The 72,089-nt window shown below is 43.1% G+C and overlaps 2 protein-coding genes and 2 pseudogenes across 3 annotated transcripts; 3 read left to right on the top strand and 1 right to left on the bottom strand.

The window, feature by feature from the left end:
* Positions 1 to 17,636: 17,636 nt before the first annotated feature.
* On the top strand, positions 17,637 to 21,143 carry GPR12 (G protein-coupled receptor 12). The gene is made up of 2 exons (XM_014072157.2): positions 17,637 to 18,002; positions 18,817 to 21,143. The coding sequence occupies exon 2, from the start codon at positions 18,832 to 18,834 to the stop codon at positions 19,837 to 19,839; it is 1,008 nt and encodes a 335-aa protein (XP_013927632.1). The 5' UTR covers positions 17,637 to 18,002; positions 18,817 to 18,831; the 3' UTR covers positions 19,840 to 21,143.
* Positions 21,144 to 41,290: 20,147 nt separating this feature from the next.
* Positions 41,291 to 46,189, top strand: LOC148044328 (xaa-Pro dipeptidase pseudogene; annotated as a pseudogene).
* A 1,453-nt stretch (positions 46,190 to 47,642) lies between these two features.
* On the top strand, positions 47,643 to 48,625 carry LOC148044327 (xaa-Pro dipeptidase pseudogene; annotated as a pseudogene).
* Positions 48,626 to 50,880: 2,255 nt separating this feature from the next.
* On the bottom strand, positions 50,881 to 64,192 carry WASF3 (WASP family member 3). Of its 2 annotated transcripts, none has more exons than XM_014053185.2 (8): positions 64,003 to 64,192; positions 63,150 to 63,284; positions 61,910 to 62,063; positions 61,202 to 61,319; positions 57,143 to 57,318; positions 54,240 to 54,506; positions 53,577 to 53,944; positions 50,881 to 51,249 (listed from the first exon to the last, which is right to left on the bottom strand). In XM_014053185.2, exons 1-8 carry the CDS (start codon positions 64,133 to 64,135, stop codon positions 51,092 to 51,094), a joined length of 1,509 nt encoding a protein of 502 aa, XP_013908660.2. In that variant the 5' UTR covers positions 64,136 to 64,192; the 3' UTR covers positions 50,881 to 51,091. The 2 variants fall into 2 exon arrangements, with proteins under 2 accessions (XP_013908660.2, XP_013908662.2); XM_014053187.2 differs by lacking the exon at positions 57,143 to 57,318 and adding an exon at positions 55,113 to 55,279.
* Positions 64,193 to 72,089: the final 7,897 nt, after the last annotated feature.

Genomic DNA, 72,089 nt, shown 5'->3' with positions numbered 1-72,089 from the left:
TCCCACCCCCCATCTTTTTTCCCCCCTGCCTCTCTTTTCTAACCATTTGGCCTGGGATTTGGATAAATTAAAACCTGCAGCATAGTATTATATAGTATTTGTTTTATATACCGGTAATATTTATATAGTATTATATAGTATTTGTTGACCAAATATAGAATTTGGTCAACAAAATTCTCATTCTTCCTTTAATAGGGTTGTTTTTTTTGTCATAAAGACAAAGAAGAGGGAGTAAAAGCAGGAGATTAACCAATTAGTCTAGATCAGTGGTTCCCAAACTTGGCAACTTTAAGACTTGTGGACTTCAATTCCCAGATTTCTGCTGGCTGGAGAATTCTGGGAGTTGAAGTCCACAAGTCTTAAAGTTGCCAAGTTTGGGAACCACTGGTCTAGATAGAAGAATTTCTAGAATACTCTATCAAATGCCACAAATAAGTCAAGGTGATTGTACGAGAAAAAACCCAAAGCACTTGAGCATGCAAAAATATTCCTAGCCAAAGCCCTTCCTGGGAAAATAATTCAGCCTGCAATAGATTTCAGTGGCTACGTTTATATTAAACGCAGACTGTTTATCATCCCAATAGCCCTGGGGATATTGACATTTGGTGAGTTATGTTGATGAAGCAAGGCGCTTTGGATATCCTAGCAAATTAAGTATGGCCGAGCCCTATAATTAATTGTCATACACCGGAAAGAAGACCACCATTGGCTCTTTAAATCTAAATTTAAAACCATAATAGGGAAAGAATAGTTCATAATCATAGCTGGGGGAGGGTTACGGTAAAAAAAAAAAAGCATGTATTTTGGAAGCCTACTGCTGAGATTCGGATCGATCTAAATTGCATTGTAGCTCTGAAAAAAGTGGATGTGGTTCTTATTACAACATTGCAGGAATCTCTGAAAATGTACGGCAGGCTGTTGCCTATTATTTCAACGCTGCCTCTTGAGGAATGCAGCCTCTTGATAAAGCTGCAGAAAGCAAAACTGTCAGGTGAAAAGAGTTATACTTCTGTAGCTGATATTGATTCATTTCTAGTCAGATTCTTCACTATTGTATATAAATATTACAGTCTAGTCTCTTGACCCTTTCTTGTTATTTGGAGATTTCTGTAATTAGAAAGAAATGGAGGGTTTGTAGGTTACAACTCAAAAGCATAAGCTTCTGCTATCTCACATGTTTTACTCTACAGAGTTTATAGGTCAGCATATATTCTCCTCTTACTAGAGAGGTTGCCAGAGAGGGCAGACAATTTTTATGTAGGCTTTCTCCTCCAGGACTCAAACCCGTCTACCACGCATGCAGTGGCAAAATTCTGTGTTGTTGCAATGTCCACAAGAAAAAATATTGGTTACAGAATTATAGCTGTCAACTTGTACCAATTTTTTGGAGATATCTCTAACAATTTTTGGAATATTATATTTACTCACATACTTATCGGCTTTTCACCCAGGTACACTAGGGGGTGACCCTAACAGTTTGAGAACATGTATTTTCTTAACAGAAATTGGCATTATCCACTATTAATGTCAATACTATTTTTTTTAATATATTGTAAAAAGTGATGTCTATTGCTGGTCTATGACTGTAATAAAGATATATTCTATTCTATTCTATTCTATTCTATTAACCGCTTAGAGAGGGCTGAAATCCCTATGAAGTGGTATATAAGTCTAATAAATAAATAAATAAATAAATAAATAAATAAATAAATAAATAAATAAATAAATAAATAAATAAATAAATAAATAAATAAATATTCTATTCTATTCTTCTGCTATCAACTTTATTTACAAGAGGGCTACTCTCCCCTCTCCCCCCAGTGGAATCTGTCAGGGGGAGGGAGTGGCTGTAAAAATATTGGTAGCCACATTCATACAATCAAAGTTCCCATCTCTTTTAGGTTGTCACATGTAGTCTGCATATTAAACCAGGGCAGGCTTCAATTGTGCAATCATCACTACCATCCTGGGTTTTTTTTCCCCACACTTCTCTGGGAATATCTCTGTTCCCTGATAAGTGAGAGGTAGAGCAAATAGTGTATATTTGCACTCTTGTACATTTTGGGGATTTGTGCTCTTCTCTCTAGAAGAGAAGGAAAAAGGCAAGTGGTTCGTAAAAGGGAATTTTGCACAGAGGAGCAATGAGATGGCAAAGGTTTGCTTTCTTGTACATGAGTGTTTTGGGATGGTCCAAGCTCACTGTGGCAGCTGTTTTGTGGGGAAGGGAAGGAGGAGGATTCCAAAAGCAACAACTCAGAAAGCATGCTCAAAATCCCAAATACACTCACCAATTAAATACTGTATAATTCAAAATGACTTAACTTCTACGTGACATAGAATATGGAATTAAGACAAATGGACAGTGCAATCCTGTTGCAATTCTCGACTTCCCCAACAACTTTTAATCCTGACCAGCTGCAGAATGAGAGGCCTGAGAATGTTTTTAGGCTTTCATTCCATCCTTGCCAAACATTTCTTTCTTTCTTTCTTTCTTTCTTTCTTTCTTTCTTTCTCTTTCTTTCTTTCCTTTTTCTTTCTTTCTTCCTCTTTCCCTCCTACACTACCTCCCTCCCTTCATTCCTTCTCTGATCTTCACTGATAAACCTTTTACCTATTTGAGGGCTAGACAGTAAATAATAAAAGGTTAGAACGTAGTATGACGAAAATCCGCTCCAAACTCAATTTCAGAAAATACGACTTCAGCAACAGAGCGGTCAATGCCTGGAATGCTCTACCTGACTCTGTTGTTACATCCTCAAACCCTCATAGCTTCAACCTCAAACTGCCTACCGTGGACCTCACCCTTACGGACATTCCTAAGAGGTCCGTAAAGGGAGCGTCCATAAGCGCACCAGCGTGCCTACTGTCCCTGTCCTACTGCCCCCATTTATTTGTATTCATTTCCTTTGTTCATGTCCATGCTCATACTTATACCTGCTATCTTGTGCACAAACTAATCAATAAAAATAAAATAAATAAAAATAGAGAACTTTGGTGGCTTGATATGTAGAAAATGGAGCTGTTGTTTTGTAGTTTTGCCACAGTGTTTTCAAACGGGGTAAAATTATATTGGTGGGAGAGGAATTTTATTCCTTTGTATGGGGTGGGGTAGTTAATCATGTGAACTCTATTTCATGTCTTCAATCATTTGGATCGGTTTCTTATCTGAAATGATAAAAACTTTATCAGGGCAGGCAAACCATCAAAACCCTGTAGCCAAGCCAGAGGCTTTAGAACAGTGTTTCTCAACCTTGGCAACTTGAAGATGTCCGGACTTCAATTCCCAGAATTCCCCAGCCAGCATTCGCTGGCTGGGGAATTCTGGGAGTTGAAGTCCGGACATCTTCAAGTTGCCAAGGTTGAGAAACACTGCTTTAGAAGCTGCAAAAGTTGACTTAGGACTCACTCCAGCAATTCTTAGTCCTGCTCCATTCACTTCCTGCTTCATTCCCATCAAGGTTCGGGTGCCAAGTCTTCTGTTGCCAAGCCAGGAAGAGCTGCCCTTCAAAAGTGAAGCGGAGGAGGAGACAGACCAAGAAAGTTCAGCTTTCTCCCCCTCCTCACTGTCAGCATAAATATATAAACACACTAATAAAACTGATATATTAAGCAATTAGAAATATCCTGTTTAATGTGGAGCTATAATTTAAATTTGCAAGGGCAAAAGGTAATGAATAAGAATGACAGTCAAGTGCATACTGTACTTCATAACAGTATTTGGAAATGATACACCAGGGTAAAAGGTAAAGGTTCCCCTTGCACATATGTGCTAGTTGTTCCTGACTCTAGGGGGCGATGCTCATCTCTGTTTCAAAGCCAAAGAGCCAGCGCTGTCCAAAGACGTCTCCATGGTCATGGGGCCAGCATGACACAGAGCCAAGGTGGCGCAGTGGTTAAATGCAGCACTGCAGGCTACTGCTAGATCAGCAGGTCAGCGGTTCAAATCTCACCGGCTCAGGGTTGACTCAGCCTTCCATCCTTCCGAGGTGGGTAAAATGAGGACCCAGATTGTTGGGGGCAATATGCTGACTCTCTGTAAACCGCTTAGAGAGGCCTGAAAGGCCTATGAAGCGGTATATAAGTCTACTGCTATTGCTATTGCTATTGCTATGACTAAATCCCGAAAGCACATGGAACTCTGTTACCTTCCCACCAAAGATGGTTCCTATTTTTCTACTTGAATTTTTACATGCTTTCGAACTGCTAGGCTGGCAGAAGCTGGGACAAGTAACGGGGAGCTCACTCCGTTACGCAGCCCTAGGGATTTGAACCGCCAAACTGCCGACCTTTCTAATTGACAAGCTCAGCATCTTAGCCACTGAGCTACCACGATTCCTAGGACTCCTAGGGTAGGATTTATCAAGCTGGAAGTCATGGCTTCTATGGTAGAGGGCTTCCTATGCAAATTAAAATGGGCTCACAAAAAAGTTTCAAAATGTTTTTATTTAATGCTTTCACAGGTAAAAATTTGTTCCTACTTTGCCTAGACAAGCCCACCACTTATCCAGGCATATCCTACAGGTAGTCCTCGTCTTACAACAGTTTGCTTAGTGACCATTCGAAATTACAAGAACACTGAATAAAGTGACTTATGACCATTTTTCACACTTATGACTACACACTTGCAACATCCCCATGGTCATGAGGTTTACATTCAGATGCTTGGCAACTGACTCACATTTATGACAGTTGCAGTGTCCTGGGGTCATGTGATCCCCTTTTGCAACCTTCTGACAAACAAACTCAAGGGGGAAACCAGGTTCACTTAACAACCATGTTACTAATATAACAGCTGCAATGATTCACTTAGCAAATGTGGCAAGAAAATGGGGCAAAGTTCATTTAACCATTTTCTCACTTAGCAACATAATTTGGGGCTCAATTGTAGTCATAAGTTGAGGACTACCTGTACAGGCTTACATAGGCAATGTGGAAAAGAAAGCCCAGGCAGTTTTGAGAGGAGGACAAACTCACAGTCTAGCCATCTATTAAAACTAGTCACCAATCACAGCACTGTTATCAGTGACATCTGCAGAAACTTTCAGACAAGAGGATGGTCAGGCCCTTAGGATGTGCTATAGCCCTTAGGATGTGTCTTATTCATTTTTCTCCAAAATGATTGAATAAGGATTAAACTTCAAGAAGAATGGTCTCTTCAATTTCAACCTCCTGTTGCTTTCTTTATCAATGGGCCTCTATTCACAAATTATTATTTGTCTTTATTTTCTACTAAGCCTTTCACCTCTTCCTTCTCTCGCCTTTATTCCCAATCTGAGGTGTTTCGTTACCATGAGAAAATTATTCCTTTCAAACTAATATTGCAACTTTCCCTGCATCTGGTGACTACTATGCCCTAGTCAATATAGCCAAAAGCTGGAAGTCACCATCCAAGAAGGCTTCCCACTTCTTCACCTCCCCAACTTTACTACCTCCCTAATATTCTTGTGTCAACCCTGGGCTGGCTAAATATATAGCATGAGCTGAACTGCTGCTGTTTCACAGTCATACACATTAAAAGTAATCTCAGCTGTTTCATACTACTTGTAGTAGAGCCGAAACTGGAAGAGGTACTAGTGGGCAATTGGAATCTGACATCTGGAGAAGTAACAATATATTGAGAGAAAAAAAGAAGAAACAAAGGAGGAACACATTAAGTTCTGTGTATTAGATCTGAATCTTAGGAATGAATGTTGAGCTTGAAGAACAATTGGAAAATCAACAAATAATGATTGAGACATGATGGCATGGCATGGCATGGCAAGGCATGGGTTGGGTTGAGTTGGGTTGGGAAGTGAAACGGAGTGATGGATCCTGGAAGATACATGCTAATTGATAGGAGCATTTCATATTGCAATATTTTGTTCCAAGTTTCACTTGTCCACACTGTTTCATATCTATTCAAAAGGGGAAAACAAGGTGTGGGAAGGCTATCCAAAAAAGTTCAATGAGATCTAATCATGGAACATGCTTGCCAAATGTAAGAGGATAGAAAGCCTTGCGAGCAAGTATTATTATTTTTATTTGCGCCAGAAGCGTCCTTATTAAATGTTTATGCATAACAGCGAACATAAGAGCATAAAATTTAAAATGCATGAAAACCACAAGTAATGTAATACTTAATATATTCAATTGTACAGTATATAGAATATTATATTAAGAGTAATATATTATTTGTGGGCAAGTAATTGTGTGCAAGTAATACATCTTGAAGGGATTGAAAGGGCTCCATGTCAGTATTTTTCATTATAATAAGGCTCAATGCCAATGAACAAATGACATGCCCAGTGTTCAAATTAATAATAACTTTTGTAAATTAAGAGAACTTTAATTCATGAATTATCAAGGAAAACAATCTATGTGGTTATTAAAAGTTGAGAATAACCTGATGGCACATAATCAAAATAATCCTGAGTGAATAAATGAACGCTATTTGGAATCTTTATAGACAGTAGTTTTTTTCTTCTTCCGTCTCTAGTAATTATTTCAAAACCTCTATTATCTTCTGTCCATAATGACATTTGGGAAATGATAGTCATTCCATTGGGGATCTTTATCATGATTCATGACCTGAAAACTCAGAAAGCTCACCAAAGATAGGATTTCTGCAAGCAAATGGATACATGATCTTTGTCTCAGCTGGTCTGCAGAGCTTTGCAGGGGCCTGGGGTCAGAGTAAAGCAGGTGTAAATGCTCTCTGAATCAACATGTAACATGCCATGATGAGAAGAGAAGAGTGTATTTTCCATATGTCATCTTTCACTTGACTATAATTATTTGACAGCTCACTTGACTTCTTGGTGCAAAAGGTGGACATTAATTAATGGTCTCATCCATATTCATAACTGTGGGGCAAACGCAGAAACCTGGTTGATGATGACAAAGAAGCGAATGAATTTATCTAAATATGCTCTGTGCAGTTTGAGCATGATTGATGCTAAGTGGAACATGGAGCATAATTTTATAAGATGATTAATCTGCAGGGGTGTGAGTTTGTGTGTGGTGTGTACACAAATGGACTCTTAAGGGTATTTTCCCCCAATGTTTATAATGCAGTAGGGCAGTATGCCCCAACCTTTGGGGCTTGATGACTCAGTGCAGGGAAGGGGAACCCGGCCTTGCGAACAGTAGGGCATTGTGTTGAGTGTGTGCGTGCAGCTCAATTTGGGCAAGCAGTGGTGGGCCGGATTGCATGCACATGTGCACACAGCTTGACTTGCACAAGTTGAATGTATGTATGTGTGTCAGCCCACCATTCGCACAAGTTGAGCTGCGTGCACATGCATCCTGGCCCACAACTCACTTGGCCCCAGTTCTGAACAGGTCACAGCCTGGTAGTGGGCTGAGGCTCAGGGGTGAGGACCAGTGGTGGGTTGCAAATATTTTTACTACTAGTTCGGACGTGCTCCTGTGCGCGCTTGTGCATGTGCAATGCTTCTGGGCATGTGCAGAAGCATCCAGGCAGGTGGGTGGGGGCTCCGCCAATGCTACTACTCGTTTGGCCGAACCAAACCACCACTGCTGAGGACCCCTGCAGTAGGGGAAGGATTGCATTAATAAAGAACAGTAATATAATACCACCAAATTATAAGATCTATAATATTTTGCATGTAATACTCCACAAGTGAGGAACTTGAATCTTGACTGGGAAATAAATGAATTTCACATTGGAAAGCCCCATCAGTCAATTAATTTTTGGCAAACCAGAAGGCACTGGAAGAGAGGTAAAGCTTGTCCCTTCAAATCCCCCAATTTCTTAGTGATTCCCTCCACTAGTGGTCTTTGTTTAGCAACCACAATGGGGACCAGCAATTCTGTCATTAAGCAAAGGCAGGGACGTGCAGTCAGGGGAGGCAGGGGAAGCGGGGCCTCACCAGTGTCATGAGGAAAAGAAAAGAATTTTTAAAATAATTGAAAAGGCTAAGGTAGTTGCTGCCAGAGTCACAGTGACTCTGAGTCTGCTTAGTTCTAACTATAGGGGGAGGCGAGAGAACTACGGGCCTCCTTTGCATAAGGAATTTTTTGCCTTTTAACCCTTGCTCAGAGTTAAGCAAGGGTTAAAAGGCGAAAAATTCCTTATGCAAAGGAGGCACGTGATTCTCCCGCCTCCTGATCTGGGAGCAGCCAATCATGCCTTGCCTAAGTAAGTTGCTTTTTTATTTAATTTTTTACATTTTCATCATGGCGGGCGGACAAGAGGAGAGTTGCTGCAAAGGGTCTTAGTGAAACTGTAGTTTCACTAAGTAAAACTACAACTGTCCTTATGCTCTTATTTCAGTTTTACTTTGCTTTAAGGACCTGCAAAGGTCATAAATGTGAGGACTAGTCATAAAAGATAATTTACCATCACAACTATGCATGGTCACTAAATGAGGCAATCCCTAACTGAGTATAAGACTTTGATAAGACCCCCTCCTCAAAAAAGCTGGTCCTTGTACATGCTTTTGATTTGGCTAGTCAGCTCTCTTCCGCTTTAGGAAAGGCTGCAGAGCAATGAAATTAGACCTGTCAATCGTAGCTTATTCCAGTTAAAGAAGTCACAGATCCCAGTTCTCAGCAGCCAAATCAGTCATGGAAATGGATCGAGAAAACTTTTGGGGGTTAGAATTACACCAGGGCACTCTAACCTTTTCAGACTGGGAGACGCATAAGGAATTTGGGAAACAGGTTACGACTACTTCTATAAATGGGCTCGGTGAATTGGCCCGTTTGCAAAAGGAGGAGGAGGAGGAACATACCTATTTTTTGGAGTATAAGATGCACCAAGATTTTAAAGAGGCAATTTTTTTAAAAAAGGGTCTTGCATTCTGCAGACCTCCCAAAAATGGTCCGTTTTTCGTTTTTGTAAAAAAAAAAAAAAAAAAAAGGGCATGCATAGCCTTTAGGAGGCTTATAGAGTGCTCCTGGGGGCTGTGGGGGGCAAAAACGAGCAAAAAATGGCCCATTTTTCATTCATTTTTGCCCTCCCCAGCCCCCAGGAGCACTCTGGAAGCCTCCTGAAGGCTACACGCTGTCATTTTTGCAAAGGGGGCAGGGATTCGGGAGGCTAAAAATGCTGTATTCAGTGTATAAGACGCAGCCAGATTTTCACCCTCTTTTTGGGGGGAAAAAGGTGTGTCTTATACTCCGAAAAATAAGCCCCATCTATCAAAACTTCCTATAGAATATACTTCCTTTATTACATTTTGTCTGGCTTTTTTTATAAAGGCAAGAGAAGGATTTTTGAACAAGTCTTCTTTGCAGCCCATCATGATTTTATGAAGTCCAAAGGCATTCTTATAAAGATGCTCTGGATGCTGGCATTTCACTTTGTAATATTTTAATTTCTAATTTTATCTTTTTAATGTTAAAGGTGGTGGTGCTAGGGGGGGGAGTAGAGAGCCGAGCAGCTTTCCAGACAGGTATCTCTAAACAACTGGACATCCTTTTCTATATATCTGACCCTTATTTTAAACCAAGATTAATCAGTGCTGTCCATTTATCAAGCTTCCTTCAGATGGTCAACCAGAGCAACCAGTCAATAAGATAGGATGAGAATAGAATAGAATGGAATGGGAATGGGAATAGAATAGAAATTCTTTATTAACCAGTCACCTATCTCCACCATCTCCATCTTAGACCAAATTATAAATTATGTAGTGAATTATGTAATGAAATAAATTACATGAATTAAATAAGTTATATAATTGTTTATATAATTGTTTATATTGTTTATATAATTGTTTATATATGATTATAAATAAAATAATTATATAACCATTATTTATAATAATAAATTATGTAATGAAATTCTCTCTTCTTAAATACTATCAGAAATTGAAGAAAACAATGCAGAGGGGACCCTTTGCCCCAGTAAATTGTGAACTCTTAAAAACAGCTCTCTGTAATCTCCAGAGTACCATACCGACAACCTTGTATAATCTAGAGAGAATAACTGCATTTCTCAAAGGAGATATTTACTAAGGAACAGGGGGGAAAGAGATGAATAAAGCACTTCTTATATATCTACTTTCCTTTTTTCAAGTCCAGTACCAGAAAACTTTAATCTGGAATCTCCAAAATAGAAGCTATATATACCATCATACCAATAAATTTGGCTTTCTATTTCATCTATTTCCACCAATCCCTCTCAAAATTGTTTGATGTGTAGAGCAGGGGGGGAAACATTACAAGTATTGGGTTTGTATCTAGGGTTCAGGTGCCAGCTCTGATTGGTATTTCTTTCTTGGGCAAGTTAGCTGGTTTATTAGCCCCCCTTAGCCTGTGATGGTTTTGGCTGCTGCACCCCAATACAGTGAGTATTTTGTGAATGGAAATGTTATCCTCAGAGCAACTTTTGTGAAAGAACTCTCCACACTTTTTCAAAATTCTAAATTTGCTCAAAGTCTCATTGAGTTCAGTTGAGAGCTACACTAGATATAGTATTTTAGAAATAATAACCACATATGCAATCTACTTCATCATATTCATTATCAAAATATTTCTACCTAAAGCCTGGCATATTAAATTCCTCATCATCCAAACTGGATTTCAGATTTAGATTTCTCTAAATATAAACATTGTTGCTGAATGAAAAACTTTAAAAATAGAAAGAGAGATGCATTTTTACTGTGTTATCACATCCCTTTTGGCTATTAGAAGCCTTATTATGCTGCCATAGCATTTAACTTTGGGACATTAAATTTCTTCTTCTTATTTGCAGCAAATAGTCTGGCATTCAAACTGTATGACAGATTTCATTCAAACTAATATGATGCATTAAGCCCCTTTGTTCCTTCTTCTTCCCATTTATTTTTTAATTAAAACTCATCGCTCCCGAGTTGTTCTACAGATTTGATGATGGCTTGAACATAAATATGCTATTGATATTCAACTTTACATCTCCATCCCCAGTGACCAAAGTTAGATTACTGCTGCCCTCTCGCAGTGCATGGAGACTATGGAAGCCTGGAGGGGACAACAGGCTTCAGCGGAAATCCAATAAGACCCAGTGGCTTTAGATGTATGGAGTTCCAGATCCAAGTCCTTAATGTCTTGAGTTTTGGATGGCGTTGCCTCTGCCCCAGACAGACGCAGTGTGCAACTTGGGGGTTCTCCTGGACTTGTGACTTCGGCTCAAAAAGAAGGTGGCGGTCATGGTTAGAATCTTTGCACAAGTTCATGTTGTACACCATTTGTGCTCTTTTCTGGATTGGGAGTCCCTGTGTACAGTCACACAAGCCCTGTTCATCTCACACTTCGACTGTTATAATGACCTGTATGTGGAGCTACTCTTGAAGAATATTTAGAAGCTACAGCTGGTGCAAAATGCAGGCAGTTCTTGGGCCCCCAGGGTAGCCTATGTTACACCACTGTTCCGTGAGCTGCACTAGTTAATAGTTTACTTCCAGGTCCAATTCAAGGTGTCAGTTCTTACCTTTGAAGCCCTTCATGGCATAGGTCCAGGACGTCTGAGGAACCAGCTAAACCCATGGGATTAGCTCGCTCCAACCACACTGGCAGAAGAGGCATGCTGTGGATCCCATCAGTCAAGGAATTATGGCTGACAGGGTCCAGATGAAGAGACTTTTCTGGAACATCATGCCCCCCAAGATGAGATCTGCACCCTTCTTTTTGGCCTTCCAAAAAGGCCTGATGACCTGGCTCTGCCAGCTGGCCTGGGGCTCCAATGGGTAGGACTAATTTCCCATCTCCTCCCCAGGTCCATCTTGCTCACTTTCTCCTCATCTTTGTCAATTCTAAATCAAATTAATGTTACTATTTATTGTTTCAATGCTTTACCACAGTATTGCTATTTTATTGACTCACTGTAAGTTGCCTGGAGTTGCCTTGGGCGAGATGAGTAGCATATGTTAAACAGAAAGACAGATGAATAGATATAGATAGATTAGAGCAGGGGTGTCAAACTCGATTTCACTGAGGGCCGCATAAGGGTTGTGTTTGACCTCGGGGGGGGGGCATCTTCGTGGTTGTGGCCAGAGTGTACATGGCCTTGCTCGATGTCACTTATGTTGGGGGCACCCAAGCGCTCTGCCAGCAAAAACAAGCTCCCGAGATCTGTTTTCAGCTGTGAAGGCCTCTTGCAACCCTCTGCCGAGGGTGTCAAACTCAAGGCCCGTGGGCCGGATGCAGGCCGTGGGGTCCTTAGATCTGGCCCGCAGGACCACTCTGGAAACAGCGAGGGACCAGAGCGCAGAACCTCTGCCAGCGAAAACTCCGATTTGCTGACAGAGGATGGCAGGAGGCCATCGCAGCCAGAAACAGACCTTGGGAGCTCATTTTCGCTAGCAGAGGCACCGCAGGCCAGTCCCTCACTGTTTCCAGGGTGGCCTCGTGGGCCAAATCTAAGCACCCCACATGTCGGATGCAGCCTGATGGCGTCAAGTTTGACACCCCTGGATTGAAGAGGGAGGGAGGGGGAACTGTCCCACCAATGCCAATTGAAACCAGCTAAATAGAAAGGAGTCCAGGAAGAAATTATGATACATGGTATTGACAGCCCCCAAGAGATCTAAGAGGCTCAGGACAGATACAATACCTTCATTCTGAGGGCCCCCCCCCGATCATCACACAAATGTAGCCAATGCCGACTCTGTTGATCAGGTAAAAACTACAGGAGGGCAACCTTAGATTGAGTACGTTGGTATAACCGTGACCCGTCAAAACTGCGTTCCACAAAAGCGCGGTCGACGAAATCGCGTATGTGACGTCATCACAACGCGACGAAAAAGATCGAAAAATTGAAATAAAAATTAAATTACAGCAAGCCGATTCACATAAAGGTAAGGGTTAGGTTAAGGGTTAGGGTTAGGGTTAGGTTAAGGGTTAGGGTTAGGGTTAGAGCGTTAGCGTTACGTTTAGCGTTAGGTTAAGGGTTAGCGTTAGGTTTTTCGTTACGTTAAGGGTTAGGTTTAGGGTTAGGTTTAGGGTTAGGTTAAGGGTTAGGTTTAGGGTTAGGTTTAGGGTTAGGTTTGGCGGGGTTAGGGTAAGGTTTTCGCTTTATTTTTACATTTTTCGATCTTTTTCGTTGCGCTGTGATGACGTCACATACGCGATTTTGTCGAACGCGATTTTGTCGTCCGCGGTTTTGTGGTAGAACCGGTATAACTGCCTTTCCTAACCTAGCATCAGGAAGATTTGCTGGACGACAATTTGTAGAATTCTTAGCTATGTTTTTCCTAATCCAACCAGAGGCTCAAGAAAGCTGCTAGATAGAATTGTGCTTTGTATCAAAACAATCAACATGGCAACCCTTTGAATTAGGCAAGGTTAAGAAAGAAGAGCAGCAAGCACCCCAGGAGAAGAGCAAAAGTTTGGAAGCCTCTCAATGTTTTTGTCAAATAGTTACCTTGGAGAGAAGTCAGCACTACCTGAGCAGAAGCAATAGAGGAAGCAGGAGAGGGCTCAGCAACAGACATGGCAAATTTCATGCCAATTTAGCTCTCTGCCAACTCAAGGATGAATTGAGGGAATACTGTACATAGATAAAAATGAACAATGAAGCCTTATACATAAACTTATAAACTCAGAAATAAAACCCATTGGGTTTAATAAGAGTTGCTGTATATACTAATAACAATTTAAATCCTACCAATTACCACAATAATTACTTTCACCATAGGATCGCTGTAATCCAAAATTTATTTACTAGGGTAACACACAGTCAGATTTACTACACAGTGTGCATAAGATTATATTATTGATTATACTTGGAATGCTGCCTACATAATAGACATGCTCGTCTCAAATCAAGACTCAAAAACAATGAACACCACAACGCTGTAGAAAGTAGGGCTAGGCATAAATCCTTGGCTCAAAATTCTCTGCAGAGAAATTGAGTAGGCAATTTCTGCAGGAGAAAGAAAGAAAAAATCTCCAGCAATTTCTCAAAGATCGGACTTCGTTGGAGGAAGTCCAAGGAGAAAAGTCCTCGCCTGATAACGTCCCCTGGGACACACTGAAGTGTCATGATTGCAGGCTGATGGAGGGACAATGAAATGGTGAAATACAAGACGAAACTCTTGATCACTGCGTGACTCGGTAGATGCAAGAACACAACTTTCCAGTTTTGGAAAAATCCGACTACACTTTCATCAAACTGAATGAGGACCAATAAAGGGGCAAAAAGCAAAAGTGATTCTCTACTCAGCATGATTCAATAAGCTGAGGAAAACATAAAAAGGCAGACTAAAAGGGGTTTCAAAGAGCAGATGCCCCTAGCTTCTCTGTGCGGCAAGGCACAAAATCTATATGCAGCTTGTGGGGAAGTGTGTGCGGATTTTAAATGAAAGCAAACTGGCCATTCCACCAAAGATTTCCCATGACTGCCATTTTCTATTTCTTTGTTCTGTTTATGTGTGTGTTTATATGTGGGTTTTTTTTGACTTAGTCCTTGCCATACCAATGAGTCCTTTTAGTCCTTTCCTAAATTCCCAGGTACATTTTATAGCTGTTCTGATTTCCCTAATGAGCACTTTTCTACCAGCCAAATAAGTCGATATGAGCAGCCCATGGAACATCTACCAGGAATTCCAGGCATAGATCTCACTGCTGCTGTGTGAGCTGATAAATTATTGAACTGCCTCACATTGCCTCCCCCTGCACCAGCCACCTCAAGCAATAAATAAACCATTTTAGAGATTCTGAAGGATTTCACAGAGATGTTACAGCGACAACCACATCTCAGGAAAATGTTATCATCAGAACTCTTGATTAAACAAATGCATTTATGGCTTTTAAAGAAAGGGAATTTATATTGGTTTCTCTTGATAGTAAGCACCGTAGCAGATATAGTTGAAACGGAGATAGAGGGACCAGATTTCAATTATTCCCAAATAATTAGCATCTCCAAAACAATACTCCTTGTTACCGGCTCTGCCTCACTTCCAAAACTATGCTGTGCACGTGTCATCATGCACGTTTATTTATTTATTCATTTTTTTTGTTGCATTTATAGTTCGCCTTTCTTTTAACTGCTCGAGTCAGCACGAACAGCATTTCTTCTTTAAATTGTTCCCCACTCTGTAGTAGGTAGGGCTGAGAAAGCACGACTGTCTCCAAGTTAGTCAACAAACTTCCCCAAGTGAGGGTCAATTTGAACTGTGGTCACCCTAGCTGTAGCCCAGTATCTTAACCAGTAAACCATCCCAATCATTTTTCAAAACTGCCTTCTTTTCATTCTGGAAGAGAAACACGGTGTGGGACACAATAAAGCAGGATTGTGTTATATACACAGTTTGTAGCTCCTGAAGGATCAGAGTTGAAAGGGTCCTCAAAGAACATCTAAACCAAACTTTCGTCCCTGCAGAAAAGTACAACTCCATGAAAGAGAATTTGTCGACAGCTTGGACGTCAGGATGTTCTTTGTGATTTCTGAACTAACCAGTTTCTTGTCACTGGGAGCCTTTGGCTTAGGACCAGACGTCTGCAGCCATTGATAATACATCTTCCCTACTATCAGTGTGGGAGAACCAGTTTGGTTTAGCGATTAAGGCATCAGTCTAGACCAGTGTTTCTCAACCTTGGCAACTTGAAGATGTCTGGACTTCAACTCCCAGAATTCCCCAGCCAGCGAATGCTGGCTGGGGAATTCTGGGAGTTGAAGTCCGGACATCTTCAAGTTACTAAGGTTGAGAAACACTGGTCTAGAAATTGGGAAACTGGGAATCTAGTTGCATCTTCAGCAAAAAAAGGCAGCCGGGCGACATCGGGACAGCCAATGTCACTCAGCCCTAGGAAGGAGGCAATGGCAAACCACTTCTGTAAATCCTTGCCAAGAAAGCTTCAGGGAATTGTCCGAGCAGTCTGTGAGAATCAGACATGACTGAACAAAGAAAAAAAAGTTATCAGTGTAATGAGGGTGGCTCCACCATCTATTGACTGCCACTTTTCTAATTCAAACCTGTCCAGCTTTCCCAACTTTTTCTCGCAGAATTCCACTGATCAATTGACTGCATTAATTGCCAAGCAGTGACCTGACCAAAACTGTAAGATAAAACCAAGAGCCACTGGTTGTTTTTTTTAAGGGATTCCTATCCAAATCTGAAACTGTAAGCGCCAGAGAGCTGGTACCCACTTAGACTGCCATCATCATTGAAGCAAAGAAGGCTTTGATATCTGTAGCAAAGAACAAGACGATCCTTTCTCCATGTACAAAAGCTGAACAGATTAACTGATCTTCAGCCTCTTGTGATCAGGACATTGTTCTCCTCTGGCTTGGAAGCTATAGTACAGGACCATCAGCACGAGACCTTTAGCTCTGTCTCTTCCCACCCTTTAGCTTCTATTCCTTAAGGCAGCTGCCTTCCCCTGTGTTTTGGAAGGAGCATCTCTGATCAAGACTAACCCCAAAAGATGTCCAGGAGTTACGGATTATTCGTTGCATATTGTTTACATGCAATATGCACTGGGAAAATTGAATTGAATTGAATTTATTACATTTCTATGCCGCCCTTTTCCCCTAAGGTGACTCAGAGCGGCTCACAATCCAAGTCAAGGGAGGGGGTACAAATAAGGAATAAAAAAGACGAACAGAACAATACACAATTTAAAAGCACACAACAATCATACCATTTGGGGGGGAGCAAAAACTCTTTAGCCCCAGGCCTGTCGGAACAGCCAGGTTTTAAGGGCTTTGCGGAAGGCCGGGAGGGTGGTGAGGGTTCGAATCTCCACGGGGAGTTCGTTCCAAAGGGTCGGAGCAGCCACAGAGAAGGCTCTCCTCCGGGTGGTCGCCAGTCGGCATTGGCCGGCGGATGGAATTCGGAGGAGGCCTAATCTGTGGGATCTAATCGGTCTATTGGAAGTAATTGGCAGCAGGCGGTCTCTCAAGTACCCAGGTCCAATACCATGAAGGGCTTTATAAGTGACGACTAGCGCCTTGAAGCGTATCCGAAGACCAAAATAACTCTTGACTCAAGTAAATCTCTACGCTGGGTGAATAATATGTTTTATTACATTGGCCCAGATATCCAGCAAGAGGCACAAAAAGGTAGACCATTAAGCAGCTGCAGGAGGGCTACTTACACAGTATGCGGGGAGGGCTATAGGCGAGCCCCATGAAAGACACCCTCAAGGAGCAGTAAACAAGCTACTAATTTAGCACTTTAATTGCACATCTGTGCAACTGCACATCTGTGCACTGCCGAACTTTAATCTTCACCCTTCTCATGCAGCCGATTGTGGTTCACACAATTCACCAAAAAAAATATCACTTTGGAAACCCAGACGATTCCCGGGCCGCCGTTGCCGTCCTATCCACCAAGTAAGGTAGCAGAGGAAGCGCCGACTTTCTGCTTTTGGAGGCCACGGGGAGCCCGCTCGGTCCGTCCGTCGGAGGGCTTCGACGAGGCTCCTGTTGAACTCGGCAGCCGCGGCAACGCTTGCGCATTGCGAAGCAGCAGGTGTCTCCCTCGCCCTCGCGTCTTCTCCCCCTCCACCCGCCCACCCACCCGCTTGCACTCTCCTCCAATGCCATCCGCTTTCACGGCGTCCGTGACTTCCCCTCCTTCCTCGCGCTCTTTGCGCGGCCGCCCTGCGAGCGCCGAGCGCGCTAGCCTACCTTTTTTTTTTCTTTCCCCCAGCCAGCCGGCTTACGTGCTGGCAAAGCGCAAGCGGCAGCCCGCGAGGCGGGGCGAGGCGAGGCGAGAGGCGCGCCTTCTTTCCTTTCCTTTCCTTCTCTTCCCTTCCTCAGCCTCCCTTGCGCTCCTTGCTTGCTTGAGCGCGCGCGCTGGCGACACCCTCGGATGCACGAGGCGCCGCGTGCACGGACGGGGCTGCCTTCCCACCTGCGCTCCTCTGGCGCCAGCCTGGAGCGGGGACCGCGGTGGCTGCTGCCCTGGTCCAGTGCTTGCTCTGGGCGAACAATGGGCTGGCGAGAGGCGACCGCCGCAGAAGCAGCAGCAGCAGCAGCAACCGCCGCCGCCGCCGCAGCAGCAGCTAAGCTTGCTGCATAAAAAGGAAGCGGGGACTCCTCCTCCTCCTCCTCCTCTAGAGGGGAAGCCAAGGTGACCAACGTTGCGGGGACTCCGTCCCGTTGTGCTAGGTGTCGTGGTCGTGGTCTCTTGTGTCCGTCCATTCATTTCCTCATGTTCTGAACGGTGGGGAGGGGGAGGTTATGCAGATAACCGCCCCCCCACCCCTCATCACCCTGCATGACATTTCCCTCGTGAACTTCTCTGTTTCCACCACCCCCACCCTTCCTCCATACCGACATTAAATGAGTTGCACGGAGGGTTTTCTCGTTTTCTCCACCCTCCCCACCCATCCCCATCCTCCTTAAGGAAGGGGCTGGGATGGAGTTGTGGGTGCAGACAGGGGAGCTGCTGCCACAGTATCCCCCCCCCCCTCCTCGGTTAATCAAGGGAAAAAGAAAATGCTTCCAAACCTTTATTGCCTCTGTCTGGTTTGTCATTTCATTCATCATCTTGGCTCAGAAATGGTGGATGAGGAGCCTTTTAATTTTGGGTGCTTCTATGCCTAAGGTTGTTCTTTCCAGCAGTTCCGGCTGATTTATGGCATTTTATTCTTGAGGAAAGGACCATATATTCTGTCCCTGCATTTCCCTTCATGTTTCATATGAAGGCATACGGTGTTATTTCTTTCCTTTGTTTTTTCCCCCCACCCCACCACGGGCAGCTTTAAATCTTCTGTCTGTTCTCATCCTCCTTTTTTGCAGTCGTATTGATGGAAGAAGCATCTGCTGGTTTATTTAGAAATCTAAAGTCTATTGCATGCTCCTTGATATTGCTGCTAACCAGGTGCTGAATTTCTCTCTGTGTGTGGTTTTTTTTTATTTTAAAAAATGTCTTTTCCTTGAAGAGGACGGGTTTAAATATGAACGAAGACCCGACGGTTAATTTATCGTGGCTGCCTCAGGATCCCTTAGAAACCAGCCCACCACCAGAGAACGTCTCGGCTTCAGTCACCTCTCTCATCCCTTCCAGTGACCCCGAACCGGGATTTATAGTAAACCCTTGGGATGTTGTCTTATGTACTTCAGGAACACTGATCTCCTGCGAAAATGCAGTTGTGGTCCTTATCATCTTCCATAATCCTAGTCTCCGCGCCCCAATGTTCCTCCTGATAGGCAGCTTGGCCTTGGCAGACCTTTTAGCAGGAATTGGATTGATCGCCAATTTTCTTTTTGCTTATCTTCTCCAGTCAGACTCTACCAAGCTGGTCACAGTGGGTTTGATCGTCGCCTCTTTTTCTGCTTCTATCTGCAGTCTGCTGGCCATCACTGTGGACCGCTACCTCTCCCTTTATTATGCTTTGACTTACAACTCTGAGAGGACGGTGACTTTTACCTACATTATGCTTATCCTGCTCTGGGGTGCTTCGATCTGTGTGGGAGTGCTGCCCGTCATGGGATGGAACTGCCTCAAAGACGAGTCCACCTGCAGCGTTATCAGGCCCCTCACTAAAAATAACGCGGCCATCCTCTCCGTCTCGTTCTTGCTTATGTTCGCTCTCATGTTACAGCTGTACATTCAGATCTGCAAAATTGTGATGCGCCACGCTCACCAGATTGCCTTGCAGCATCACTTCCTAGCAACTTCCCACTATGTCACCACCCGAAAAGGAGTATCGACTTTAGCCATTATCCTGGGAACCTTTGCTGCTTGCTGGATGCCTTTCACACTCTATTCCTTAATAGCTGACTACACATATCCCTCTATCTACACCTACGCCACCTTGCTTCCAGCCACCTACAATTCCATCATCAACCCCGTTATATATGCTTTCCGAAATCAAGAAATACAGAAGGCACTTTGGCTCATCTGCTGTGGCTGCATACCTTCAAACATTTCTGCAAGGGCTAGATCACCCAGTGATGTTTGATTAACAGAGAAGAGGACCGTTGTCTATTTAGCATTGTGATGTGTGAGCCCTGCTGCTCTCAACACGTTGTACATAATAGATTCACAATCAGTCTGTGGGGAGTATTTACATTTTTTTTTTAAAAAAAGAAGCCTGTTGACCAAAATAAACCATTTTGTGTAAGTCCAGGAACAATCCTGGAAGTTGCAATTTTTTTTTTCTGGCAAAGCTTAAGTGTTGCTTAGATTCTGTCCTTTAGTTTCTTCCAGGATCCAAAGAGGAGTGAACTCTGTGGATCGTAAGAAATGGATTGGTAGATTTGCTTTCTCTGAATGAATGGAAGCCCACTTGCGTAAAAGCTGTGTGTATCCGATGAAGGGTAGTAGAGGCAGAAGGCCTATTAGATCAGATTCTACATAACACAAATAGGAGTTGGCAAGAGACTTTTTCCTGCTCTTCGTTTTTCAGGTGGCATCTGGTTGGCCATTATAAGAGCCGTGTTCTGAGCTAGGTGAACAGTGGTGGGATCCAGCAACATGCATGACTACACACACACACACTTCAGTTTAAGTATCTTACTTAAAAGACTTCCATGGATGTCAACAGCACAGTCATTACATTGAGTAAATGTGTGCCTGATGCATTGTAGAGACATGTTAAGAACCATATTATAGCACACAAGTGATGTTTCAGTCTGCAGTGCTGTAGTTCCTAAAGCATCACTATTGATTTGGTTAAGAGTTTCCTCTCCAACCAATGCAGTCCAGAAATATATGTAGTCTTTCCCTTTTTAACATCATAGCTTCAAAATTAGGAAGCGAGGCAGAAGGAAGGATGAAACAAGACAGGTTTGGAATCTGTAACCTCCAAAACCTTTTCCAGACCTCCATGGTATTACAACCTGGGCAGAATCATTAAACCAACTAGCCTAAATAATATTCCATCCCAAATGCCTGCAGAGGAGACAAAAAAATGTTGAGAAAAGAAAAAAACAAGAACCACATCCTTCTTGACATTTATCCTGTTATGAGTTTGGTTGGATCCTGGGTTTCTTGGAAGTTCTGACATTTATTATGGCTTTATTAGAAAAGCAGACAAAAACTGTAATTTTGAGCAAGAGACAGCTACTGGATATTTCACTAATAACCCTGGGATCTATATTCCCATCTGAATTGCAGATGAATGGAAACAGATAGCCTCATCATCTGTATATCATAGATGGACCTATATGGAATGATATATTTTCAGTGAAAGCCTCTGGCTTGAGATGGCTATAGGAGCGAACCTGTATTTGATTTCTATCAATCCCTCCTAATCCTGCCACTCAAAGGCATGGCATAGGCCCTTTATATCTACAATAGGGAAACTGGTCCTTCAAGATAGTTCTGGGTAACAATTTCCACCATCCCCATCAGGATGCTTTATGTTGCCTGGGGTTTATGGAAATAAAGTCCAACAACAATAACATACATTATGCTAGAGAACAATTCCCATAATTTATCTAATAAGCAAAAAACCCAAAACAAAACAAAAGAACAGCCTTTTTCCAAATTGTTTACACAACTAAAAATAAATTACGTTTCATTTTTTTTGCTAAAAGAAACATTCTTTTCCCTCTTTATTTTTTTAATGCAAAAATCATAACTATTAATATAAAACTAGGCTGTAAATTCAGTGAAAATCTAATAACCCTGGAATACATTGATGCTTATGATTATAAATCCCGAAGAACTCATTTCGCAATAAATATGACTGTTATGCAGTGCTTGAGGCCCAAATATTCAGAATTCCAGAAGGATTCAATTTTTCATGTGGTGTTGCCCACATATATGGTGACAAACCATTACTTCTGAATGTTTAACTTGACAAACCTACTACTTAAACTATCTTATTCACTGTTAAATAAATAAGGGCATGCAAAGAGATTGTTGAACATTTTTTATATAGGGGCAGCTAGTTATTTTTCTAAACATTCATTTTTAAGGCTCCAAGAACAATTTAATGGCATAAGCTACTTAATTTCAGCATTTTATCTCCATCATCAATATGTAATTGCTCTGTAAAATATGCGCTGAGTTGTGTGTGTATGTGTTTCATGACATTTTCTTTGTTCTGGCTCCAACCTCAAAGCTTGACATTTTCAAGTGGGAGCACATGTGACCGCCAACCCCCCCATCCCACATAATGAAATGTGCATAAAACATGTTGTCCAGTTTAATAGCTACATATCCTTCATATCAAAGCACAATACCGAATGCATATTATTCCATTTCCTTCCAGGATATTAGCTTTTTTGTGATGGATGGAGCACATTGTCATATACAGAGGATTCAGTGATGCAAGGCAGCATGGTTGATTTCTGTAGATGAGAACCTTTTGGGGCACAGAGCAGGAAAAAAATGATTTAAAAATTGTATTCTATAAAATACAGCATTTCCAAGCCATTGTCATGCACACTCACTAAAGTAAATGTGACTTATTTTGATGGAAGATAAACACATGTATTTGCCGTCTGAGCCAGGCATGGCCGATTTCTGATGTCTGCATCAGGGAAACTTCCCAGCTATAGGCTGTTTGCTTACATATTTCACTCAGCAGAACAGAGAAATCAATCTGGAACAGTGTGTGAAAAAGATGTGAGCATCTTTCCAGTTGAATCAATTGGTTTTTTTTTCTAATTGGGATTCTCCATGGACCAAATCCAACAGTATTTCTCTTACCTGCAGCCTTTTGCACATATCCCAAGTCTGCCACAAATTTTGGGGAACAGGGAGGAGATGATCCACCAGTAATGCCTGCTATGCTACTGGAAGGATTATGCCTTTGAACTCAATCTTTGCTCCCTGCACATCAGCAAGGAGCAGCTCCCTACATCTCTATGTCTCCGTGCTATATACAAAGCGCCATCTGTTGAATTTTGGCCTGTGGGGAAGCTGCTCAAAGCATATAAGCTTTGTCAGGGAAAAGGTGGCACTCCTTTCATGCAGCAGGAGAAAAGGGCTGACTTAAGATTCAGGAATTAATTGGAGCAAAAGTCTGTGAAGTGAGGGAGGGCAGTAGAAATGTCCGTAGACCCCCCCAAATGTCAATCCAAGAATATGATGTCTGTCCAAGAATTTGATTGCTATGCATTTATATGAGTTTACACATCTTCTGAATGTTAAAGATATGCTATATTGTTGCAGTGGTATCTTTCTGTATAAATTGTTTAAATTTTAATTGTAATAGAAGAAATATTGAAAGTTATATTTAAAAAAAATACTGGTATATTATAGATGGAAGAAGATGCTATATTGCTGACACTGAATTTTATTAACTCAAGGGCTGATTCAGTCGAGTGAAATTGTGATAGGGCGTTCTTCTAGTGCAGCAGGAACTATTTTTCCATTTTTTAGGTGAAAACCCTTGTACCTAATTTGTGTCCTGCCCGGAACGCACTCTCTTGTGTATAGCACTGCTTTTCATAGGGTGAATTACCCCCTACCTTCAACGGAATGTTGAGGAAGTCCAGGAGTGCACCACCTTCTCAAAGAAACATGTTGGAATTGGTTCTTAATCTTTGTCTTTTGATGTGGTTATGCTGATGAACATGTCTTTTGTGGCACGTTTCTATGATGTTAAAACAGTTTACAAAGTCTACACAGAACCAATTCTCTTGGGTGTGAAAAGGCCTCATTTTGAGACCATAGGGCAATTTTTCCCAACATGGTGCCCACTAGATATGTTGAGATTTCCATTTTCATAAAGCCCAAGCAGTATGGCCAGTAACATATCTGGAGGGCAACAGGCTGGGGAAGTGCCCATAACGATTTGTACTGCAATAACTTCGATTTTATGCCAAATTAAACTCTAGTTTGTTTGCTTTTTTTTTCACCTTTGAACATTGTAAGGACTTATCCAAGTGAATGTACTGACCTTGTCATTTACTCCAGACTCACAGATAACTACACCAAGAACCCACATCTCAAAATTGTAATGTGTTTCTGGGTGTACATTTGTACTATATGGAAGTTCTGATTGTTTCTGGGTTTACTCTAGGAACAAAGACATTTGGCATAATGCAATCTAGAAGGAATGCTCTTGATTTTTATACAAAGTGTACCAAATTTATGATGTATGACAACTATATGTTAGCTTGTTTACTAAATTAAAAAGTCGATTGATTTGAGTTTGTATTACCCTGGTAAAGAGAAGGAAACACTCTGTTAAAATGTTGTAGAAAAACTTTTGTCTCTCTCTCTTCCTTATGTGTCCAAGAATTGGATGTACTGTATTATCTATGCCTTGCCAAGAAAATGAATAGCAAAAACTATTAGACATGAACAAGTATCGCACAATGCTAAATCAGGACAAAAAGCTATAGTAAATGAGGAAATATGTTATTCTTTACCACATTCCTTTTTTTTCAAACTGTAGTTTGGGCCAGATAAAGTAGTAATCAAGGACAGATGGGGTTGAGGGACCTATAGCCATATAGGCATTATTAGCTTTATTCTGTATTGTACTACCCATAGATAGTACAGTACAGAATATTTAGTTCCTTACAACTCTAGGACGAAACATGAACAGTTGTAGTGCTGCAAAACCTGAAAATGTTATCGTTTCCTACTTGTGGAGAAAGTCTTTTGGTTACCAAATGAATGAGCCTGATTTACACCACCATAATCAGTTTCATTCCATGACAAAAATTCAGTAGAAACTAGGAAGAAAAATAAGAGTATGCAAGCTTGATGTTCATTCATATACCACATTATGATACTAGAAGTGTGTTTGTGTGTGTGTGTGTGTGAGAGAGAGAGAGAGAGAGATTTTTTCCTGGGTATTTATTTACTTATTGGTAATGGTTTCTTGTGATTGAATTGCAAGACTGACTTAATTAACTGTAAATTCTAATATGAATGAACACACATTAAAAGAAAACTCAGTTTCTCAAGAACTCTTTGGCTAAGTTCATACATCAGCCAGTTCACACTTCCCACCAGCTCAAGATTGACTCAGCCTTCCGTCCTTCTGAGATTGGTAAAATGAGGGCCCAGATTGCTGCAGGCAATATGCTGACTCTGTAAACCTTAGAGCTAAGAAAGGCTGTAAAGCACTATGAAGCACTATAATAAGTCTTAGTGCTATCAGACTGAAACATGGTTTGCTAGCCCTGGTTTATTACATAAACCATAATTGGCTGGATTCAATTTATTAAGCTAAAACCAAAACAACATATTATGGTTTACTGCCAACCTAATGACTGGGTGGAGTGGATTTAAAATTGCATGAAATAAATACTTGCCAACAAGAAGAAAGTATATAGATACATTTCAGATGGAAATAACTTGATTTCAGCTTCTATAATGTCCAAGTAGGGAATGTATCATTTCCTTAGCCACCCAAACTGTTGGATTGGAGTCACACATTTAATTCTTAACTTGACTTAAATTACTCAATTGGAAAAGGTTGATCCACATTAGAAAGGTATTCTGTTTGCCAATGGAATTTTGGTACTCCAAATTTAGAGTTGCAAACTGGAAAAGGGGAAATTAACTCTGCTTGCCTGTGCTTTCACTCCTTCTAATAATCCACTTCTGCACATGATATGAAAGGGAACCTGTTCAGGCATTGCTGTAGCAATTTTTGACTGGGCTTGGGCAGTATACTCACCAGTGTACTATCATGACCTGTACTTCATGGGCATGTATACAATCCTGCCTCTCCATCCTACTAATGTAATTGCACAGCAATAGCATGGCTATTTAGGTGGCTCAGTGGCTAAGACGCTGAGCTTGACAATCAAAAAGGTCAGCGGGTCGAATCCCTAGCACCGCATAACAGAGTGAGCTCCCGTTACTTATACCAGCTTCTGCCAACGTAGCAGTTCGAAAGGATGTAAAAATGCAAGGAGAAAAATAGGGACCACTTTGGTGGGAAGGTAACATCATTCTGTGACCATTCACCATTTAGTCATGCCGGCCACATGATCACAGAGACGTCTTCAGACAGTGCTGGCTCTTCAGCTTTGAAACGGAGATGAGCACTGCCCCCTGGAGTCGGGAACGACTAGCACACATGTGCGGGGGAACTTTTATCTTTATCTTTAGCATGGCTAGGCCATTCCTCCTATGAGAGCAAGGCCATTCCTCCTATGAGAGCAAAACTGGCAGTTCATAAGTTATATATATAGAACAGTGATTATTTACTGATGCAAATGTTGCCATATGCCATATTCTGAATGTTTACAGAATACCTGCACAAATAATAGTTGGTCTAAGTTATTGAGTAAACTAAAAACATAATTACCATTATTGCACAAGAGATTTTGAACATCTTTATTCTTATCTGTTATATGGGGACCAGTTTTAATGGTTACATATGTCTTTTCAGAACGTCAGTTTTACACCTAAGCAAGACAATGGAATTTTAATGGGGAATATGGGTATTCTCCCCAATCACCCTAAGTGGAAGTCAAAATGGAAACTGGCAAAAAGAATAGTTGTATTTTCACTTTACATTAAATTACATTGAATATGCTACACAGGAATATTTCACACATGCCATCATCACATATGTACTCTTGCCCAACTATGTGAGCCAGTTAAATGAATATAATATAAATGAATTTTATATGTTTTATATGTCCTCATTTCTAAAACAGCCCTTGCATGCTTGGCATTGGCAACTCCCCTTTCTTACCAATTGAATCTTTCAGCCTGCTGTGAGTGACTAAGCTTTTGAGCACTATGCATTCCCAGATGTTTAAAGCCATGACTCATATCTTAATTTTAAAGTATCAAGATCTCTCTCTCTCTACACCCCCCCCCTCTCTCTCACACACACCACTGTTTGGAATAGAGAAGGAATATGGCAAGCCTAAAATGGATTGATGGAATAGATTGTGTGTCTTTAAAACGTTAAAAGCAAGGTAGCTGAGTAAATAAAATCCAATGACATTTGTCATATTTTTAAGTTTAACCAATTGAATTCTTGAAATATGTATCATATGTAGCTAACTTCTAATTGGTTTCCAAGTAAAATAGCAAGATGCCAAAATCATAATTTAAAACGTGGAATATTTTTTTAACCATCAAAAGAGTTTCCATCTATGGAAAGAGGAGAGTTTTATTTTTGCGAAATTTCTCAATTTCACTTCTTTCCAAAAGGATCTGTGGGTTCCTGTGAAAAAAAAAAGGAATAAGAAATGTGTCTGAAAGACCAGAATGGAGTAGTTGACAAAGATGCCAAATGGAGTATTCCATATGGAAGGGAGTTCAGTGCATCACTCCCAGGGATGGGCTTCAAAAGTTCCAACAACGGGTTCGCTGCCCCGTCGCTGGGTGGGCGTGGCCATGCCGGGTGTGGTCTAGTTGGCCTCCTGTACCACAGCAGGGGGCGTTTTTTGCCCTCCCCAGGCTCTGGAGGCTTTCTTTGAGCTTCCGGGAGGGCAAAAACTGCTTCCAAATGTATATTTGCTTCCAAATACAAAAACTGCTTCCAAATACCTAATGTACCATCCCCAATGTCATGTGATCAAAATGAGGGCACTTGGCAACCAGCATATATTTACAACTGTTGGAAGCATCCTATGGTCATGCGATTGCCATGACTTCCAACAAGCAAAGTGATTTTGGGGGAAGCTGGATTTGCTTAATAATCACATGATTCATATAACAAGGGCAGTGATTTGCTTAGCAACTGTGGCAAAAGTAGTAAACTTGGAATGGACTCACTTAACAGCTGCCTCGCTTAGCAACAGAAATTCTCGTTGCAATGTAGTCATAAGTCGCTCACAGTCACCTCGAACCACAAAATGGGTGACCTAAACATTTAATAAAATAAATATATAGAGGACTACCCTTAAACTCAACTTTTCTCCTATGTAAAATAATAGCACCCAGAAGTTTCAGCTACCCAAAATCATAACCAATTCCAATGGAAGAGAATATATGAAGAAAATTACTGGTCCCTGGTGCCTCTGCCAGCGAAAATGGAGCTCCAGCGAGCTCCATTTTCGCTGGCAGATGTTGCAAGAGGCTGTCACAGCCAAAAATGGAGCTCGGGAGCCTGTTTTCACTGCCAGAGGACTTGGATCACCACAGGCACGAATGATGTTGAGCTGGCCACACCCACCTTGGCCACGCCCCCAGGGGTGGGCTGCTAAGGGTTTGGGAGAACCCATAACCAATGTTATGGCCAGTTTGGAAAACCTCCAAATCCCACCCCTGACCCCTCCCACCCCATCCATCCCAGGAGTTTCTGTGTGGCCCGTTTTGGATGCAAGGTAAGTGCAGCAGTGGTGGGATTCAATGTTTTTACTACCAGTTCTGTGGGCGTGGCTTGGCTTGATGGGCATGGCAGGGAAGGTTACTGTGAAATCCACATTCCCTCCCCATCAGCTGGGACTCAGGAGGCAGAGAATATGGGGCAGGACCAGTCAGAGGTGGTATTTACTGGTTCTCCAAATTATTCAAAAGTTCCGCTACCGGTTCTCCAGAACTAGTCAGAACCTGCTGAATACTATTTCTGAAGTGCAGGGCATGCGCAAAGGCTCGGGGGGGGGGGGGGGGGGGAGGAATGGGCCTCCTGGAAGGCCTCCAGAGTGCAGGGGAGGCAGTTTTCACCCTCCCAGAGGATCGAGGAAAGCCTCCGGAGCCTGGGGAAAGTAAAAAACAGGTCTCCCGGAAGTCTGGAAATGGGCCCATTTCCAGGCTCCAGAGGGCCTCCAAGACCGGGAGGCCATCTTTGCCCTCCCATAGGGTTGAAGCCTCTGGAGCCTGGGGAGGGCAAAAATGCCCCCCCCTTGCCATGGTGCAGGAGGCAGACTAGGCCATGCTCACCATGGCCACGCCCACCCAGCAACTGGGCAGAGAACCTGTTGCTGAAATGTTTGAGGCCCACCCCTGCATGCCCCTCCTTCACCCCCCAAAGTCAAACACAACCCTGATGCGGCCCTCAATGAAATTGAGTTTGACACCCCTGACATAGATGAAGATTACCAATGCAAATCCAGTGATTTCCATGCACTAACTCTGCTTTCTTTACTTTGTTTTTTGCACCTGCATTGATGCATAATGTAGAGGGTGCCCAGTGGAAATGCCAATGAGTGATAAGGTGACAATGCAAGACATCTGGAAACATCAGGCTAGAGAAGACTTAGATATGATCAGAACAAGGCTCTTGGTGTAAGGACACAATACTAAGAACGAGAGTAACTTCACCTGGCAGTCTGAATTAAACAGTGAAAATGCTACTTCCTTGATATGTTAACATACTGATTCTGGTGTTCTGCTGTATCCCACTTTTTGTGAGTCACACTAGTTGACATTCAGTGAGCTAGGTTTCAAGGTGATGTGTCAGCAGAAGCCTCCGATGGGAAAACAGAGCATTATGTGCAATGCTGGGATTCTTCAAATATCAACATGGTTTTACATAAAATGTTTCTTTTCTCCGCATAGAGAACTTTTTTTTAAAAAAAGGAACATCGTTGACCCACATATGCCATATCCAGCTGAAAGACTTCAGTAACGATTTCACTTGGTAAAGCAGAGGTAAGCTAACAGGATTTGTCTATGCATTTCTGTAATGCATGGACAGGAAAGCAGATCATAACAAAAATATCTGTGTTCTGTTCTCCTGGCTCGGTACTCTTGAAACTGCTTTGACTTGGGAATATTAGTGTCCAAACACTGTTCCAGGACTGAGCAAAGTGCAGATTAGATAATTAGATGATCAGCAACATACTAATAAAGAATTCAGCAGCTTTCAGAACATCAAGCAATTTAGAAATCTACTTGTCCATACAACTTTACTAGATGTCATAAAGGCCCTTTGCTTATTTCTACAATCTTCATGTTTTGCTGCCAGATCACTCTCCTGTGAGCTGTGCTGGAGATATAAACATAATATACCAAAGCTCAGTTTGCTAAGCTTTCGTGTGTAATTGCCACTGCTGTTTTTGTCACTCACATTACTGTAAATGCTTCAGTGCTTCCCACTCAAGTTAAATGATCGTGATTTTCTATAGTTTCTTTCCTGTCAAGGAAACCATTAGTTTTATTTGTCTTAGCCATTAAAAACACATAGAGCAAACATTTGGAACATACAGCAATTCACACTATTATAATAAAATAGATCGGGGAAGGAATTACTTTTGGCGGCTGATGGGGGGGGGATAACAAATTGTGGAGTTAAATGCTCCAGTAAACAGAGCAGCATTGCACAATGGGAAAAGCTTGTCACAGAAATAGCCAAAGTCACGAAGTCCTTTTTTTGTGAAAGGAGCAAAAATGGGTGGTGGTGGTGGTGTTTTCTTTATTTTTAAAACCTGTTCTAATTTTAGGGCTGAAACAAAAATGTTCACGTTTTCTGCTTCGGCATGATATGTAAAACTGCACTGCCAATATTCAATAATTGGTAGTAAGCTGGAGGCGGCTATCCCAAGCAGTTCAAAGAGGATACAGGCTCAGTAACTATATGGACCTTAGCATGGAGTCCCACCAACCACGGAATTTTTCATCGCTCTCCCCCGCCCTCCCCGGCCCAGAACAGAGAGAGCCACTCTTACAGAAGACAAGCCAACTTGCTGTCCCATTGCTGGGTGGGCGTGGCCTAGTTGGCCTCCTACACCATTGCCAGCAGGCTCCTGAGGCTTTCCTTGAGCTTCTGGGAGGGCAAAAACTGCTTCCCCTGGGCTCCAGAGGCCCTCCAAAGGCCAGAAACAGCCCATTTCTGGACTTCCGGAACCTCCAGGCTGCCAGTTTTTTGCCCTTTCCAGGCTCCGTGCAGGCCCTGCATTTACCTTACATGATGAACAGGCCGTGTGGAGACTCCTGGGAGGGGTGGGGTGGGGCAGAAGGGTGGGAGGGGAGGAGCCCAGAGGTGGGTTCCTACCAGTTCAGCCGAATAGGTAGTAATTCGGCCAGACACATGACTGTACCAGTTCTATCCTGGGCGCCACCATCTTTCTTTTCTGATCTGCACATGTGCAGAACAATCTTCATTGAAAAAATGTAATTTCCCCCCTTTTTTAATGGTGTAGGCGTGCCAGTCCCAAAGAGGTCCCAGAGATGGGCTGTTCTTTGCAAAAATGGAGGCGTTTTCCCCTTCCCAGCCCCCAGAAGCACTTCAGTAGGGTTGGGGGAAGGGAAAAATGCCTTCTTACTGGGTAGTTTGCAGGCATTCCCTTGGCTCCGGAAAGGCTGGAAACACCCCCCCCCCAGTCAAAACTTTTCGCCATCGTTTCAGTGGGCATGGCTTGGTGAGGGGGTCATGTGACTGAGTGACATCAAGTTGGCCACACTCACTCAGTCACCTGCCCCCCATCTAGTCACACTCACCAAACTAGTAGTAAACATTTTTGAAAACCACTCCTGGTGGAGTCAGCCAGGGGTGGCATTGGGGGTTCGCTGAACTGGGCAGAATCCTAACCAGAAGATCACCTGAACCCGTGCAAACCCCCAGCAGCCCACCCCTGTACAGGATTATGCATTCAAATCTGACTATCTTGTTCTTGGGGAATTACAATCTGTCTCCCCCATCATCACCACCCCCTAAAGTAACCAACCCATGCGCGGCTAAACACATTAGTGCTTCCACACTGTGGAACAGAGCAGATTGAATAGCATTATTACATGGTGCTCATGACATCAACAGGAATACAAAGAAGGACCTTCCCACGTCTATTTGAATTGCAGAGTGGACAGAGGCTTGTTTTTTTAAAAAAAAAAGTTAAAGCGGTATAAACAGCAGTTTCCTCTCATAGTTTCAGTACTGCTACACACACCTATTTTTTGTAATTTCCTTATAGTCTTAAAAGTTCTTTCAGATGTACGTTCTTCCACTGGCCCTTCATCTTTAATGTTAGCAAATACAACTGTGTTCAATAATTCAAGACAGCCTCCTAAAAGAATATCTATTCTTTAGTCGTGAATCATTGTGAAGTTCAAATGAATTCTGTGGGTGGATGTTCAGTTTTAACTGTGCTTTGTGTTGTGACAGGTTTTGGAAGGCTGGGATTATATGATGGAAGTGTTTTATTTCAGCAGAAACCATCTCTATACCTCCACTCCTGATTCAAATCAAACTGCTATAGAAAGACAGCTGGAAAAGGAAGTAGAAAGAGTTCCTAGTGAAATCTCCAGCTAGAATAGATGCAATGAATCCCATTGATGATATGTAAACCTTCAGTTGCACACTTATTAATGAAACAGAAAAAATCCTCCAGAGATAACTATGATTCTAAATAAGGCCACTCCAGCAGGGATTGAGAATCCATCCACATGCAAAACTGCTACTGTATATTGAACATAATACTCCTATAGCATAGCAAACGTGTTCACGGTTGCATGTAACCTATTTTCTTGTCTTCTGGGAATAAAGCTGTTGTGTTGCAGTATCAAAGAAATTCCTTTTTCTCTAAATAACTGTCACATATACCTTTGCACCCCCACCCCCAAAATATAGACCATTATTATTATATAGACAAAAATGTGAAATCACAGTTGCCAGTTCTGAAGCTGCTGTTGGCGTAAATCAGTGGTGGGTTGCAGGTGGTAAGCCCCGGTATGGACATACTGGAGCCTGCCCGGAACAGCGGGTACCGTTCCGGTACAGTGTTCCAGAGGGCCCGCCCGCCTGTCCTCCTTACCATGTTTTAAAGCTGTTGGAACTTCCGCTCATGCACATGAAGCGCACAGCACCTGCGCGACGCTCCGCTGAACAGCTGGAGCATTGCGGAGGCTTGTGGAAGCATCATTTGATGCTACAATGCATGCATGTGCTGCGTATGTGTGCTATGCGTGTGGATGTGGGTGATGCCGGGGCTGTTCCAATCGTAGCGGTTGGAACGGAATCCGGAACCCGCCACTGGCGTAAATACATATCAGGTTCTTGTGGTATAGTATCTGGATAGTACAGGTGTGATTGAAGCAATGTGGCCTAATAGAAATAACAGATGGAAATTTTATAAATTAACTATTGTTATTTTATTAGCTGCCCACTCTAATGTACCATGTTATACAGGGGATTTTGTTGCCCAGAAGAGTTTAAATAGTGAAGCTCCAATTTGATTTGCATTTTAACATGTTCACTCTTCAAGGTCTTCCATAAACAATTTAATATATAATATACATCTTGGCTGAAAGGCTGGGAATATGAGAAGCCTTACATGTTGTCGCTGACTTATTAATTGGTTCAGTAGAGGGATTCAAAAATTGTTACTACTGGTTCTGTGGGTATGGCTTGGTGGGCGTGGCAGGGGAAGGATACTGCAAAATCCCCATTTCCTCCCAATCAGCTGGGACTCGGGAGGCAGAAAATAGATGGGGCGAGGCCAGCCAAAGGTGGTATTTACCAGTTCTCCAAACTGCTCAAAATTTCCACTACCGGTTCTCTCCAGAACGGGTCAGAACCTGCTGAATACCACCTCTGGATTGGTTACTTAGCAAGATGAGCCCTCTTCCTCAAGAAAGCTACTTATGACCTGATTTCAAAGTGAAGATTTTGAAATAAGGCTGCACACACATCCATGCAGTCACAAACAATGCAGGCCACATTTTGAATCAATTGACATTTTGAGATAGTTTTCAAGGGCAGCCCCATGTACAGTGTGCTGCAATAGTCAGGACAGGAAGTGACTGGAAAATGGGTGAGTTGTGATCAGGGATTGTTGCTCCAAGGAGGAGAGTAACTGGTGCACAAAAAGTTGTGCAAAGACTGTCCTGACTATGCTGCTTCCTACCCCTCGAGAAGAAATTATGAATCCAGGAGAATTCCCAGATAATGTACTGGGACAGTGCCACCCCATCCAAAACCAGGTATGGCAATTGTCCATGGACCAAAGAACCCAAAATCCATTATGTTGCCCCTCTGCTTCTAAAATAACCATGAATAAATCTGAACAAGAACAGATTCATGTAGGAAAGTTCTTCCTCTTGTCTAGCAATGTGCCTTTTAGGGATAAATCCCTTTTTTTTCCATTTTAGATAAGCAACTGAAATATTCAGAAGGAATATTAATAAAGGGAATGCATTTTTTCAAGCACTGCACAGAAATGAAATAGCTCTATTTTGTGCCTTGAAAGCACATTTTTGGGCTAGGCACTGGACTTCTCTCTACTTCACAGAATCATAGTGTTAGGCAGGACTCTAGAGGTCTTCTAGTCCAGCCCCTTGATGATTGAAACCTTCCCCAACCTGAACAGCTTCAGGTGTTTTTTGAGACTGCATTAGTTCCACCCAGCACAACCAAGGTTTAGGAGAGTTAGGAATTGTAAGGTAAAATCAGAAAAAAACAAGATCACATCTAATTAGAAGTTCATAAAAAGCATAAAAGGAAACCTCAAAGCACATTTTCAAATGAATTTGCAAAGCCGCTCCATCCTTTTCCACACCAGCTGGCTGAAATGTGAGACCATCTTCTTTCATTCTCAGCTAAAAGCACTTTCTTTTTAAGCAACAGCAGGTGGACAAGCAGAAAAGAAAGATTGTTTCAGAACACAAGAGATGAAAACAGCCTAATATTCTCTTGCCTCAGGCCATGGTAATGCTGTCCCCCATTTCAGGAAGAGGAAAGTCATGGGGCAGCCCAAATTGGTTAAAATGTTAAAGCTATGTGCTTCTCTGTACATCCACACATACACTGAATGCAGTGGTTGGATGCAACCGGTTTAACAACCAGTTCGGTGAATGTGTGCATGTACGCTTTGCACAAGCGCCTTATTTATTTATGTATTAATTAGACTTATATACCGCTTCATAGGGCTTTCAGCCCTCTCTAAGCGGTTTACAGATTATTTTTTTTAGCAAATTGAGTCAGCAAATTGCCCCCACAGTCTGGGTCCTCATTTCACCCACCTCAGAAGGATAGAAGGCTGAGTCAACCTTGAGCCAGTGAGATTTGAACCGCTGAACTGCAGATAACAGTCAGCTGAAGTGGCCAGTAGTACTGCACCCTAACCACTGCGCCACCTCAGCTCATTCAAATGAGGTTATGCAGGTTTTGAGCGCATGCACAGCATTCAAAACCTGCCCATTTTAAGCTTTAAATCTTACCTTCTATATCAGCGCCGGTGAGTAAAACAGCTGAGCTAAAAACAGGAAAATATAGGACAGGAAAAAGCAGGAGACAGTGGGTGGGCCAACTGCTCACTGGAACTACCGGTTCGCCCGAACTGGTCCAAACTGGCTGAATCCCATCCCTGACTGAATGTCTTAACCAGGTAATTGGCATTGTGTACAGGAACATCTACGCAGAATGAGCTAGACCCTGTCAAATCCAGATGAGAGATTTCAGAGAAGGTCATGGAGAATAACAGGGCTGAGAATCTGTGGGACTTCCAGACCCAAATGGATAGGCAGGTACTGGTCAATCAACCAGGCATTGTAGTAGTAGACAAGGACCAGAAGACAGCAGTGATGACAGATATAGTAATACCAAGTGACATCAGGAAGGAGTAGAAGAAGTTGGAGAAGTACCAGGGCCTGAAGGAGGAACTAGAAAGGATGTGGAAAGTAGAGGCCAAAATAGTTTTAGTAGTGATGGGAGCACTCAAGGCTTTGACTCCTAAGCTGGTAGAGTGGCTTCAACAGATCCAAGGAATAACACCAGAGCTCTTGTTCAGAAGAATGCAGTGCTAGGAACAGCTAAGATACTGCACCAAACTTTCCAACTCCCATGCTTCTGGTAGAGGGCCTGAGCTTGAGGAAGATACAGGTCGCAGTCGGTGTTGGTGGGGAGGGAGAGATCGTCCCCGAGGCCCCTAACCTATGGGGTGCCGCAGGGCTCGGTTCTGTCCCCCCTGCTATTTAACATATACATGAAACCGCTGGGCGAGATCATTCGGAGGCACGGGATTAAGTACCATCAATATGCGGACGATACGCAGTTGTATCTGTCCGCCCCGTGCCAACTCAATGAAGCGGTGGACGTGATGAACCGGGGCCTTGAGGCTGTTAAAGACTGGATGAGAGCTAACAAACTGGTACTCAACCCGGAAAAGACCGAATGGCTGTTGTGTTTTCCTCCCAAAAATTTGGCTAACGTTCCATCAATCAGGCTGGGGGGGCAAAATTTATCCCCCTCAGATAGGGTCCGCAACTTGGGAGTCCTCCTGGATCCACAGCTGAGTTTTGACCACCACTTGTCGGCTGTGACCAGGGGGGCATTTGCCCAGGTTCGCCTGGTGCGCCAGTTGCGGCCCTACCTGAACCGGGAGGCTCTCACAACAGTCACTCGAGCCCTTGTGATCTCTAGGCTGGAATACTGCAATGTGCTCTACATGGGGCTGCCCTTGAAGAGCATCCGGCGACTTCAGCTAGTCCAGAACGCGGCCGCGCGAGTGATCATGGGCGCACCACGGTTCGCCCATATAACACCAATCCTCCGTGAGCTGCGCTGGCTACCTGTTGATCGTCGGGTGCACTTCAAGGTCTTACTTACCACCTATAAAGCGCTCCATGGTAGTGGATCTGACTATTTGAGAGACCGCCTCCTGCCAATTACCTCCCTGCGTTCCATCAGATCGCACAGAGTAGGCCTCCTCCGAATTCCATCCGCCAGCCAGTGCCGACTGGCGACTACGCGGAGGAGAGCCTTCTCAGTTGCAGCTCCGACATTATGGAACAACCTCCCCGTGGAGATCCGTACCCTCACCACAGTCCAGGCCTTCCGCACAGCCCTCAAGAACTGGCTATCCCGTCAGGCCTGGGGATAGGATTACTCTAACCCCGCCCGAATGTTGAGTGAATGTTGTGTTTTTACGATTAATTTTCTTTTAATCACGATTCTTTTCTTTTTAAGTCTTGTCTCGCACTCCCTTCCCTTATTGTTGTAAGCCGCCCTGAGTCCCCTCAGGGAAAAGGGCGGCATATAAATTTCCAATAAAATCTAAAATCTAAATATCACCCATAAAGGTGAGAAAGGAGGCACGGAATAATACAGACAGACAGACAAACACACAATTCCACTGTGACATAAACAGTGCTTAAACCTTTTCTTTACATGCATTAGTGAGAGACTGAATGGTCCAATAGTTGGGGCTCCTATAATAACCTGTGACCAATTACTTGAATAAGCTGGACAAAAATAGTTGTTCAAAATGTTTAAAAAAATATTTAACTGTTGCAAGCACCAATCTCCATCATGCCTTCATGTCATTCTGCATCGTCTTTCAGTTCTGTGTAGTCTATGGATGCTCATCTAGTGTTATGAAGAGACTCCAGTGCCTGAGAAATTTGCCCGTACCACTTTAAACACTTCTGAGTGATAATTGTAACATCTGGCCACCAGAGGTCAATATCTTTCCATAGGAAAGTGGGTAACAATGTACATTATTTAGCCCTTTTAAAATACTGGAGTCTTCAAGGCAATATTTGGGCTAGTTGAATAATGTTTAATGTTTTCTTTATGCCTTTGAGTCAGTTTTGACATCTAGCAACCATATTATAGACAGGTCCTTGCAGTTTCTGGGAAATATTTTTAGGAGTACTTGGCTGCTCCTACTCCTTTCCCAGTGCTAGGAGGGAGCAACTGGCTCATTGTCACCCAGTAGACTTTGTGCCTTTGGTTGAAGACTGAATTAAAATTCCATGCCTTTAACCACCATACCAAACAGTCTCTGTAGTAGTACTAACCAAAATCAAAATATGACCAGGCATAACAAGCACTACGTGATCACAAAACTAAGATTAGCAAAGAATGCTTTGCTTACATTATGAGCCGTGGTGGCACAGTGGTTAGAATGCAGTACTTCAAGCTAACTCTGCCCATTGCCAGGAGTTCGACCCTTAATGGCTCAAGATTGACTTAGCCTTCCATCTTTCCGAGATCAATAAAAGAAGGACCCAGATTGTTGGGGGCAACTTGTTGACTCTGTAAACCACTTAGAGAGGGCTGTAAAGCACTGTGAAGCGGTATATAAGTCTAAGTGCTATTACATTAATTAAGAAACATGCATTTGGGGGTGGGGTGAGGGGAAATGATTCAGGTCTTACAATACGTTAACTTAGGATCATTTTTTTGTGTTTCATGTATTCAATTCCCCAATTGGAACATTCTTGTCTAGGTAGGAATAAAGTTCAATTTAATTAAATAGGCATGATTCATTTATTTTTTCAGGAGAATGAGGCATAACTCCCACTGAAATATTGTAATAGAATGTTTTAGAATGATTGCATATTGGCCTCTGGATTTACGCATCTTGCAGTGCATAATTAGGTGGTTAAAATAGTTTAATAAATATTACAGTTTAGGATTTCTATCTAAAAAAAATGAAGAGCAACATTAACTAATATTAACAAGAAATTAATTACTATGTAACAGCTCCTACACCATAATTCTATTAGGTGAAATCAAATGAAATTTTAAGTACCTTATAGAATTTAAAAAGAAAAGATTAAAAGTAAGCTTTATTAAGTTAATACTTTTATATAACTCAAGACAGATATACAAAGACAAAATATCTAAATTGTAAATTTAGATCATTCATGTTAATTTACATTTTATTGATCAAATATTGAAAAGATTAAAAAAGATTTTCAGTTTAGAAAGCAAACAAGTAAATCATGTAAATATGTAGTATTTTTAACTACAAATAACTTACTTAGTAGTTTAGAAATAGTTTAGAAAGAATTACTCAACAGTTTAGAAATCATTCAAAAGACAACTATTTTGCTTCTAAAATATACTGTAATAAATCTATAATAAAAGAAACTTTAGTACCAAAATCATTTTCTTTAACAATAATTTCATTACTTGACAATAACAAAGGAAAAACAGTCCCAGGCTCATCTTGCATCCCTACATTTCTTCAACCAAAGGAACATGTTTTCTCCTGTCCATTACTAACTTTGTGTCAGGCCCCAAAGCCATATTTTGCATTGGGCCTTCAGGCCTGCCACATTTAATGCTGTGGGAAACTGGGAGGAGGGATTACATGGAGTATGGGAGATATAGTCAAAATAACACTTCTTTCTCCGAAAGTCTACTTTTGTTAGGGGTGTTACTTGGAATCCTGACACATTTTGTGATACAGAATACACATGATGTATATTATATGAGATACATATAATGTATTATAGAGCCAAGGTGGCGCAGTGGTTAAAATGCAGCACTGCAGGCTACTGCTAGATCAGCAGGTCAGCGGTTCAAATCCCACCGGCTCAGGGTTGACTCAGCCTTCCATCCTTCCGAGGTGGGTAAAATGAGGACCCAGATTGTTGGGGGCAATATGCTGACTCTCTGTAAACCGCTTAGAGAGGCCTGAAAGGCCTATGAAGCGGTATATAAGTCTACTGCTATTGCTATTGCTATTACATCAGGATCCAATAAATCCATAGGCGATAAATCCATCATTATTCTAAATATCAGAGTGCCAAATTATGGGAAGCAATAGTCACCACTAGCAAACCAAAATTATGTCTCAGGGTTCAGCATATTATGTAGAAGCAAAGAACATGTTATTATATTCATAGAGGAGAAGTCACACCTCAGCTTTCTAGAATTCAGGATATTGGAATTCTGGGAAACCAAAGAATTTACTACCAGATAAGACCATCTTCAAGATCAATGATGCTCACATCCTTTTTATATAGTTTATTTTCACAAGCAAGGATAAGAGCTGATTATTTCGACATTTCAAACCTAAATCTTCATTAAAGATCTAAGATCTATGAGCAAATTCAAGATTTTTTTAAAGTGACTATACTCTGCTCATTCTATTCAGTATGGAGGTTTAATGTTTTAATGAGAATTACTGTTTTTTTCCGAGTATCTCCCCCCCCAAAAAAGAGGTGAAAATCTGGGTGCGTCTTACACACTGAATGCAGCATTTTTGGCCTCCCGAAACCCTGCCCCCTTCACAAAAATGGATGTGCAGAGGGTTTGGGAGGCCTGCAAAGTGCTCTTGGAGGCTGGGAAGGGCAAAAACAAGCCAAAAATCAGGGTGGTTTTTTGCTCGTTTTTTGCTCGTTCTCAGATGGCACCCCACCCGCTCAGACTGGCATCCGTTGTTACCGTCATGCGGTCTGGTGTCCAGAAGGCTTCGCCCTTCGTGATCACTGGGGACATCCACCAAGTCAGGGAGCGGGAGACCTCTGCAGGGAGAAGTACCTTGCCTGTGAGCAGCTCTGGAAGCCAAATCTGGCTGGAGCTAAGGTGGCATCCAATGAAAACTGGATGGCTGCCACCAGCTTGTTGATGTCCTGATGTGACCGGACATCTGCTATGGGGGTGTGTTGCTGAAACTCCTACAGCCACAGCAAGGATGATCTGTTGATGAAAGAGGCTGTGGTAGCTGCTTTCACTGGCCAGGCAGCTGCTTGATGACCCCTCTGCAAGGTGAGGTCCCCCTTCTTGTCCTCTGACTTCAAGGCATCCTTTGGCTCCCCGGGCATGTTGGTAGGGAGAGCCATGACTGGAGCATCGATGGAGGGCTGCGCCAGCAGCTTAGCCAGCTCTTGGTCCACATTGAAGAACACCCTGTCTGAAGAGGAGGATGAAGGACCAGTGGTAGGAGATGCCCATTGGCACCTTACCAGGTCGAGGAAGGTCTTGGGCGGTAGGGACGGTGTCCGCCTCGATGGCCTGCTCATCTAAGATATTCTCCGCTGAGAAGCCCTGGCATTGAGGTGGGACCTCTGCTGCCCTGCTGCCTAGCTTGGCTGTTGTGTTGGCCTTGAAAAGCAGGGACTTAAACAGTGAAAGCTGGAACAACCCGGTGAATGTAGGTTTAGGGGGAGGCATGCCTTCATCCTCTGACATCTCCTCCCTGATCTCACTTTCCTCACTTTCCATGTCGCTGTCCTCCTGGGATGAAGCTAAGGAGCTGGGGATCTCTTCCTCCTGGGCTTCTAGGTATTCAGGAGCCCTGGGGGGGGGAAGGGGGGGGGCTCTGGCTGTTGGAATGCCGCTACCATGCATTGCTGAAATGCCTGCATCATTATCTCCTGAAAGCTGGGAGCCCCTGTGGGCATGTCTGGCCCATGCCCCCCTGAGCAGAGGGAATGCTGAAGTGGGGAAGTCCAGTAGGTAAGGCTGCCCCGACAACAGGAGGGGGTGAGGATTGCCACCCCTGATTAGAGCCCCAAAGTCCTGAGGTGTCTATAGGGATCCTTACTGGCAGGGCTGGATTCTCCACTGTGACTCCACTGGGTAAGGGAGTGCCTGGAGTTTTTCCCCCTTTGCCTGGGGTGGCCTGATGGCTGCCAGCCTTCTTGCAGAGCCTCTCTAAAGTCTTACGCCTTCTCATCTCATACTTAGAAGGCTTGGAAGGCTTGTGATCCCCCCTTCCTCTGGATCTGCCCTGGGGGAGAGGTGTTTGCTCTTACATTTAGCCTTTCCTTCCCCCCTCCTCGGGCAGTCTCTGGGGAAGCCACTGACCTGGATGCTTGCTCTTCTGCCCCTCCAGTGGGGCTGCAGGCCATGTTTGCAGCTGCCTGGGTTTCTTCTTTCTGGTAGCTGCTGGGCGCCGCCATCTTGGACCACGTGGATCATGGAGGTGCGAAATTCAAAGGGTACTTGAAGAGTGGCTTGTGCCCCAAGGAGCTGCCGTGCGCCTTCCCAGCCGGCTTCCTTCTTCCTGCTTGCTCTCCGACGCCGCTGTGGCCAGGAAAAGCCTCTTAGGATCCTTCCCTTTGTCCTCTGGTCACGTGGAGGCAGCGCGGGCGCTCCACGGTGTTTGGGAAGCCGCGGTTCGTCGCTCAACCCCTGAGGGGAGTGACAGAGTGCTCCAGCATCTTACAGTCCTCAGCGGCTGGGCTTGCCTCCAGGAGGCTTGTGCCCTCTCCTCCTGCTGCCCTGCCAAGGGCCTCACTGAGTGACTATGGATTCAGTGGCCAGGGCAGCATGCTGCCCCAGGGGGCTTGTGGCAGTCCCGTTCCTGTAGGAGGAGGCTGTGCGCTGTGGAGGGAGGCAAGATTCAACAGGTCCAAATTAATTCTCTTTTAATCCTAGTAAATTGCTGGAGATCCAGAATGTGCAACCTCCACTGAATGGATTTAGTCAGTAAACTGGGGAATACCTGGTGGCCAGGGGGCGTTGCCCAAAGAGCTTATCTGACTCAATCCAATCATGAGAAGACAAGGTCAACCCATTCTGGATACTCCTCCCCCCTCATTATGGAGAAATCGAGTTGCTTCTTGCGAGGTAGGCAGGCACACAACTGTGATTAATAAATAGATAAAATGAAAATAACGTGATTGTGCCCAATGCACGATGGCAGTTCCAGCTGAAGTAATTAGTAAATCACCCATAGTTGTTAAATGCAATGTCACGTGACTACAACTTGCACCTTCTTGCCAGCTTCCACACTGACTTTGCTTGTCAGGAGACAGCTGTAAAGGTCACAAACAGCGCAACCACATGACTGTGGGATGCTTTGACTATTATAAAGTTGCCATGAACCCAAATTGGATGCCATGGATGCCATCAGAGGGGACCGTTTGGCAGACCTTGGTGTCGCTATTACGCCCCCCCCCAGGCACCCTCCCCTCCCCTATACTACTCTAACGACTATGGAGATTATTTCCCTTTTTTTGCCATCTTTACCATCTGGCTCTCCCCTGGTGCTCCTTCGCCTGATATCTGGCACCCCTCTATTGTGGCACTTTATCACCTGGCCTCCTCCAACCACGGCCTTTGGACTTTTTGGCCTGTTGACACAGCCCCACCTGACATTGACTGCTACTACCATCACTATCCGTCATTGCCTTTGGGGCTTTATTTGGGACAGCACTTATGAAAAAAGGCCCCTGGCCGTTTCCAACGGACTTTTCAGGCCCGCAAGAGGAGGATACGATTTACTCCCCTGTACACCCTGCCCGGACCATAGCTGGACTTCAGTCACCCTGAATGCTAAGAGCCATTTGGCCTTGCCTGATTTCGCACTTTAATATCTGCGCAATTTTTCTTTCTATTTTTTTCTTTTCTTGTCTTCTTTCTTCCTTTTGTATGGGATATGTATGGGATACGCGTGTGATTGTATGAATGTGCCCACTTTTATTGCCCTATTTTGCTGTATTTTTATGTGTTTTTAACTATTACGTGGGGATTGCCTGAGTGAACGAATGAGTGTGTTTGATTCGGAGGGCCTGCCGGGGAATGCGGGAGCTATAGGTGTGGTTGGGGGGACCACGGACACGGGAGTGGGCCGGAGCATTACAGTCGTAACGGGGAGGGGCAGATATGGCGGGGACTTTAGGGCGGGCCATTACCGGGGAAGGAGGGCTCGCTACGTCACAGAGATCCCTCCTTCCGGCCCTATGAGTCCCACTCCGAGGCCAGATGGCGCGAGTAATCAGGACCCCGGTCTCCGGCTGTTGTCGCTAAATGCCAGGTCTGTAGTTCACAAGGCTCCCCTCGTCCGGACTTAATTTTAGACGAGAGGGCAGACCTGGCATGTATTACTGAAACCTGGCTGGGCCCAGAGGGAGGAGTCCCCCTCGTAGAGATGTGCCCAGAGGGATTTCAGGTGCTTCATCAGCCGAGAGCCCAGGAAAGGGGTGGGGGTGTGGCTATTGTTATCCGGGAGTCTTTAGCACCTCGTAGGATCCCTGCTCCGGAGCTTGTCGGGTGTGAGTCCCTGCTGGTGAAGTTGGACCTCAAGGGTCAAGTAGGGTTGCTGTTAACATACCTGCCTCCCAACAGTGTTGCAGCGGCCCTCCACTCGCTCCTCGAGTCGGTAGCCGAGCTAGCAATTGAGTTCCCCAGGCTTATGGTCCTGGGGGATTTCAATTTGCCTTCGCTCGATGAACGCTCTGATGGGGCGCAGGAGTTCATGGCTTCCATGACAGCCATGGGCTTGACCCAGGTAATTCGGGGGCCAACCCACTCTGCGGGTCACATGCCTGACCTCGTATTCCTTTTGGAGCAGTGGACTTGTGATCTTGGTCTGAGGGGTAATGAGATCATACCCCTGTCGTGGTCAGACCACTGCCTACTGAGGCTTGACTTCCGGAGACCAAACCTCCACTGTAGGGAGGAGGAACCGACCAGGTGGTTCCACCCCAGGCGACTTATGGACCCCTTGAGGTTCCAGATGGAGCTTGGGGTTATTCCTGATACTCTCGCCCACAGTCCGGTGGAGACTCTGGTTGCTGCCTGGCACTTGGCAGCATCGGAGTCCCTTGACCGGATTGTGCCACTACGGCCACTCCGCGGTGGCGGATCCCGGAGGCCTCCTTGGTTCACCGAGGAGCTCCGGGAGAGGAAGCGCCGGAGGAGACACCTAGAGCACCTATGGAGGTTCGATAAGTCCGATTCGAACCGAGCACTCTTAACAACTTGCACCAAGGAGTACATCAGGGCACTTAGGACAGCAAAAAGATCGTATATTGCCACCTTGGTTGCGTCCGCTGAGTCTCGTCCAGCCGCCCTGTTTAGGATAACCCGTTCCCTCCTAAATAGGAGGGACACGGGGGACCCCTTGCAGGGTAGGGCTGAAGACTATGTCCAGTTCTTAGCGGACAAAGTTGCTCGGTTTCGGTCGGATTTGGACTCCACCTTTGCAGACCCAGCCGAGGCACAGGCGGATACTTTGGTAGACCATCGCTGGGTTGAGTTTCAGGATGTTGCCCCCGGGGACGTGGACAAGGCCATGAGAGCTGTGAGTGCCTCAACCCGTGTCCCTCCTAGCTGGTTGCCAACAGCAGTGAGGTGACATGGGGCTGGATCCAGGCGGTTATTACCGCCTCCCTTCGGGAGGGGCACTTCCCCGCCGCACTTAAAGCGGCGGTGGTGAGACCCTCCTGAAGAAACCATCTTTGGATCCAGCCGTTCTTAACAATTACCGTCCAGTCTCCAAGCTCCCCTTTGTTTGGAAGGTTGTTCAGAAGGTGGTGGCCTTCCAGCTTCAGCGGTCCTTGGAGGAAGCCAGTTACCTTGACCCTTTCCAGTCCGGCTTCAGGCCTGGTTACAGCACAGAAACTGCTTTGGTCGCATTGACCGATGATCTCTGGAGAGCCAGGGATGGAGGCCATCCCAAAAATGCCATTGTCGTCTTGCAAGGTGGAGAACAGACCAACCGCTACTGCACCGATACAGGCATTGTTTTTCGCCAAGAATCCTACTTTCATTGGACTTTTGGGGTAACAGAGTCCGACTGCTATGGAGCCATTGAGGTTGACAATGGAAACACCATCCTCTTCATCCCGAGGCTTCCAGAGAGCTATGCCGTTTGGATGGGAAAGATCCACCCTCCTGAGTACTACAAGAAGAAATATAGTGTTAACGAAGTGCACTATACAGATGAGATTGCCAGTGTTTTGGCTTCGAAAAACCCTTCCGTTCTTCTTACTCTGCGAGGAATTAACACTGACAGCGTGACCAGGGAAGCGTCTTTTGACAAAATCAGTGAGTTTACAGTAAACAATACAATTCTCCATCCTGAAATTGCAGAATGCCGCGTGATTAAGACGGATATGGAGTTGGAAGTCCTCCGCTACACCAATAAAATTTCCAGTGAAGCTCATAAAGAGGTAATGAAGGCTGTAAAACCCGGCATGAAAGAATATGAGTTGGAGAGCCTATTCCAGCATTACTGCTACAAGCAAGGAGGCATGCGGCACACTTCCTACACCTGCATCTGTGGCAGTGGCGATAACAGCTCAGTTTTGCACTACGGCCATGCTGGAGCTCCAAATGATAAAACTGTTGAAGACGGAGATCTCTGCCTCTTTGACATGGGAGGAGAGTATTACTGCTACGGGTCAGATATCACCTGCACCTTTCCCGCAAACGGAAAATTCACTCCTGACCAGAAGGCCATCTACGAGGCCGTGTACAGGTCCTCCTGGGCGGTGTTCGGCAGCATCAAGCCAGGGGTGGCCTGGCCTGAAATGCACCGTCTGGCAGACCGAGTCCACCTGGAAGAACTTAAGAAAATTGGCCTTCTCCGCGGCAGCGTTGAGGACATGGTGAAGGTCCACCTGGGTGCCGTATTTATGCCTCACGGACTGGGACACTTTCTTGGCATCGACGTTCACGACGTGGGCGGCTACCCAGAGGGAGTCGATCGCATTGACCTGCCAGGTCTCCGGAGTTTGAGAACGGCCCGTACCCTTCTGGAAGGCATGGTGCTGACCGTGGAGCCTCGCATCTATTTCATTGATCATGTCTTGGACCAGGCCTTGGCTAACCCAGCACAGGCCTGTTTCATCAACAATGAAGTCCTGGCACGTTTCTGAAATTTTGGTGGGGTACGGATTGAGGACGACATTGTGGTGACAGCCAGTGGGATGGAACTGATGACTTGTGTCCCTCGTACAGTGGAGGAAATCGAAGCCTTCCTGTCAGAGTCTCGGGGCAGCACCAAATCTTTTGCTTCGGCCTCTAGCTAGGTGCCCCCTCACCTGAGGTTTGCGGTTCCTTGCAACCTGCCCAGCACCTCCAAGAAAAGCCTTGCAAGCCAGGAGGTGAGTGTGAGGCTCAGACTGATAGGCGCTTCCAGGATCGGCAGACGTGCCCGCAGCCTTCGGGGGAGGCAAGACAGAGAGGCCGGTGGCGGCAGTCACTGGCCCCGCAGAGGCAGACTGGGCCAACCAGGCGCTGTGAAGGCAGGAGAGGATGGGCTGGGGCATGCCGCTTGGCCTTCTCCCGAGGCCTCTTCCTTTCCCCCCTCTCTCCTGGCCGGTTCCCCGGGGCTTCTCGCTCGGAAGGCAGGCAGGCGGTGGCCAGGTGGAGAAGCGGTTGAGGCTGAGAGGTAGAACTTGCTTCGGGGGCTCTGGGTAGGCTGGAAAGGCAGTGGAGGCAGGCAACTCTTCAGGAGGCATGGAGGCTTTGCAGGCAGGCAGGCAGGCAGGCAGACCCCATCGGAGGCCGTGCTGTCTGTGGCTCGTCCTTGAGCATCGGCGGCGGCTCCAGACGAGGGTGAGCGCAGACAGCCCCCCTCGGGCGAGCTGGAGGCCACGCCTGGGTGATGCCAAGTTGGCGTAGACGCTGGCAGGCTCCAACGGTGATGATGGCTGCTGCTGCTGCTGCTGCTGGCCTTCGGCGGCAGCTCCTTCTGGAGTTGTGCGAGGTAGACCGGGTAGCCTCCCGGAGTTCAGCCAAAGAAAAGCGTTCGCGTGGCTGCGACTGGCTGTTTTCTCTTGTTCCAGGCCCTGCGGGAATCACGGATCCCACCTTCGTCGCCAGTTTTAAAGATTGGGTGGGTGGATGGAAACGCAAGAGCCATAGATGTGCAAAGAACAAGATATTTATTTAGAAGAAAGATGACAGCGATTCAAAATAGGCAAGCTCGCGCCAGGGTATTTATAATAAGAATGTAGCAAGTTAGCACCAATCAGGGGCCGAGTACTGCACAGCAACTGCTGATGCAGTACCTGGGCCAATCAGGACACACTGGCTGGTTAGCAACAGTCTATGCCGCGTCCCAGCCAATCAGGGCACAGCATAGACTGTTGCTGGCCCTTTAGGACAGAATAGAATAGTCTGGATATTCAACACCCCTTCCCCCCAGTTCTGCGCATGCGACCCTAGTGGAGCATGCGCAGTAGTCCTCAGCCCAGGCCTCGTCGTAGTAGAAAGTTGGCAAGCTGGTGAGTCTACTTGGTGGGGGGGGGAAGTCCGACAAGAGTCCCAGCAGCCTTGCTCGGCCCAGGTCAGGAATCGTGTTCCTGTGGGGTCGTTGCGACTTGGGAGGCTCTCGCTGGGTCGTGATGCTAATGGCGGCCGTGTGAGGCTGGTGCGAGCGGAGCCGGGCGCGCAGGCGGCGAGGCTTCGGAGGACAGGCAGCAGGCAGCAAAGGCTTTGGAGCAGGTTTTGGAGCAGAGGCAGGACTTTCTGCGGAGGGAAACTCTCACCTTTCTACGCGGCGCCGAGGCTGCGCGGCCTCAGCTGTCAAGCGAGCCTCCCGGGAGCATCATGGCTGCGTCCCTGCGGGCAACGTTTTGGCTGGGGAATGAAACCCTGAGAGTCTCGGCAGCACTTTTCGCCTTGAATAGAAGCCGGTTGTGTGATCAGCTGAGAGCAAACAAGGCTGTTCCCAAAAATGCCATTGTCGTCTTGCAAGGTGGAGAACAGACCAACCGCTACTGCACCGATACAGGCATTGTTTTTCGCCAAGAATCCTACTTTCATTGGACTTTTGGGGTAACAGAGTCCGACTGCTATGGAGCCATTGAGGTTGACAATGGAAACACCATCCTCTTCATCCTGAGGCTTCCAGAGAGCTATGCCGTTTGGATGGGAAAGATCCACCCTCCTGAGTACTACAAGAAGAAATATAGTGTTAATGAAGTGCACTATACAGATGAGATTGCCAGTGTTTTGGCTTCGAAAAACCCTTCCGTTCTTCTTACTCTGCGAGGAATTAACACTGACAGTGGAAGCGTGACCAGGGAAGCGTCTTTTGACAAAATCAGCGAGTTTACAGTAAACAATACAATTCTCCATCCTGAAATTGCAGAATGCCGTGTGATTAAGACAGATATGGAGTTGGAAGTCCTCCGCTACACCAATAAAATTTCCAGTGAAGCTCATAAAGAGGTAATGAAGGCTGTAAAACCCGGCATGAAAGAATATGAGTTGGAGAGCCTCTTCCAGCATTACTGCTACAAGCAAGGAGGCATGCGGCACACTTCCTACACCTGCATCTGTGGCAGTGGCGATAACAGCTCAGTTTTGCACTACGGCCATGCTGGAGCTCCAAATGATAAAACTGTTGAAGATGGAGATCTCTGCCTCTTTGACATGGGAGGAGAGTATTACTGCTACGGGTCAGATATCACCTGCACCTTTCCCGCAAACGGAAGATGACAGCGATTCAAAATAGGCAAGCTCGCGCCAGGGTATTTATAATAAGAATGTAGCAAGTTAGCACCAATCAGGGACCGAGTACTGCACAGCAACTGCTGATGCAGTACCTGGGCCAATCAGGACGCACTGGCTGGTTAGCAACAGTCTATGCCGCGTCCCAGCCAATCAGGGCGCAGCATAGACTGTTGCTGGCCCTTTAGGACAGAATAGAATAGTCTGGATATTCAACACAAACCTACACAATACCGTACCATTGAGATGGCTTCCAACAGCAGAGGCAGGGAGGTCATTATGCAGCAGGAAGATAGGTACAGGAGCAACAATCTCATGGTCCCATCCCACGATCCCTTTCAAGACAGGGTCTTATATCTAGAAACTTGTGGAGCAGGTCCCCTAAAGGCCAAAAGATATTCTCAGAGGATTATTTCTACTCCACTTCATCTACCCTGGGGTCTTGACAGAGTCAAAAGCCTAAATCCAGCTGGATATATCCCCAAGATGGAAACTTCCCTTTCGGGAGTCAGCCAGGTTTTGATGACGAATACCAATCAGCCTGCTCTTCTCCAACGAGGCCATAAATAAAGGATGCCTCATTATTAACTGACCTGGCATATTATACTGGCCATATATACCTTGTCTTAATTTCTCTAGGCAAATAAGTAATGATAGGAGCAAGAGAATTAACAACACTAAAAAAACAGACCAAGATAAACCAATCGTTCTTTTGATGTTCAGTCCCTTAACTCTGGATTGTTACATGTTCAATCCTGAGATTTAATAACTGAAAATTGGTGGTAGTTTACCTACTACAAAAGAGGTTTAGCAGCAGATGTCCCTTTGTTCTGCCCGTTATAATAAAACTACAGGTAAAGTGGCACCCAATGAGGAAAGGGCATTTTCTGGACACTGCTAAGTCCTACTCCCTCAAAAAATGATAACACCGTTTCATAGAATCAAAAATTTGGAAGCAACAATAAAATTGTGAATTCTAGTCCTGCCATAGACATAGAAGGTAAATCCCATTCTGTTTTCAACCCTGAATAATTTCAAAGTAATTGAAAAGTATAAAGTAAATTAAGGTAGACATGAAACGTAAATAGAAACTGCCATTTTTAAAATGCTGACTCCAGTTCACTTTTAGAGGCTGGCCAAAGGCATTATGAGTCTACCTTATATGTAATATAAGCAGCCCTTTAAATAACATGTGAGAAGTAAGAAAATTATATTAATCAATTTGGAACATACATTTCAATAATTAGGGATGTATTTGGATGAAGAAACCAATCATAAACGAGGCCATTAACACATAGTAAGGGAGCAAGAGGAGCCTGGGTAGTTAATCGATTGTATCTTTGGAGCCCAACTATTCATAAATATATCTATAAATTCAATTACATTATTCACTGAACCATAAGGTCAATATGCTCAGCATAAACTGGATGAATTTAAAAAATAGATTATGAAAGCTGAATCAAATTAGCAAGGAGGGAAGGCATTTGGCATTCCACAGTATTGTGCAAAATCATTCAGATTCATTCTGTATCGCCCTTCCAGTTGGTTTTGCATGGCTGTAGTTTTTATGCTGATGTCAACCTACTTCTCCATATATGCTATTTGAATAGATCCAAATCCAGAATATTTGGAAACATAATTATGGTGAACAGAAACTCATTCAAAAGATTCTGGCAGTAATTCTGGAGGGTTTTTTTTTAAAAAAATAAAGAAATAATTAGCTGCTAGCAGTTTTTGCATGTTAATGAAGGTGAGTCAAAATGGAAGAATCAACGACAATTCATTGCTTAAAGATATTACTTTGCCATAGTAAAGGAATTGCTTATAATATTCAAATAGTAAAAATAATTATACATATTTATTGTAAAGAAAAACTGCTTTGCTGCAATTAATGCAGCAAAAACTGAAAGTAAAAGTTCATTTTTTCATCTGCAGAAACACTATGATCTGAAGCAGTGTTTCTTCACCTTGGCAACTTTTAAGATGTCAGGACTTTAATTCCCAGAATACCCCAACTAGCATACCATCTGGGGAATTCTGGTCACTGAAGTCCAGACCGTTACCTGACAAATGCGTGCCCGACAACAGCGCACCAACAAAACCGCAGTGATAAAACCGCGACGTCGACAGAGCGCCCACAAAGGCGCGCCGACAAAAGAGCACCGACAGAAGCGCGATTAGGGTTAAGGTAAAGGTTAGGGTTAGGTTTAGGGTTCTTACGTTGTTTCCGCGGTGTTTATTAATGGCGCGCTTCTGCTGGCGCTCTTTTGTTGGCTCACCTATGTGGGCGCAATTTTGACATCGCGGTTTTCTTGGCACGCTTTTGTCGTGCGCGTATTTGTCGGTGAACCAGTCCAGACATCTTGAATTCACAAAGTTGAGAAACACTGATCTAAAGCAATTAAATAAGATCACTCTGAACATCCCCAAGGAAGCCTACTTGTTCTATTATATACCAGTACCGCCAGGGTAGGCTATGATTTTCTAGGTCAGTTCACTGGAATACATTGGTGCCGCACACCCATTTTCAGTCTGACCAGTCATTGTCATCACATTCTGACTCATCATCTGAATCGCTGAATTCCACTGCAATCCGTCGAGAAAGAATTGTGGCCACATCATTTCCAACTGGCTCACGCTTGGCCTCCTGTTCACGCTGCTCCTGTACTTTTTTCAGCTGGATTCCTGAGACAAGCAAAGAAAAGTGACTTTTTGAGCTCATTTTTCCCTTAAAAAGCTTACAAATACACAGGATTGAATCATTCATGGAAATGTACCAGAATTATCATAATTAGTACATCATAGTGTTTCCAAGCATGAAAATATATTTTTTTAAATTGCAGTCAAATGTCCCTATTGATGACTTGCTTATTTAAAGCCAATGACTTATTTCATATGATAAAAGCTTCAACAAGGGCAATGTCTATATTTTTAGAGTGTATTTTTCCAATAAGGATATGTGGTATAAACAGCTCATCATTCAATGGAATATTATTCTTTGTGGATAGGGTAATTATCTATTCCCGTGATGGCGAAAAGGTGGCACGCGGAACCATTTGTCAGGGCACGCGAGGCGATGCCATGTCAGCTGGCCAGTGCGCATGCGCCATATTTTGAGGCAGTTTTTGCCCTCCGGAGGCTTCCTTGAAGCCTCCAAAGTGCAAAAAAACCAGCCCTATGGGCAAACCAGAAGTTCAGGAATGGACTTCCGGTTTCCTCATAGAGCCGATTTTCGACCTCCGGAGCCTTCATGAGGCTTCCCTGAAGGCTCTGGAAGGCAAAAAATAGTCCTACAAACAAACCCAAAGTCACCATTCCCGAACTTCCAGGTTCTCGGAAGGTCCATTTTTTGCCCTCCGGAGGTTTCAGGGAAGCTCTTGAGGCCTCCGGAGGGCATCCGGGGGGGGGGCTGCTTTCGCCATTCCCAGGCTCCCAAAAAGCCTCTGGAGCCTGGGGAAGGCAAAAAAACTGCGTCAAAAGCGGGGGAGGGAGGGTTTCGCTGATTGTGCATATGCGCCCGCACTGAAGGGGGGGCACAGATAGCATTATTGGTGTGGTACGCCAGTGCATGACCCACCCTGTGCTCCCCTCGCTTTTGGCACGGCAGCCAAAAATGATTTGCCATTACTGATCTATTCAATTTAGGACTTAAAATACTTCCTAATATCTATTTACATAAAAATCTATATTGTTCATATGCTTTTTGATACTTTCAGATGTATTTAAATACATAATTACACACTCAGGTCTATCCAAGAAAGGTTATAGTGTCCATGCATGTACATACACCCAACAACTTCCTTCACTTATACCCACCATATATTTTGTGCCTCCCTGTCTCCCCTGGGCTTGCCTAAATCTCAGGGACCTTACTTATGAATAGGCTGCAGGGGCCACTTTTTCTCCTCACTGGGAGAGAAAAGAAGCACCCTATCTTCCTTGTTTTTTTGCTAAGAAGCAAATTAACATCACTGCCTTTTTGCAAGATGGCAGCAAAACAGACAAACTGTCTCGCTGGTGGGTGTAACAAAAGAGTTGCTGCTAGGAAAGAGCTGCAGGGGAGGAAGAAGCAAGTTTCCCTTCTGCTTCAAATGAGCCTCCTAAGCTATTCCTACATAATAGGTTGACCTAAACATTCATCATTTACCAGTCAGGCTGTCCAAATGGTACAGTCCACGTGGGACAAATTTAATACATCTGGAAGATACCATGTTGAGAAAGATTGGGCAAGCATTTAAAAGCAGTTCAAGAGCAACCACAGCGTACCTCTGTGGCTGACGGTTGTTCATCAAAAGAAAACAATAAATGCAACCAAAAACAAGAAAGCTGAAAAACAGCTTTCAGCCTAGCGAACACATGTGGAACAGAGATCTTACATCAGTGATGGTTAACCTTTTTGGTGCTGAGTACCCAAAGTGTGTGTGTGTGTGTGTGAATGCGTGCCCAAACCCCCAAAATGCAATGCATGCTTCCCCCTCTCCCATTTTTGGCTTCCTTGTTAGTGCAGGCCTTCCAGGCCCAAAATGGGGCGCGGTGTGGCCTCATGCTGTGCCCCCACACCCTGTTCTGGCTTCTAGATTGGTGCAAGAGGCCTTCCGGGCCCAAATGGGGCACGGGGTGGCCTCGTGCTGTGCCCCCGTGCCCCGTTTTGGCTTCCTGGTTGGTGCAGAAGGCCTTCCAGACCCAAAATGGGGCACGGGGGGTAAGCGCATGGGCGCAATCCCCAGAATGCAATGTGAGTGCCCCCTGCGCATGCACCCCACCCTCCGTACATACACATGTGTGTCCCCCACATGGCCCCCATTCCCCCCTCGCACGTGCAGCAGAGACCCTAAGACAAGCTGGCTGGCGGGAGGCGCACATGCAGTGAAGCTGGGCTGGGGCAATGGCTGGCGTGCCGGCAGAGAGGGCTCTGCATGCCACCTGGACCATCATGGTCTTACATCATGCAAGCACTGAATGCCCAAAGCCTGTGATACTTAAAATCACAGCTCAGGTTTTGGAAGTCTTACCCATCCGAATAGCAGCAAGAAGATCACTTCGAGCCCCACTGATGGGTGACTGGATAGACTCCTGCATTTTAACCTCAGCTACTGCAGGAGTGTGCAATGGAGACGATGAGAGAGAAGATCCTGCAGGAGGGCCTGGAGGAAGAGGAGGTGGGCCAGGAGGAGCAGGAGCTGTAACAATATGCCCGGAAGGAGGAAGATGAAGAGTGCCAGAATACAGTGTACCAGCCATTAGTCCAGAATGGGTAGGTAGCACAGGCATTTGTAGAGGACTAACAAAAGCAGTCTGTGCGGAAGGAATCATAAGCGGTGATGCAGGGGCTGGGCCTCCTGAAGAATTGTAATAATCCATCATCTGAGCTGCGATCATCCTATGCGTAAAACAGGACAAAATACTTGTTAGTTGAAATATCAATTAAGTACGCAATGTAACAATCAATTAATTCATGTTCCAAAGCAGGGTGGGAGCATGCGCACACACACCCCACTTGTGCATTCCATTTGTGTAACAGGCACGTCTGCCCACCGCTTGCACAAATGGAGTTACACATGCACGGCACATGCACTTGGCCACTGCTCGAGCAGAGCCACCTGTCTCTCCCTCCCCTCCACTGGTCCGCAAAGCCAGAAAGGTTGGGGAACCCTGGTCTAACATGAGCTATTTACCCATAATCTGCTGGTATCAATGTAACAGTGCCCAGAGCACCATCTAAGATTTGGGGTGGGGCTGGAGGTGGTTCTTGAGGCCTATTCAAAGTAGCATGTTGCGCTGTAGTAGAAGATAACCTATATTCATGTTCAAGGCCCTGTTTTGCAAGCATAAACTGAGATCCATCTCCTGTTCCACATGAAGGCACATAGCAAAGTTGATGATGAAGTGAATGATTTGGAGTAGCAGGATATGAATAACTGGTAATATCCGAAGCGTGGGATCTGAAATTAGAAACAAGAATAAGGGGAGCCATGAACAAAATATAGTTAAACTCACTCAATTTAAAAGATTATCTATTTAACATTTCACAGTTTGTTAGTAGGTGAGATTAGTACAACATTAAATATTACTGCAACATTAAATGTAAGCCACATACACAAAAACAACTTAACTCTAATTTTCAAATTATAGGATATACATTCCAACAAGGAAGACGGACAAGCCACATTACGAAGAAAAAAAATGAAAAAATGAAAGTAAAACTATCAAGGCAGATTATTGCATTTTATCAAAATCAACCCCAATCCAAAATGTTAATTTTTTCCTGGGAATTGTTTTTGCATAAAAGTAACTTTATCTAATGAGGGGAGAGAGAACTGTTAGCTGGTCACAAAGCTTGGAAAACAGCAAACCTTTTAGTACTTAGTAGTTAAGACCAAGCAGCAATTGTCCTTGCATCCCTATGCTGCAGAGAAGTTAAATTAGTAAAACAAATTATGCCATATTGTCCTATGGTTAAAAAAAAAGTGAAGCAGATGCTCATCATCTTATTCAGATGGAAAGCCAGGGAGTTAACAAAGCGCTTTCAATAAAACAAAAAGACAAACCCTTTGGGCATCTGGGACTCTTTTGTGCCTCCTGCCTGCTCTTGTTTCTGTATGTCACTTATGAACTCAATGCCCATTTTCTTTCTCTCCCACTCTTCTTTCCTGGTCCTTACTTTTCTCACATTAACTTGATGGTGCCGGCTTGAATTCAGCTTGTGCCTCTCTCTCTGAATCATAATGGGCACAATATAAATCATAACAAAAAGGGATTACATACAGGATGGAAACATGAGAATTTCATATGCCAAGAGTTACATTAGATGGGCATATGTTATATAGAACGATGTTACATTTGTTTTCCATGCAAGATAAATTAAAAAAAAAACCTGTTTTGAACCTAGGTGTATTTCTTTTAATGGAACTCTTGCTTACAGCCATCTGTTTACAACGAACCAAGGCAATTTTTTATTTTGCCAAGCAACAAATACATACAGTCAGAAAAAAGGCATTGGCCAAAAAGGCTTGAAAAGATGTGATAACAGAATCAGTAGGATTATAAAAGAAAGGTAGAAAAAGATGACTCTTTCAGATGGAGAAATCAGAACTTGTTATCAGAATATCACACAAAATATTAGACTGAAAAATCTCTTCTTAATGCAGACAATACAACCTATTGGCTAGAAATTCTGGAAATATTTAAAAAAGAACATTTGTTTTAAAACTTGATCATGCAATAGTTAGTTACAAAAACCTCTGCTTTTATATGCCCAAGCTTTAAAATGAATACAACATGACATAAGCAAGCCACAACAGATGTTAATGGAACAGTGAAATTTGTGGGCTGCTGCACTATTTGTTATATTTGTTGTTTTCTTCAAACCAAGTAGAAGAACAGAAATGAAATAATGCCTGGCCAATCTAATTTAAACACTGTACTCAGGGGTGGGCTGTTGTGGGATTGCATGGGTTCGGGCGATCCTCTAACTAAGGAGCTGCCCAGTTTGGTGAACCCGCAAATCCCACCCCTGGCAGCCCCACCCCTACCCCTCCCATCCCAGGAGTCTCCACGCAGCCCATTTGGGATGCCAGGTAAGTACAAATCCCACACAGAGGCTCAGGAAGGAGAAAACAGGCCTCCTGGAAATTCTGGAAGGTCGGAAACAGGCCTGGGGGAGGCCATTTTCACCCTCCCGGAGGGTTGAAGAAAGCCTCCAGACTCTGGGGAAAGGCAAAAATGCCCCCCCCCTCCGTGGTGCAGGAGGCTGACTAGGCCACACCCACTATAGCCACGCCCACCCAGCAACTGGGCAGAGAATCCCTTGCTAAAAAATTTTGAAACTCACCTCTGACTCTACTTGAGCATAGAGTCCTCTGGCTTAGCTCAAAGGCAACAGATACAAAGATTTGATATATCGTGATTTTTTTTAACGTTTCAGCTTTAAGCACACAGTGCTCGAGACATTTCCTGTCCCAGATTTCTATGGAGTTTTTTTTTTGCTACAATCGGCTGTTGCAAAAAAATAAATATTTTAAAAATAAGTCTTCATGGTTAATTTAATTTAGGAAAACGCAGACACCAAATTGCCAAAACAATCCAAACGGAAAAAGAAAGATATACCTTTCTTATATTGGTAGTCCGCAACTTAGGACTACAATTGAGCCCAGAATTTATGTTACCACATGAAAAAAATTGTTAAATGAATTTTGTCTCATTTTATGACTTTACTTGCCCCATTTGTTAAGTGAATCACAGCAGTTGTTAAATTAGTAACACGATTAAGTGAATCTGGCTTCACCATTGACTTTGTTTGCCGGAAGGACACAAAATATCGTCGCCTAACCCCGGGACACTGCAACTGTCATAACTGTGAGTCAGTTGTCAAGCATCCAAATGTAAATCACGTGACCATAGGGATGCTACAACTGTCATAAGTGTGAAAAATGGTCATCAATCACTTTTTTCAGTGCCGTTGTTAAGTTTGAACGATCACGAAATGAACTTGTCTATCTGTGCAAGTGGAAGTTATAAATCTGCAACAGATGAAGGATACTAAGCACCACTGAATATATAAATCTTATTATCAACAGACCTAGTTTCGGGGGACAGAGACCCTTCAGAAGATGCTCCAGGGTAAATATTCTGAGACAACCTGTTGTCTGGTCTAAGTTCTTTGTCATAGGCCATCATATTCCACTCTTGGCGCCTGTTCCTTGCTTTTCTAACTTTTTTCACCTCGCGAGTTGTGCCATCTACACGTTTTTGATCCTGATATAATATAAAAAGCGATGAAGCATGCAAAAGAGAGAAACAAGGAAAGAGCAAGTTTAATGCTGTTAAGAATATGAAAATATGATGTGCAGGTGAGCCAAGCATAATCAAAGCATATATTAGATTCCATTGGTTAAATTTATATAAACAAACTATCAGCTATGTTTCAACATTTATAGGATATGGACATCTGATGGTCCCATATTCATTTTTTTCCCTCCAATAGAATGATTTTCATGCTATAGTTTGCAAAACTTCCTCTATATGATCTAGTCAAAGCAATCTAACTAACAAATCAATAGTTTTTCAATACATCACATTAAGTAACTTGAAAATATTTTCTCATTACATGATGTGAGTCAGTACAAATGTACCTACAAATAGCCCTTTGTTGGGTTGTCTTCCAGCTGCAAATTAAGCTTATTCAACTTTTAATTTTGTTCTTCAAATGAAGCATGTATTTATTCTGAAGCAAGCTGATTTCCACTTTTCCTAAGACTGAGCCAGGCAGTTTGGTTTTGTTTCTCTCAAAACATTTCTCATGTTAACTGATTAGATATTTGTTCAGTAGTTTAAGGATTTGGGTGGTGTAAGCCAAATCAAATGAGTTTTTGAAGTTTGGATGCATATAGCTTTCAAGTACAGGCTGTCCATGTTTGGAGACCATGTTTAGAACTGGAAACTTAAGTGTTAAGTAAAGCAGTCACTAAGTACTACCAAGACTGTGCTTTACAATCTTATTCGGATAGTGAGGAGGTTAGGAAGGAACATGGGTGTAGTCCTGGAGCCTGGGGAAGGCTCTGACAAGTGCTCTGCATCAGAGGCAGAGATGGGTCCAGGGCTATCTGGAAGTTATCAGCTGCCTTCGGAGTCAGACATCAATGAGGCAGATGAACAGCTGGAACCTGTTTCCAGTATGTGCATGCACAGAGTTGCCAGATGAAGGGAACAGCTAAGGAACAAGGGTTGACTTGGGAGTAAGGCCACAGGTGGATGGTGAATGGCCCTTCCCATAGGGAATAAAAGAGGAGCAAAAGGGGGAGGGATATTTGCAGGAGATAATTAGTTCATTCCTGCATTCTTGCGAAGTATTGTGGCGTCTGAAATATATCAGCCTGGCCACTCTCCAAGCCTGTTAAAGGTTGGTAATTGTGAACTTTCTTGAAAGACTATGGGCTGGGACTTTGCTGGAGAGGAATTCACTGTAAATTAAATAAAGTGGTTAATCGGTATAAGGACTCGGCTTCGTGCTGCTGGGTCAGAACAGAAGGTCATAACTTATAAAGTTACGGTAACTGTGAATGGTCACTAAATGAGATCTACCTTTTCAGATTTACAGGGTACTGATTCTTTTCAATAAGTGCTTACTCCCTGCTTATTACTGTCATAGTAGGTAGACAGCCATTGAATCAGGTAAATTCATGACGTGCTGCATGAAGGGCTGAGGACATCTGGATCACCATTAGAAAACAATTGACCCCAAGAGAAATTCATTACTTCTTAATAAAATGGGTCCTTGACTTACAATCCGAATTGGGACTGGATTTTTCATCCTAAATTGTTTCGGTTATAAGTTGAGGGCCCTACATAACCAGACTCCATTTCACGACATTTTCTGTGGCAGATTTTCAGTGAATCACCACAGTTGTTTTGCAAAATTCACAATTGTAAATGCAGAACCATTTTTTCCAAATGGCCTTTTTTTTTTTTTTACCAGAAACTGGCAATAAACATTGCAAATTGCAGTCATGTGACCACCGGATTCTGCAACTAGTCCTAAAGGTGAGTCAATTGCCAACCACTTAAAATTCTGTCACATGACTCAGGGGTGAGTGTGACACATTTTATGATGGCCAAAAGTGCCTTCTGAGCCATAAAGCACCGATTCTGGGTCCACTGTAATTTTGAATGGGCATTAAGCAACCAGTGGCAAATCAAGGATTTTCAGTAAATGTAGTTAAGAGGGGAAAATTCTCAGTTCAGTAGTTCATAGTTCGCAAAATGAATACTATAAAAATGCTAATAGCAGACCTGTTAGATTTCTTTTTCAACCCACATTTCTCCATAATGTCCTACCAACTCCTCATTTCCCACAGTTTATTACATCTCCTTTACTATGTGCTTATTGTTTGTGTCACCACACTGACAACATGTAAAGCCCCTCGTAGAGGAAAAACAATAGCAGGGCACCCAATCACTGCCATGTGATATTTCTTTTTATGCAGAGCCTCTAGATCAGGGGTCAGCAATCAGTGGCTCTGGAGCTGCATGTGGTTCTTTCATCCCTCTGCTGCGGCTCCCTGTTGCTTCAAATATGCGTCACAACCGCCAATGTGCGACACCCGCTGGCACATGATTTATTGAGCTTTTCAACCCCTGGTAGGCCACCATGGTTAAATCCAAGAAAAAAAAAGTTTCAGAAAAAAACAGAATGTTTAATTCAACTGCATACACTAGTTTTGTGGCCGCTCAGGAAATACTCAGGCACGGGACGGGTTTTGTGGCCCCCGGTGTTTTCTTTTCTGTGGTAAACAGGTCCAAATGGCTCTTTGAGGACTCCTGCTCTAGATCCACTAACCTGTCTTTTGTGGCATACTTATGAAAGAGAGGGGGGAGAGGGAGGGAAGGCAGCTTAATTCTGTTCTTTCTATGCATTACTGAGGAGCTTCAATCACTTAATTAGTTTCAGAGCTCCAGGGATTGTTCACATAGCATATATACACACTCATTTCAAAAATGTCTATCAAATTCCTGAATTTTATTACAACTATGATCTGAAAACGGAGAATTCAGGCAACACTCCTTCATGATCTCATTTATATGAATTCACATTTCAAAGCAGTAAACTTCATTGCGCAATCTGGTCCATTATTTTTGCACAGCTGTAAAAGAACTATGCTAATCTTTCAAAGTTGGACCTTAAAATAATCGAAAGGTTCTTCAATTTCCATGATAAGAGAAACCTCTGAACTGAAGGATTTTATGAAATTTCTGTAATAATTCAAAATATCTTCAAAAATGTAGTTATATTGTAAAACGGAGACTTCAGCTTGTCCAGAATGCAGCCACACGAGCGATTGTGGGTGCACCTCGGTACACCCACGTTACACCTATCCTCCGTGAGCTGCACTAGCTGACTGTTGGGCTCCGGACGCACTTCAAGGTGCTAGTCGTTACTTTTAAAGCCCTACATGGTATTGGACCTGGGTACTTGAGAGACAGCCTCCTGCCAATTACCTCCCTACGACCAATTAGATCCCACAGATTAGGCCTCCTCCGAATACCATCTGCTAACCAATGTCAACTGTCGACCTCTCGGGGGAGGGCCTTCTCTGTGGCTGCTCCGGCCCTCTGGAACGATCTCCCCGTAGAGATCCGGACCCTCACCACCCTTCAGGCTTTCCGCAAAGCCACTAAGACCTGGCTGTTCCGGCAGGCCTGGGGCTGATGAGTTCCCAGCCCCACTTGAATTGTTGCAACTGTTGTTGTGTTTTTAACTTGCTTGTCTTTTTGTTTTCTTGTTTGTATTCCCCTTCACCTTTACTTGTTAGCTGCCCTGAGTCTCTCAGGAATAGGGTGGCATACAAATGGAATAAACATTAACAAACATTAACAAAAATTAACAAAAATTAACAAAACTAACTGGGAGTTTCTTTAAACACTGCCATTAACAAATCTCCAGAAGACTTTTATTTTCAAAATGCAGGTAAGAAAACACACATTTAAGAGGAAAGGTAAAGTCTGAAATACAGAACAGCTTTGGTTTTTACAACCATTCCTATGTCAGAAACATTGTTAAAATACAGCATAAGCTATTTATCCTAAAGCATAATGGATAAATTACGCTTATTTATTGTTTTAAAAACCTGTTTTGATTTACCTTCTGTCGTCTCTTCTCTTTTCTCTTATGCTCTGTATCTTGTAACATTTTCTCTTTCCAGAGGTCAAAGAAGTAAGAAGGATCAGTATAAAATTTTAAGCCATCCTTTTTATCATCTCTGTAAAAAAAAAGTGGAACAAAACGTTATTTTAAAATGACCATTGCTGCTCATGCTCCACTCAGCATGCTTCTGCAGATTTCACATAAAGTTAGTGACATAGCACATAAATATTTATTCTGGGACATGGGTCACTATTTCCTCTCCATAAAAAAGGTTAATTTCCAATGGAAAAGATCCCAGAATATCTCTGGAGAGCTCTTCCAGGCATAGCATAGAAATTACTGGGCATACTTCATATTTGTCTAATGAACTCCATGGGCTGGTCCTTCACTGTTTCCAGAGTGGCTCCATGGGCCATATCTAAGCACCCTGCAGGGGCTTTGAATTTGACACCCCTGCTGTAAGTGGTTAATAAGAGCCCAAGGTTTTCTGTTACTCATCAGGAAAACTTAAGCAGATTTCAAGGGTTTCTTTATCTGAGTATATGAAGTTCCATTATGTTGATATTTACTATTCAGTACAATTGTTGGCTTACTACATGTACTTGCAAGGTGCGTGAGAACATTTATTTTTCCTCTTTTCATGAAAATAGGAAGGAAAACTTCATACCCAGCTGTATCAGATTTATCCATTGCAAATTACAATACCTGTATGATGTAAGAATATTCAGTGGAGGTGGTTTGTCACTCTGATTGTAAATATCTGCTATAGGATTGGGAATGCTTGTCTTTGAAACAACCTGTTGATCCTGTATTGTAGAACTTTTGAATGCTTTCTTCATATTAATATCTTGCAATGAAACTGTTAAAAAGAAAGGAGAAATAACCACATAAGAGACTGAGAGTAGTTTACAACATGCAAGTGAAATGACGGAACAAAAGCAAATAAAAGAAAGAGTGACTACATCTCACTTTGTATGTACAACATGAATTGTGTGCTCCACATTTGAGACAAGATTGTGAACAAACACAATCTGTTCTAATCAAGACTAAAACACAAACATATTCAGATCTGTGGCTTATCATTATTTATTGCTTATATTGCTTACATTCCATATTCTTTTATATGTCTATTCCTATCGTTATTAACTTTTTCTTTCTCTTTGACAATTCTTGTAAAAACAAAAGAAAAGACAATATAGTAATTTTATTAGTCTCACTGATTTTGACATGTTTCAGGACTTAATGCATTTCATAGGAACAGTCATAATGGGATAGCTGATTTCTTGAATATTAATGGTTACTTTTTTAACAGCAGTATTTCCTTATTAACATTCAATGAAGTAATCAGAAATAGTGTTTTTCACATTAAAGTAGAAACCTTCTAGCAAAACACTGAATATGGATTGGACAAAATGGTCTAAATGACTATTCCAGTTCTGAGACCTCTCTCTGATAAAATCTAGTTAAAAGAACATTAAGACATTTTCTATAAGAAGGTGTCAAACTTGCAGTGTCACATGATGTATCGAGACTTTTTTCCACTTTGCTAAACTGGGTGTGGGCGTGGCCAGTGTGTGATCTATCCGGCCCATAAGCCACAAGTTTGACAACCTAGAATATTTTTAGATGAGAACTGGTGAGAGATGCTTATTGGTTGTGCCACGGAATAGTCTTAAGTCAACTTGGAAAGATCCTCCTCAAGCAATATAATAAGCAGATTGCAAAAAGAGTCAGGGAGAGAAATTATTTATCAAAAATCATTAAAAGATTGTATTACATTGATGAATTTGTTGCTCCTATTTCACATACAAATATGCATCTTTTTCTGAAGCAGATAGTATTTTAAGAGATCAATTACACCATTAAAAGTAATAATTGCGGTATAGGTAACTATGTCTTTTTGTCAATATCACTTTTGACATAATACTTGCATGAAACTGCCTACCTTCTTCCACAGTTGAATCCAATTGAGTAACCTTGACAGACAGACGGTCAATCCTGTCTTGAAGAGAATTTGCCCTGATGTAAAAGTTGTTGGCTTCGTTAAACAATTCACCAAATATGTCTTCAGCATGTTTGCCTGTAGAGAAAAGACAGGATCATGTTCCCCAGATTAGAAATAAATGTTTTTATTTATTATTTACTGAAAAATATTTACTGACAAATGCTAATGTATACAACCCTGTGTCATTCTGACATTTTAAAATAATATTATAGGAAGTCTTCAAGATATTATTGTTTTTTACTGTAATCCTGAGGGTTTTTTGTAAGCAATTCTATTCATTGACCATCAATTAACCTTTAACTTGACTATTGACTACTGCTTAAAAATACAGTTGAACTTCCAAAGTGACATAGCAATTTATAACATCTCTGAATGGCCAGGACAGCTAAAAGTTCCCAGAATGACATGAAGAAGCAAACAGCCATGAAGCCAGAATAGATATACCCAAGGAAAAATCCTTATATTTTTCCTTGTGTTCCTAGCTTCATCTATGAAAACTAGACTTTTAAAATATGGAATTATTGCAGAGGTGGGTTGCTCCCGGTTCACCCCATTGCACGCAGGTTGCGAATTGGTAGTAAAACTGGCAGCAACCCACCCCTGAATTATAGGGTATGGTAGCCCAATACATGAAGTTTAGGCAGATTAGAATCTATCTCACTTCCTTTGTCCCTTTCACAGCACATGTGCTTGGTGCTCCCCTTCCAAAACTCAAGATAAACCTCACGTTCTTCAATTTTCCATATGAAAATAGGAAGAAAAAATAGCATTAAAAACAACTCAGGGAACTTACTTAAGCTGCTTAGCTGGCGTATGATAGCAGCAAGGGTACTATTGGTTACACATTCCAATTCACTAGTAATTCCTTCAGGTAAAGCTCCTTGGCATAGGTGCCGAGGTTCAATGTTCCTTTTGATTAATGGCATGTTTCAATGTCTATAAAAAGAAAGAAGAAAGCGTTATTTTCACCCTCCTCCAACATAAAAGCAAGAGTTGGTGTAGTGCAGAAGGAAAAATGGCCCCATGTCTTACAGAGAATGTTCTGGCTAATTACCTCAGGAAGATTATCCAGGAAAATCATTTTTGTTGTTGTTGTTGTTATGGCACTAATTTATTGGAATGCCTTCTCTCTCCAAATAATCACAATCACCTTGCTCTAGTTCAGGCATCTACTAAAAATATTTCTATTCTGTTTTACCACTTGAGATATCTGCCACATATTGCTGGCAGATTCATCACCACTGTTACAATTTATTGTATTCAAGTGTACCTTTAATACTGTGTACTGCATGGCAGGAAACATATAAGTATATTTAATTAAACAAATCTTATCGAATTTGCTATGTAGCTTTCTATATATTATTGAAGAGAAAGTATTCTTTCTTTGATCATTTGTGAATTTGCAAGTCAATATTATATCCTTGAACAAAACATTTTTATAGGAAGCCTTTAAAAAGAGAGTTGAATAAATGTGTTCATCAAAAACATTAAAATTTCCTAATGTACCTCCGGCTCGACATTTTAGATCAGGCCACATTGTGAGCAAACAGCTTAAGGGGTTTAGAAAACTAGGGCCCCACCTGCTTCTAATTTTCCAACATCTGTAGTAAGAAAAAAGTGTAAATAGCAAGAAGACAAGAAGCAGATGACATTTGGTGCTGAGCAGGAAACGACTCCTCAGGATTTTTGTATTGGCAGCCGGGCTCCTCTTGAAAAAAAGCTACAGGAATGGGAATGACTTAACAGGAGCTACTTGTGACCTTACTTGCCAGTTTCCCCATTAATTTTCCTTATGGGAAGCCAGCAGGAAAGGTTCAAATGATGATCATGTGGCCTCAGGATGATGCAACTGTCATAAGTGTGAACCAGTTGCCAAGTACCTAAATCATGATCACCAAAAGTTCTGAGGTGGTCAGAACTTTTGAGAATTGGTCATAACCATCACTCATTCAGCACCTGTAACTTCAGTCTCTGAACAAGTGATCATTAACCTAGGACTACCTGTAGATTTATTCTCAATGGTGTCTGAAAGCAGGACAAGAACCAATGGTGGAAGCTTTAGAGCAGGGGTGCTCAAACTATGGCCCACGGGCTGGATACAGCCCACCAATGTAAAGTATCAGGCCTGTGGAGTGATGGGATTCAGCCCAGCCCCTCACTGTCTGCCTTATCTTCCAGTGAGCATCCACTCTAGCTGCACTTCTGATTAATTATTTCACCGGTTGAACTGCACTTCTGATCACAACACTGCGCCGAAGGTAAGGCTGAAGGGTGCAGGGGAGGGCCAGCTGACTGAGGGGTGATCTTGCCAGTGGAGTACAGTGGAGTACCCCAAGACTCTGTTTTGGGCTCAGTACTCTTCAACATCTTCATCAATGATTTGGATGAAGGAATAAATGGGGAACTCATCAAATTTGCAGATGACACCAAGCTGGCAGGAATAGCCAACACTCCAGAAGACAGGCTTAAGATACAGAAGGATCTTGACAAACTTGAACATTGGGCACTATCTAATGAAATGAAATTCAATGGTGAAAATTTAGGCAACAAAAATGAAATGCACAGGTACAGTATAGGAGATACCTTGCTCAACAATAGTAACTGTGAGAGGGATCTTGGAGTCCTAGTGGACAACCATTTAAATATGAGCCAGCAGTGTGCAGCAGCTGCCAAAAAAACCAGCACAGTTTTAGGCTGCATAAACAGAGGGACAGAATCAAGATCACGTAAAATGTTAATATCACTTTATAATGCCTTGGTAAGGCCACACTTGGAATACTGCATTCAGTTTTGGTCACCACGATGTAGAAAAGATGTGGAGACTCTGGAAAGAGTGCAGAGAACAGCAACAAAGATGATTAGGGGACTGGAGACTAAAATATATGAAGAACAGTTGCAGGAACTGGGTATGTCTAGTTTAAGAGAAAGAAGGACTAGGGGAGACATGATAGCAGTGTTCCAATATCTCAGGGGTTGCCACAAAGAAGAGGGAGTCAAACTATTCTCCAAAGCACCTGAGGGCAGGAGAAGAAGCAATGGGTGGAAACTAATCAAGGAGAGAACGAACTTAGAACTGAGGAGAAATTTCCTGACAGTTAGAACAATTAATCAGTGGAACATCTTGCCTCCAGAAGTTGTGAATGCCCCAACACTGGAAGTCTTTAAGAAGATGATGGATAACCATTTGTCTGAAACGGTATAGGCTTTCCTGCCTGGGCAGGGGGTTAGACTAGAAGACCTCCAAGGTCCCTTCCAACTTGCTATTGTATTTTATTGTATAGTACATGATCCAGGGCTGGTGGGTGAGTAGGGGAAGAGTGCTGCTGGCTTGAAAAGCAGCTGCCAGCTTGTAAAGTAGTGCTTTAAAAGTTTTTAAAAACAGCCTTTTAGGATGTTTTTCACAGCCATGTGATCCAGGGTCAGTGGGTGAGTAGGGGAAGGGCAAGTACAGGAAGGACAAAGGCAAAATGTACTGCTAAATTGCCCATGCCCACCCAATCATATGCCCACTAGTCACACCCTCCCCAGCCAGTCCACCCCACCCCCCCCAACAGTCTGAGGGACCAGGAATTGGCTCCCTGTTTAAAATGTTTGAGGACCTCTGCTTTACAGAGAGCTCTAAATTTGAAGTAAGGAGGAATTTCTGACTGTGAGCTCCTAAGCAATGGAACAACCAACCTCTTTCTTGGAAGCATGGATTTCCATTACTGGAGGTTTCAAACAAAAGCTGGACAATTATTTGTTGGGACTGCTGTGACTATTCCTGTCCTGGGCAAAATTTTGGGCTAGAAGTTCTGTAAGTTCCTTCCAGTCCTATAAGTTTTATGTTCTCTAGCTCTTATTGTGTTTCCACAAACGTCTGCCTCATTTAGAAACCTTTTGTTTTGTAGCAAGCAAAACATAATCTCAGCATGTTTATCACAAGATTCTTAACTTTGAATTTTCTGATATAAAGATAAATCATCTGATATAGATGATTGCATAATTATAGGCTCAATAGACATAATCTCCTCTAAGATAAAACAGAAAGTTGGACCATAAGAAAGGCTGGACGCCAAAGTATTGAGGCCTTTGAACTATGGTGCTGGAGAAGACTCCTGCGAGTCCCTTGGACTGCAAGGCAATCAAACCGGTCAGTCCTAGAGGAGATCAACCCTGACTGCTCTTTAGAAGGCCAAATCCTGAAGATGAAACTCAAATATTTTGGCCACCTAATGAGAAGGAAGGATTCACTGGAGAAGAGCCTAATGCTGGAAAAGATTGAGGGCAAAAGAAGAAGGGGACGACAGAGAATGAGGTTGCTGGATGGAGTCACCAAAACAGTCAGTGTGAGCTTAAATGGACTCCAGAGGATGATAGAGGACAGGAAGGCCTGGAGGAACATTGTCCATAGGGTCGCGATGGGTCAGACATGACTTCACAACTAACAGCAACAGAGACAAAACATCTTCATGTTATCATTGGTTTTGATTTGGATGCTGCAAGCCAGATGTTAACCTTGAAACTCTTTAAGAAACAGCTCCCATGAGCACAATCACTTGGGAATTTTGAACAAAGAGGGGTAAGAGGAAAAGGGGTTGTAATACCTCTGTTCCCAAGTTAATATCTCCAAGGTATTTTATCTTCCCCATACCTCACCAACAGAAAATTCCTATGTGGCACATTTAGATCTCACAGGATTTTTACATGCAAATACCTTTGTTTCAAAATGAGCCTGGAGGAAGGGAGGGGATGAAGCAAAAAATGAAGCCTATGTAGTAGTAATTGTCATGTTTTGATTCTTAGCTACAGAAATCAGTACCAGAAATAACATATATACACATACATGTATACAAACTATACTTCTATATTATTCTACTCCAATTTCAGTTCAGTAGTGACCATAATCTTTGGAATGTAGTAGTAAATGACTATATCAGAATGTTTCCACAATAAAAATAAATAATTCTGATAAATTGCCTCCTGGCATTTTACAGGTAATCCTTAATTCATGACTTAATTTCCTGCTTTCAAGCACCATGGAGAATAGTTAGTCCATGGCTTATGACTACAATTGAGTCCAAAATTTCTGTTGCTAAGTAAGACAGTTGTTAAATGAGTTTTGCCACATTTTACATTACGTTGTTAGTAACACAGTTAAAGTGAATTTGGTTTCAATTATTGGCTCTACCAGAAGAGTCGATAGTTGATTTTGGCAGTTGATGGCAAGACAAATTGATGTAAACATTTAATAATACAATATGATATTGACCACGTAATAGTATACATGTGGTTGTATGTTATGAAAATGGAAAAATAAAAAACTTTAAACTAAAAATAAAAGTGAATTTGGTTCCCCCAATGACTTTGCTTATCAGAGGTTTCAAAAGGTCATCACATGAGCCAGGACTCTGCAACTGTTCAAATAAATATGAACCAGTTTCCAAGCATTCAAATTTTGATCATGTGACCATGGGGATACTGCAAAGGTTGTGTGAAAAACTGCCGTAAGTCACTTTTTTCAGTATCATTCTAACTTCAAATGGTCACTAAATGAATGGTTATAAATCAAGGACTACCTGTATTCTGTCCAGCTAAGGATTTCTAGCTGTTCTCACAAAACTTCTCCTTTCAGCACAACACTGAGCACAAAAAAACAAAAGAAGCATCTGCAGTGAATACTTATTAACCATAAATGTGGAGTTAGAATTTATTAGCCCAAATACTGGCTTATCTTCATATAAATTATTTAAAGTACCCAGATACTCAACTTAGCTATATGCAAAGCAAATTTCTATCTCTCTCTTAATTCCTTAACTAGCAAGACTTTTTCCCTTAGGGTTTTATGCATTATCTTAATTGCCAAATGTAGCAAGGTTTTGCTGATTACATTTGATCACATTTGTTCTTTGTGTATCATTCCCCTCTGCTTTTTAAGATTTCAAGTGTTGGCTTTCAGTGGTGAGATCCTTATGAGTGATACTTACCAAGGTCTACAAAATACTATCCACCTGAGGGGGGGGGGGAAGTAAATCACAGCATTGACCTTGCAGCAAAATTACTTCTTACCCACCAGGGACTGATAATATAACAAGTAATTCTGCTACTTCTTAGTCATTAGCACAACTGTTAATAGTTTGTGCCATAATGAGTAAGGAAAGATGCAGCACAATTACAAACTGGAGAGGATGCTCCCTGCTGCTTCTTCTATGAATGACTGCTATCAGTATGTCTCCTTCCTTTCAGAAGTAGTGCCTGATGACATGCTTCTCCAAAATCAAAGTAATCAGCTCCTTTGAAAACAGGCAATTCCCCTGCTAATAATTCTAAAAGCCAACATTTGCAAATGGGTGGAAACATTGCTCCAATTCATAATTCCAAGAGTTCTGTAAAAAAAAAATGCTGTCATCACAACTGATATTCGGAATTCAATTCTCCCAAGGCCAGAAATTTGGGGATATGGGGCTGTGGTGGGATTCAGCCAGTTCACACCTATTCGGAAAACCAGTTGTTAATTTCTAAGCACTTCAGAGGAATCTCATTTTGTTTTTTCCCCACTTTACAGGCCTAATCCTGTAAGGAAGGCAGGAACAAAACCTTCTGGTGTTGTTCCTAGCCTAATCTTTATTGCTCTGCTCACAGAAACTGCCTCTCCGGTTAACCCTTATTACATTGCAACAGCTAAGGCAAAGCGCCCATCGACCTGAGTGATGTTGAGTTGGCCACACCCACCCAGTCACATGACCACTGAGCCCTGCCTACCCAGCTGGTCATTGGGGCAGAGAATCAGTTGTTAAATCATTTGAATCCCACCACTGGCTGTGATCAAGGACTTGGTTGCACCCCCACACAAAATTGGGTATAATCCAAGCTCTGGATGCCAGTGTGGTCATTCTGTTGGAACAGCCAGGTCACAAAGTGAGCCAAAATGAAAATAAACATTCTGATGCAGGTTTCCCATGCTTTCCATCGTATGATTATCTTTCAAATGTTATAATTTTATTGCTCCTATAGATAGGAGTTAGCATTTAGGTGAGAGATTAGAAAAGTATATTGTCTTTTCACAACAATGGTTAAGAAGATTTTAGCTTTCTTCCTCATAAACCTAGCTGATATTCTATGTAACTCCGCCAAAGCCTTGCAGGTAAGCCTCTTGTGTAATTCAATTTGAACTGAACAAGCTTCCTGGATGAGAAACAAAATGTTATCAAAGGGGGGGCGGGGAAACCAAGTTGCATTTTGGAAAAAGTACCTTTTGAACACCCATGAGCTGGATGATTAAGAATCTCCATAAATATTGTACAATGTTTATTTAAAGGGGGGATGGGACTTAAGTCTGCATGATATTTCATATCAGAATAGAGACATCTTATAAGATCTGAACTATCTACTTTTATTGTAGTTGTGGGGGAGAAAAAAACACATTAAAACATTACAGAGATGCAAGAGAAAGAACACCACTATGGGTAAAAACAAAACAAGCAACAAACTACCCATCACCCATTTACATAGTATGTAAGAGCAGACATCTAAAACATGCACTTTGGAAGGATAACAATTCTGTCATTTATATGAGACCAAAAATAAATAAATAAATAAATACAAGCACCTTTTTTTTCATGTTCCCTGGTCCCTTTGTTTGAATTGAAGCCATGTGAATAATCCAGATTTCTCCATACAAGGAGCAATACAAGAGATCACACCAATGACCTCAACTGCATCCCCTATAGCAGTGATGGTGAACCTTTTTGGCACCGAGTGCCAAAACTGGAATGTGCACATGCCGGAGTGCTGGAAACCCGAAGACCAGCTGGCCGGCATGTGCATACCTATTTTTTTGGTTGATTTGGGGGGCATCTTTGGTTTGAAAAATGGCCTGAAAATGGCTTGCTTTTAGGGGATTTTTGAGCCATTTTCAGGTTATTTTACAGGGCATTTTTAGACCGTTTTCCGGGCCATTTTCTGGTGCTCTGGGGCCCACAAAGACCAGCTGGCTGTGGCACTGGAAACCAGAAGAGCAGCTGGCAACGGTGCGCATGGCCACAGAGAGCCCTGCGTGCCACCTCTGGCACACGTGTCATAGGTTCGCCATCACGGTCCTATAGGGATGGCATTAGTGGGGAATTTTTCAGAATCTGAATGGGGGCATGACATCAAGCCAATCTAAAGCTTTCCCAATGGGATTGGATAGAATAGTATCTGGATTCCTGTTCTTTTTCCATCTTGTGTCCATGGTTTTATTCTGTTTATATTGTGGTTTTATTGAGTATGAGGGGTCCTCAGTGCTCTCCGAGTTTGGTTGTTTTCTTGCAGATGTTTCATTTACCAAACTAGGTAATATCATCAGTGTTAGAGGTTGCCTAGTTTGGGTAATAAAACATCTGCAAGGACCCCTCATTCCAAACCCGAGCTACAAATATTCTCCTTTATTGCTTTATTGGGTGTGTATTTATTTATATTTGATGATTTTAATGTTTCTATGTTGTAAGCCACCTAGAGCTGCTTTGGAATGAAATGGACAAAAAATTGGAATAACAACAACAACAACACTAATAATAAATCTCTCCCTTCCAATAAGAAACTTCAATATCAGAGCCAAGCTGAGGTTTCTGACTTTCAGTGGGCGTCTTCTTTGTTTAAAAAAACATGCTGCATGTATCCTAAACAAAATTATTGGCTAAAAATCCCCAGCAATTAATATCTGATTTTAAAGATTTCCACCATAAAGCAATAAACTGTCTTGAAGAACACTAGGATTAATTTATACCAGTAATTAAAATGGTCTCAGGCCTTAATTGTAAACATACAGTATCTGGTTCCAACTTAGATATTACATTTCATACAAAATATTGCAAAGTCTCTTGAAAATCTAGACCAGCAGTCCCAAAACTTTCTAGCTTT

This window comes from Thamnophis sirtalis, unplaced genomic scaffold (assembly GCF_051295495.1).
Source record: "Thamnophis sirtalis isolate CommonGarterSnake01/CBP01778 unplaced genomic scaffold, rThaSir2_p1.2 scaffold_8, whole genome shotgun sequence".
NCBI lineage: Eukaryota > Metazoa > Chordata > Lepidosauria > Squamata > Natricidae > Thamnophis > Thamnophis sirtalis.
The sequence above is the reverse complement of the archived record's forward strand: the minus strand, read 5'-3'. Positions and strand labels throughout refer to the sequence as shown.

Excerpts from the sequence above, each read along its gene's own strand:
- WASF3 (XM_014053185.2), bottom strand. The coding sequence starts at position 64,135 with ATGCCATTAATCAAAAGGAACATTGAACCTCGGCACCTATGCCAAGGA. Across the intron at positions 57,319-61,201 it reads AAGAGAAGAGACGACAGAAG|GATCAAAAACGTGTAGATGG; the intron begins GTAAATCAAAAC and ends ATATTATATCAG. Across the intron at positions 53,945-54,239 it reads TTGATACCAGCAGATTATGG|GATGATCGCAGCTCAGATGA; the intron begins GTAAATAGCTCA and ends TTTTACGCATAG.
- GPR12 (XM_014072157.2), top strand. The coding sequence starts at position 18,832 with ATGAACGAAGACCCGACGGTTAATTTATCGTGGCTGCCTCAGGATCCC.